Source organism: Emydura macquarii, unplaced genomic scaffold (assembly GCF_026122565.2).
Source record: "Emydura macquarii macquarii isolate MOO-44397 ecotype Brisbane River unplaced genomic scaffold, CSIRO-AGI_Emac_v2 contig_3470, whole genome shotgun sequence".
NCBI lineage: Eukaryota > Metazoa > Chordata > Testudines > Chelidae > Emydura > Emydura macquarii.
The window spans coordinates 2,747,932-2,820,020 of NW_027133607.1; the positions used below are offsets into that span (position 1 = coordinate 2,747,932).

The following is a 72,089-nucleotide window of genomic DNA, read 5'->3' on the forward strand; positions in this document are numbered from 1 at the left end:
CAGGAAACATGACTGTTCTTGGTGTATGCACAGCGGAAGGTCAGGGACACGAGTGTCTGTTTCCATTCGTAATCCCATCTATATTTTAACACAATAGGAGTTGTTCAACTAGTTCCAGTGCCCAGTTGAGCTGATGTTCCAAAACATAACAGGTGTATTCTGTTGTGAAAACATAGGGCCACATTCTCTCAGATGACCATAACAGTCTCTGCTCTGATATTTTTCTCCCCCTTGGGGACAAAGGTTGCTATGTGAGGGTGCTGGTGATAGCTGACCAGAGGAAGTGGGGAGGCATCCATAATTTATGGAGGAGTTCAGTTCGATGGAGAGAAAGCCCCGCCTTTTTTGTTAACTGCATGAGCATTTAGCTCCATCTGCATCCACTTTGGCTTCTGGAAATGTTCCGAGGCTTAACAGAGACTCACACGCTATAACTACCTCAGCATATTTGCAGTCTCTTCCACACGTGATATCTATTCTTGCAAAGTCCTTTCTCAAGGACAGAGGATATTAGCGCCTTGAGCAGGTTGCCCGGACCTAGTCCTTCTCCTCCTCTCTTTTCCATCCCTGCACTTAATCACAACATGGCCTTAGTACAGCTCTCCCAGTCCACAGGTGCGTAGGTTCGGAAAGTCTCCATAGAAACAGAACTTTGGGATCCTAATCCTCTCCCCCGCCCCCTACACTATTCTAAATTTGTTATGCAAAAGAGTAAAGGAAGCCGTTACTTGGGAAAACAAAACAATACTTAAGGCTGTATAATCTGGCTGCCCCCTGTACCATGGTGCTTTGAGGGCACTGTCTATCCCAAGCATTAAAAAATTATGAGTCACATAGATCAGGAGAGTGGCTTGAAACAATCATAGAAAGGCAAGGTGTGTGAGGTAGTATCTTTTATTGGACCAACTTCTGTTGGTGAGAGAGACCAGCTTTCCAGTTTACACAGAGCTCTTCTTCAGGAGATTCTTAAAAATAATATAGTTGGGGTTCTTTTTGTTTAAGGGAAACAGCAAATATTATGAGAGCTGGTCGCATTGCAGAAAGTACCTTTGCTCTCAACCCTGGGCACCCATTCAAGGTCTGAGCTAAATATTGTGTGCTAGTGCCCCTTGAGTGCTGGGAAGAGGCTAGCTACACACTCAGCAGTACAGCTAGTTAAAATGTTTTTATCAAAATGATTTTTCATCCGAAAATGCCAGTACATCAAAACCAAAACTTTTTTCAAGAGGCACAATCCCAGACAAGCTAATACCTTGGTGATCAGGACACTCACTTGGAACGTGTAAGGCCCAGGATCATGTCTGTGCTGTCTGACTCAGAGCAGGGACTTGAACCTGGGTCTTTTACAACCCACAGACTTGTCCTAACCAGTGATTAATTGGCAATTCTGGGAGGGCGGGATGGATGTTTCGCAATCTCTCCTGTTGGAGCTCTTCCCCGTTGTATAAATAATTAAGTAGTCTTTGTGCCAGAGAAACACTGTCTCTATAGCCAGGACACTCACCTGTGATCCAGTTTCAAGGACTATTTAATTATTAGAATAGGAGAAACTGACCCATTCCAGACCCACCAACAGCTGGTGGTCAAGGCACTCGCCTAGGATGTGAGAAAACGGCAGACCAGAGCTCTGAACCTGGCATTTCCACATCCCAAATGAGTGCCCCAACCACCAAACTGGTTTTGAAATCTTGGAAAGTTTCATTAGATGGGAAAATCATTTCCCATTCAGCTCTATGCCATGGCTTTAAAGATGCATAGCCAGCCTGGTTAGAGATGCTCCACTGCATTATACCCCTGGTATATGCCTTGGGAATTTTGCCTGCATCTGTCATACAAGCAGAATGGCTCACAGCACCACCACTTGGCTGCTGAAACGCCACACCCCAATGTTTCAGAGAGGAAAAGCGGCACAATGTGGCCCTTAGCTTGCAAAGCGCTAGTAACCTGCATACCTCATTTACAGGTTTTTTTCCTAATAAAAAAAGAACCCTGCAGAATAATGTGATTATGATGTTCCAAGAAGTACTTGTAATTGAATTATGTCTTGTTCGTGTCTCAAATGGCGAGAGAACCGTGAATCAAAGCTGAAAGCAGTGAATGCTCTCCTCATTGCAAAGCCTAGGTTGAATGTGTTCCTGGTCATTAATCTTGTGTGGCACAGGGGGAAACATTTTCTCCTTGGAGTTGAGCATGACATGCTTTTCAGAGCGATTTCCCCTGGTTTTGATCTAAGCACGTACATGTGTTAGACTGAGCTCTCTATTGACATTGGAGACCCAGATGTGATAAAGTGCAGTTTGGAATTTTGGTTTCCTGCATTATCTTTGACATCTTCCTGTTCCCTTTTCCTGCCTCTATCCCTGGGCTTTACCCCCTGGAGATCCCCTAGCAGAAAAATGCTCACCTAGGACCACATGGTCTTGAAAGCCCTTCTCTTGTGCAGCTGCTCTGCAATATGAAGAACCTGAAGACAGGTTTTACTGTCTACCCAGACATATGAGAGCAACTCAGTCAACACTGTTCTCTTAATGACTGTCCAGATGCAGTTATTTCATGGGATAACTTCTTCCAGGAAAAGTTTTATTTGGACTGCTTATGCAACAATGACTCTTAATGCATGTGACCTAGCACCTTTCGTCATAACAATACTTCACACAAGAGTTACTTACCTACCTCAAGGGAGTTATGAAAGACTGGTTAATTACATGAGGTTTGTCGAGTGCTTTGAAGATGAAAAAACCTGCTCCCTGTAAATGCTAAGTATCATTATTTGACTACCCTGATTCACACTTTCATCAAAGAAATAAAGACACGGTGGCAAAGAGCTATCATGAGTCTATTGTAAAAAAACTTTTGTAAAACTATATTAAATACACATAACTCATGATTATAAGTACTTTGTGGAATTCTGTCAGATAAATTTCCTAGTAAGGTTTCCTATATTCCCCTTTGGGCAGTGCTGAGATGATGATATTCTCCTTATAACTTTTCCTTAGGCCGCCTACTGGTTTTGCTTGTGAGAATCATATAATCTTTGTCTTCTAATTAGTATCAGTCCATTACTCAAAACACTATGCAGATCACTTTCATTTGTTGTACCATGTGGCATGCAATGTTTACCAGTGATTTAAAATATGACAATAAGTCAACAACCACAAAACTACATTTTCCTCTCTGCAGGGTAACAACGCCTAACAAACAAACAGGGATTAAAAAGCATCCTCAGTGAGGACAGACACTTCACAACTACTGAAAAATTGGCACTTTTAAGCTTTTTAAAGACCACCCAATTAACCCACTTGGTACTGCTCTCGGTAAATCTTTTTAATAACATGACATGATTAAGTTATTCCCTGCGTTTTGATCTATGAAGATTTATGAAAAGTTACTCAGAAACACCTGTGTGGAAAAAAAAATCCCCCATCCATCACTGTCTTCTGTGTGCCCACAAGCAATTCTCTTCAGCTGAACTAATGGCACAATGTCAGGTGAAAGTCGTATCTTCACACCACAGAACTATTTTGCCTTTGGGAATTTAAGGATTTTTTTTTTTATGCCTAGTTGCTACCTTTGTAGCAATGTATTTATGCAACAGGTGACATTCAGAAGGCGAGAAGTGAGTCCACCAGCAAAGTGCATTTTGGCTAAAGAATTTCCTCCTGTTAATTTTCAGATTGATTACCCCTTGTATTTGTAGATAAGGACTTTCTTCCTAAAGGCTCAAAGGACTTTACAGATGCTCAAAAAAGGAAGCCTCAGACCATCCTTGCAAAGTCAGTGAGTATTACTAGATCCATTTTACAGGTGAGAACAGAGAGGCTAAGGCCACATTTGTTTAAAGTGTCCACTAATTTTGAGTGTTTCAATTTTGGAATAGTTTAAGCCATTTAGGGTTTGTCGTCCCTGTAGGGATAATCTGAGCTCTTTTCTGGATGTTGTCCCTAAGCCCCATCCACTCCACACATGATTGTGGTGAGTGTGTTATGAGTCGCCACCTCTGCTGATCCTCAGAGGATATGGGTTGTTATAACCCCTACCCACACAGGCTTGCCTCTTTAGTTCGTGCTATAATCACTTTTATCTCTGGAGGTCCCCCAGATCAATACCCACTGTGTCAGCCAAGATGGCAGCCATCACATGCATATACATACAGAACCCCTCTAACCCAAGTCTGGTGGTGCTTTACACATACAAAACCCCACTAACCCAAGTTTGGTGGTGCTTTACACCTGGGCTGTCTTGGATAGTGGGTTAGAGGCCTGTTCTGCCTTCACTCAGGCTGGTAACCTCCCCATGTTGCAGTGAATATTCAGGCTAAATCACGTAAATGCTGAAAGTCCTCCAGTGTCTTCCAGCCATTTCCGCCCATGGGCCCAGAAGGATAGACAAGTTCTCCCACAATTCACTGGGAAAGAATCATAGAGTGGCTCAGTTAACCGCAGCACAAAATTTACTGGGATATGCCCCCATAAGTCCTACACACTCGAGTGAGTGCAGCACCAGTGAGGATACAGTAACTCGAGTATGACTTTGCAGAGTGATAGTGCACACCAGGGCTAGGCTAACCTGGGTGCTGATCACCCAGCTAACTCTGCAGTGAAGATGTACCCTTCCTGCCTCAAATTGGACACCAGAACTTGAGGCATCTAAAAATCAGTAAACATGTTTGAAAATGCACGTTCAGGTCACTTGGCCAATGTTATGCAGAAAAATATGTAACAAAGCCTAGAACAGAACCTAGGAACCCGAGTCCCATCCCTGGGCTTGAACCACAAGACTGTCGACGCCCACATATGCAGCTCTCCAAATACAATATCCATGTATTCATGCAACAAATACTTTATAATTTACCATATGTGCTCATATTAACTGTTACCTTAGCAGGTACTCACAGCCACTTCTGGAGTCTACACTGCAGGAGGATTGAGTACAACTCTATTCCAGTTCTGGCCTGGAGGTAAGCACTAAACGGTTACAGAAGAATATAAAGCTCTCCATACAGACAGACTAAATGGTCCTTCAAATCAGTAGATTGCCTCTAACAGTGATCAGCAGAAATATTTCAAAGAAGGATTAAAAACACCCATTTCTGGTTATGCAACATAGCACCATGTAATAAGATGTCTTCTACACTCCAGGTGGTGGCCTGAAATAAAAGGACGGGTCGTTGTAACTGAGTGAATTCCCCAGCCAATGTCCCAAGTGTGGTGTTGCAGTGACCCTGCCTCAGTTTCCCCTGCCTGATAGCTGTTTGTTGATACAATTAGTTTCTTCTTTGACAGCTCTCTGCCCAGGTGGGTCATAATCTCACTGCTTGTGGGATAGTAAAGAGCCCCACTGGCCAAAAGTCTCGAGACTCTGTAGCAGGTTATCAGCCTGGGCTCTATAGTCCTTGCCCCCTTTCTTTCAAGGAGGCTTTCCTATCCCCCTTTGCTGGGGGCTCACCCACTCCTCTTGGTTCCAGGTCAAGGTCTCTGTATGCAGAGGCTGGAATCAATCTCTCCCAGGCCTTTACTGTTTCCCAGACCTGCTTCTTACCATGGACCTCCTGCCGCTATTGCTCAGACTCAGGTCCTGAGGCTGTGATCCTCTCCTTCTGGAGGTCCGGCTTCTCAGGCAGCTTCTCATCAGTTTCCTGCTGTAGGGCCTTACTTTCTATAGCTCCTCAGCCTCTCTGGCAGCCTCCTGGAATTCCTTCATCCCTGCTGCCCTCTCCCTTCCAGGCCTGTCCCAGGGTATAAACTTCCTACTGCAGCACTCCTCATTCAGACCTATACAACTGACCCTGCAGTCCTTCCTTTAGAGGAATCACCCTCATGTTCCCCCCAGCTGAGTTTAATCCTTAATTAGCTGTCTCCCCTCCAGGGGGGCTACTTGAATTCTCTGGCTCCCCTTAACTCTGCCCCTGCCAATGTGGGATTTAAACACCCCACCACCTTGATCTTTCCGTTTTTATCGCATATTATAGAACAGTAGATAATAATGTCAATGGTTATGTCTCAAGGTTGCCCCCAAGGGGGAAAGCAGGCACCTCATTCACCTCATATGTTGTACCCTGGATGACGGCTGTGCGGTTGTCCTGGGTATAGCCCTCCAGCTACACCTTTTAGTGAGTCCACCCCCTTCCGTGGGGGTATAAAAAAGTCCAAACAAAAAGGAAAATCGTTCCCCAGAGCCTGAGTGGTTGGGTCCCCCCCCTCAAGCCAAGGAGGCAAAGTTGTCTGTCAGGTACCACTGAAGTCTCAGCTTCCACCCTCCCACATGATTAAAGGACAATAGTCCTTAGTAGTTCAACAAAAGAAACAAAATGGACTTTCTTCTTTTCTCAGAGGGCTCAGGCTCTCAAGCTGTTCCACATCAAATAACTCAGTGCCCTGGTCTGGAATCCCTGGCCTCTATCTCTGTGTGTTTCAGACTACCAACCCCTTCCAGGCTGAGTTCCTTTTTAAGGGCCCACTCCAAGGCCTGATAAGGAATGAGGGGTGGGGCTGACTGTGACCACAAGAATTCCTTATCCCCTTCTTGACTGGTCAGAGGATTATCTGGCCCACCACAATCTTATTCTCATAAGGGCGAAATCAGCACCCATTGAAGTGAATTGAAAGACTCCCATTCACTTCAGTAGGCTATGAATTGGGCCCGCAAATCCCTCACTCATTTCTTAAACTGACGGTACTCATCAGCTCAACAATATCGTGAGGCAGAGAGTTCTGTAGGCTAATTATGCAGAATGTCACTTAAAATGCCAAAAATGGTGACGCAAGTTACGACAAATGCAAGCACAGTTCATGATAATAATTAGGAACGTGTGAACTCAGTTTGCCTAATTTCAGACCCATGCTGAGATCATAGTACTGACTTTGCTGTATTACCTGCATGGTAAATATCAGAAATACTATATATTAATGTTGCAAAAGTCATGCATGAAATCTTGTTCTTTTGGAGGTCAATGGGTGTTTTGCTATTGACTTCGATGTAGTCAGGATTCTCCTTCATAATTTTACCTAATCTCGAGGAGACCGATAGGGTGCCCACAGAAATAATAGTATCACCATTTTACAGACTGAGACATTGAGGCAGGGAGCGATTAAGGTCTACATTTTCAAAGTTGGCTATCTAACCAACTATCCAATTCTAATCTGTTCTAAATCAATATTTAGGCACCAGAACAAGTGGGCTGAGTTATACTTCACTGGCAGCTGCGTCTACCACCTTTTGATCACTTATTTATAGTCAGTCATTTTTTTAATGTTGAAGTTAATTTTTTTCATCCGTTATTTGCCTAGTCCCCCATTGAACCCATTGAAAAATGAAGCCCCAAGCCTCTCTATATTTCTTATTTCATTTGAACTGGTTTGCCAACCCTTCCATGGAACAGAAAAATGAAGAGAGAAGTCCCAGTAGTCTAGAGAAGTCCTAGCAATCAGCCCAATGATTCATAAGGCCACTGGACCAAAAGTAAATCATGCAAGTTGACACAGTAACGGGTTAAGGAAGAACAGGGCTGTCAAGCTGTGTTATCCGATTGAGGGACATATACATGCAAAAATATGTTTGCAAATGCACACAAAATTACTTCAATGACATGCTAAAAGAGTAAACGCCCATGCAGGTGGCAAGATAGCTGCCTAACTAAACATTTGTACATTCATCAGCACGTAGAATGTAGTGTTGGTGCAGATTAATGGCAGGTCTATAACAGAAAGAATTGTGTACAATCATGGTTACTGTGCACATAAATCCAGGCATGTATGTTCAGGCAGTTTTGCACCTGGATCATTGCTCCTCCCTTTTTGGGACTAGCCCTAATCACCTAATTGAATGATTTAATATAAAAGAAAGAAGTACTTTGTTTTACAACAAATCTAAAATCAGGGAGTCTCTACACAAATCAGTGGGATCTGGCAGGACTGCATGAAGGAAATGAGGCAGGAAAACATCCAGGTGAGCTGAGAAAGGCAACAGTGTTTCTGCTACAGAAAGAAATGGCATCAAAGCTTGTTGGCTAAATGAGACGACTCACATGGATGGACACTGAACAAGCAGCATAAGATAGTACTCAAGATTAGGAATGGATGAGCCAGTTAAGATAAAAATCCAGCCTACACCTTTGACCAAACATCATGCTGAGTCTTTCTCCTTTGTTTTTCTACAATTATTACCAAAAAAAAGCCTTTTGAATTACTTATTTCCTCCACCATTTCCTTTATCTGTGCTCTTCTTGGTCCAGCCAAGACGACAATTGGGATGGCAAAATGCTAGAAGAGAGGCTGTTAGGATGCAAGCTCTACCTAGACTTTAAAGCCAGAAGGGACCATGATGAATTAACCTCAACTTCTGCATAGCACTAATCATAACATTCCATTTAATGGTTCCTGCATCAAGTCCACTAGCTTATGTTTGAATTCACTGACAATTATATAGAACCTTCCCTCCCCAACATGGGTCATCACCTAGACTGGCTCTCAAAATCTCCCCCACACATACGCCTCTGTGACTTGAACTACAGACTCAGTTACATGCCTCTAATATCTGGATCTATAGCCACAGTGGACCTGCCCTTAGAATTGAAAATGGTTCATCCACCATAACTCAACAATCTGCCTAGGATTGGATCCAACTGCAGGAGATCTATTGTTCTTTTCAAATATTCTTCCGGTTGTTAAGAACATGAGACAGAACAAAACTAACAAAACCATAAGATGGGCACTTTAATTAAATGCAACCTGCTTTGGACTACGACACCCCCTCCCCCTTCCACTACAGTAGCTCACTGTATAAGCTCTTTTCTAATCTTGAACAGCTGGGTTTTACAAATGAAAAAAAAAAAAATGACTGTGAGAGCTGAAAAAGGTTTGAAAGCGGCAACCGTATTCTCTTAGGAACCAAATGTCAATGGACTGACTAAGTCTCATAATGGGTCTGAGTACGTGCCATTGATCACAGACAATCACAGTAAATTTCCCTTAGCAATATCCAACAGACCAAACTATGATCAGTGATAACTAAGCCCCCAGGGATTTACTTGCAGCCCATTCAAAAGTGTAGCTGCCCTCAAAGAAAGGGTTAGTAATCTGGCTTGCCTAAGGAAATTAAATATACTGTTTATGGAATTAGCAGAAATCCACAATAGTCCATATTTTCCAGAGTATTTTATGATGGTGGTTTAATAGCAGGCTTGAAGATAATATATATCATGTGGCCTGATTTTCCTCTCACATTGAAGTAACTTCATTGACTTTAATGAGTTATTCCTGATTTACAGCACTGTAAGTTAGAGGATAAGCAAGCCCATTGTGTCCAAAATATCTTCTTCAAGAATAGCTATATGCACCAATTGTATCCCAGGATCTGTGTATTGGTTATATGTGACACACTAATAGCTCCTAGTACCTATGATGTATAGCTTTATATCTTTGTAGTGCTTGTAGAAATGCAGCATACTTAAAAGTTCCTGAAATAGCTACTCACTTATGACTTCAGTAAGAGTTGCCACTGAGTAAGGCACAAGTAGAAATCTCAAGGTTTTGTTTAGTCTAATTATAATTATTTATGTAGCACCAATGTCCTCTACAGGTACAGAATGAGACAAGGGGTAAACATTTTAAAAGTACCTATTAGATTTAGGAACCTAAGTATAAATCCCTCTGACTTTCATTAACGAACATTTTTGCAATTAAAAAAAAAAACCCCCAAACCCCCACACATTAAGTATATATGAACGAAAGGGTTTGTGGATTTCCAACTGAAATTTTCCTTTTTGCACCTGAAAATTTTGCAATTCTGGGGTGTTTGGTTTTTCAACAAAAAGTCAAAATTTTCCTTAGAAAATAAACTCTTTGGGGGGAAAAAATTTTGTTTCATTGAAAAATTAATTTCTGACAGAAAAATTTCAATTGGCCCTAATTAGAACCCTCGTGTACCTGTTTTCAACCTCATGCTTCATCCACTAGCCCAGAACTTCCCAAATTGGGGTTTGTGGACCATTGGTTGACTGTGGACCATCTGCAGAGTGCCAGCTAGTCACAGGACATGGCTTCTCCTTGATTGCAGCTGCCAAATTGCATTACACGAAGGTTAAAAATACATTAATACGTTCTCAAGGTAGCTTTCTATTGAGTTACCCCAGGGATGTTATGGGATCACAAATGGGAGAGGAGATAAGGTGTGTTTGTGTTGGGGAAGGAAATTGATCTACACAAGCGGGCATGGGACAAAAGCCAAGTAACTAGTGATTTTCGTGCTTAACTTGAGATACCTTAAAGGGGCCCTGATTTTTGGGAAATGTCCTCTGAAAATCAGGCCCCTCTAAAGTGTCTCAAGCTGGGTATCCAAAAGCACTAGTGACTTAGCTATCGCCCCATGGATGCCTCTTCCCCGGTGCCTGATTGTGTGGATCAGCTTTTGAGGCACCCAAAATTCCCCAGCCACTTTTGAGAACCCTGGCTGTACTCTCTAGCAAGATGTGCTCTATGCTGTGTAAAAGCCTGAGGACCCCCTACCTCAGTGGTTCCCAACCTGTGGCCTGGGGGTCAAAAGTGGACCCCGGATCTTTCAGAGTGTCCTGCTGCTCCCCTCCCACTGGCTGCAGAAGGGAGCCACTGCCTAAGGACCCAGGGGGAGCGCACGGGGTTACAAGATGCATGCAATTTCCCTGCTGCAGTCAGGGGGACGGGAGATCAGCAAGGAGGCAGCATCCTTGCTGAACTCCTTCTGTCTGGCTGTAGTGGGGGGTAGGGTGGGGGGCTGCTGGCGGAGCAGCCAGGACCTCCCATGCTTGAGGAGGGGCAGGACTTAGCTGCCAGGCCATGTGCTTCAGTGTGTAGTGACAGTCACTCATCTAAGACTAGTGCTTGGTCTGTGGGTGTGTGACATACTGTGAGTAATTTGAAGGTGTACAATAGTGAATGTAAAAATGAGTACAATAGCAACAAGATGTTTACTTTGAATCTGTAGTGGTTTGACATCCTTAATGGTGTCTACATCAACACCTTTTTTATGAGTTGATAGACTGGTGGCCCTTCAGGGTTGTAAAAATGATATTTGTGGAAAAAGTTGGGAACCACTGCCCTAGCTTCTTCCCTGCTTTCCACATCACTGGAGCAATAATCTGACCTTTTCTTTTTGGTACCTCTCTTAGGAATACACACTGTGGGGTAAATCACATTCACCTGTTATATAAAGGAGACGGGATGTAGCTAATTAAGAACAAGGCAATTCAAACTTTTTTTCCCTGAGCCCTCAGGAGGAATACCCAGGTGTGCTGAGAAAGATATGCTTGGGGAAAAAAAAAGAAAGAACTGTTCTGCAGTGAATCTAACAGCACTAGGCTTCCTTTCATGAATTGATTTACCCACTAGGTGACATATTGGCAATTTTCTGTTACCTACCCACTGATACGGCTAAGTAGATGAAGCTTAAAGGCAGGTCAGATAAAAAGAGTTTAATCTAACAAAGGCAGCCTGAATTTCACATGTCAGGGAAGATGATTTAACAGGGAATAGCAGGTTAAGTGTGATACTGTATCAGGACGGAGAGTCCCTAATTAATATTATGCTGCAGAAATGTTAACTAGAAAACAGAATGACAGAAAGGGCATGCTTCTCCACTCATCGAGCTAGCACCCTGTCCTTAAGGCTGCAGCAGCAGAGGCATGGCTTAGGTGTGCTAAGTACACACTCCCCTGAAGCCATTGGGTATACATTCAGCAAGGTTAAGCCGTGCTCTGCTGCTGTTACTTGTGCTACTACGGCTATTTATAACCACACTGATGCGCATGTACAGGATCAGGGGAGTCGCGCCCATAGCTCATGGTGTAGGTGTAACCTGAGAGACAGTCCATGCCCCAGCAAGCACAAAGTCTAAATAGACAAACGGTAGGAAAAGAAACAGACATTTAAATGACTCGCTCAAGGTCATGCAACACTGGTGCCTGTTCTGCCAAGCACATGCTGAAAATACGTACATGATTAGATACTTTGCTGAACGAGGGTCTGAATCAGCAGGAAAGTCTTCAGCTTCCATGGTGTAAGACCAATGTCATGGAGAGGAGAATCAAACCTGATGGCTTTTATGTGAAGCAAAACACAGGACTGCAGGGAGTTTTCTGATTATACCAGGCTGGATAGATTTGTTAGAAACGCCATTCAGAGACTTAATGGCAATTTTCTTGTTTGATCAAGTCAAAAAGTACATTTTGGAAAAAGTCATAATATTGCAGGAAAATTACATAAGACTAAAAATTGCTTTAAGACCTATCAATGAAAAGTCCAACTTAACAGCTGCTGCGTTTTCTTCGTCTTGAATCTGGTTAGAAATTTTCAAATTTTTTTATTTTAGTTTTTTTTGTTTTTTTGCAGCATTCACCATTTTTCCATCAGCTCTCGTTATTATTATGATTTTGCAACACACAATGTAATCTCACCTGAACACTGCCAGGTGGATGGCACCAGGGACTGTGCTCTTTCTCACAAAGACTTTAAATCTCTGCTTTCTTTCCTCGTTGTTTTCCTTAATCTTTAAAGTAAAGTCAAGTACATGGTTATTCTTTGCCTCTTGGGGGAAAAAAGTCAATCAACTACCAGTTTAAGTATTAGCCTTCAAATGCATGATTGCTCAGCTCCACACATTCCTCCTTCCATGAGGCAGTGTGGTCTAATGGTTGGGACATCATCATGGTGACTCAGCTGATCTGGGTTCTAGATCTGCCTCTGCCACTGATGTGTTGCCTGGCCCTGAGCAAGACACTTCACATCTGCTTCCCTTCCTTCTATTTAGACTGCTTGCTTGTCTCTCAGCCTATGTCTGCAGTGTGAGCTAGGGAGGTGATTCTGCGGCTTGTGTACACATACTCACGCTAGCTCTGATCAGGCTAGTACAAGTATAAATAGCAGGGCAGCTGCGGTAGCACAGATAATGGCAACAGAGCCACGGCTTACCTGTGCTGCAAGCATGTGTACACGAGCAGCGGACCCACCGCCCTAGCTCCTAGTGTCGACATGCATAGCCTCAGGCCCAGATCCACAAAGGTATTTAGGCACCTGACTCTCACTGTGGGCTTCGCTGCCCATTTGTACTGCTGCTAGCACAGTGCGGTCGCTGTCACACCACTGCTGCTAGTAAACGTGAATGACTCTGATCCAGGCTAAAAATACAGCTACTTATCTGGGGCATGAAAAGGTAGATCCCGAAAGGGGCTGAGCGCCCACTCCAAACCTCTGACGGAGACACGCTGAGGCTTCTCAACCCTCTCACAGGAACATTTGTGGCGGGGGGGGGAATCTGCAGAAGGCTCTTGATTAATTATCAGCATTACTCAATCATTTAACTCATCTTGTCAGCCCTTCCCACTGTGCCTTGCAGGAGGAATAAAACTTCCAACGTGCCTGGAGCTAATGGCAATGGGAAAACCACACACAGATCAAGCTGCTGACGAGAGCTAAAACCTACCATTGAGCCTCAGCCTCTCTCAGTTCTAGAAATACGTGCATGGCTTCTGGCCAATCTCTAGTACCTGGGTTAAAAATCTATCAGAGCCTTGACAGTAGGACAGTGATCAGGGATTTGATAGGGAGGTTCTCTGCTAGGTTAACTTCTGGGTTCTTGAAATCGCTGTCTGCCTCCTGAACAGCTGACTCACACATAGTGTTTCCCCTCACCTCTATGTGCAATTTACTTCCAGTCCTGCATTCTGTAATGATAAAGCAAAGCGATGTGCCCTCAAGCGGGTCATGAGTCATGGCTGATGTTTCGCTTGAATCTAATCCTTGCATTTCTTTAAGGGGGCGTTGAGCACAGGCGTCATAAATAAAGATCATTGATCTTAAGCGAGAGAAAAAGAACCATGAGACAGACACACAAATACTTCTGTTTATCTCTCTGGATATCTGGGTTCAAACTCCGATTTAGGTTCTGAGCATGGAGGGAAGAATGATCTTGGGGCTAGTTACACTGGACTGTCATACTAGACTCAGCCCCTGGTTCTTCCCCAGCTTTGCTCTGTGAATTTGAGCAAATCTCTTTAATCTCTCAGGGTTGATCTGCACTGAAGATTTACGTTGGCATAGCTCCATCTCTTAGGGGTGTGAAAAATCCACACCCCTGTGTGACATAGCTGTTCTTACCTAACCCCCAGTGTAGACAGCGCTAGGTTGACAACAGAATTTTTCCATTGACCTTACTGCCTTTTGGGGAGCTGGATTAACTCCAGCAATGGGAGAACCCCTCCCATCACGGCTGTGAGTGTCGGCACTGAAATACTACAGCAATGCAGCTGCAGGGTTTTCAGTGTAGACTTAGCCTCAGTTCCCCCATCTGTAAAATGGGGATACTAATACTACCTTTCTCCTGCCCTTTGTCTGTCTTGTCTCTTTATAATGTAAGCCCTTCATGGCAGAGATGATCTTTTATTCTTTGTTCTAACACAAGGCCTGTCTTCAAATTGCTATGTGGTGGTGGGAGGAGCTCGGATGGTAAATGCCTGCACTGTTGTTGGATCTAATCAGTGCTAATAGCCTTTTGATTTCATGAGCACCAGAGTCACTCCTACAAATTCAAAGCACACACACAGACAGGGAAAAAGACCATGGAGTAAATGACCATGTCTATGCTAGTGAACTTACAGAGGCACAGTTGTACTGATGTGGCTGCACCACTGTAAGATTGCTCTTGTCACCGCTCTATGCCGATGGTAGAGAGCTCTTCCGTTGACATAATAAAGCCACTTCAACTAGTGGCAGAAGCTATGTCAGCAGGAGAAGGTAAATCGGAAAATTCTAATGGGAAGCCCATGACAGCCCAAGCAAAACTATACAGTCCCTACACCCTAAGCTAGAGGTTGTAAATTTTCTGTCAAAACTGGTTTTGGAGGTTTTTAACTGAATGAAAGTTTTGGAAAAAAATGTTTGCTTATTTGGGGAAAAATAGAAAACCCCAAACTGAAAAGTTGTGGCCCAAAACTGAAAACCTTTTAGCTGAAAGCCAGTTTTCAACTGAAGGATTTCGGGTTCTGTATTGTTCATGAAAAATCAATGTGTTCCATGGAAAAGCAACCCAACCAGCTCTCCCCTTCCAGCTAACCAATCAGAATGTATGTCGCAAAGGGGGAACCTCCTATGAACTCCTCACCTTTGTAAGGCTCCGTCAGAAGGAAACACCCCACCGCACCGTTCCCTTTGAAGCTCTCACCTTGCAAAAGGGAAAGGGTGGTCTTTTTAAAAAATCCACCCTGCAGAGAGAAGGGGAAGAGGAAGTTCTTTGAAGGTGAGGAGAGAAGTCATCTAGTTCTGCTGCTATGAGCCCGCCCTACCCTTTGTGCCCAACACAAAAGAACATTTGCAAGCCCACTTCCCCCTCTCTCAGACGCACAAGGTCTAGAAGTTATATATAAAGAGGAGGTGGCTTTCTAGCACTCAGCACATTCAGGGCAGAAGCAAATATTCATGAATATTTTAGACTCCAGGGGATACATGGAAGGTGTTTGCACATTGCATACACCAAACAAAAAATCAGCCCAGTTGATAACATGCTGTACCAAGTCTATGGCCACATAGGCCTTCCCAGTTATCTGTTAGGGACAACAGGTCTTGAACACTGGTTTACAGCAAATTCCAACTTGCCACCCCCTTACCTACTAATGTTGCCTGTCCCACCATAGAAGATGAACTCTGCCAGAGCTCTCAAGTCCTGGGATCTGACTGGTGGAACACGGGGGGTCCTGATTCATTCCCAGCTCTTATTTAAAGCAAGCACAGGAACAGGAAGTAGTTATCCATACAGTTGGGTTTCCCTGCTTATGACTGCTTCCCCTGCAATATCTGCTCCTACTGCCTGACTCTGATCTCCTGGCAACCTGAGACTGCCTGCTTCCTGACACCTGACTCTCAGTTTTCCTTCTGGCCTGTCTCAGATGCTGACCTCCTGGTGCCTGACTCCTGCTCCAACCACTAGGTCAGACCACCCATGTCCCAGTGGTGATATTATCAGTATGCCTTGATGCTTGAATCTCAGAGTGGGCAGCAGGGCCAGAGTATTCCAAGGCCCTGAGTCAGGTAAGATTTTCTAGTCAGGAAAGGACTTAAGAACGTGCTTAACTTAAAGCACATGCAATAGCGTCCCTGAAGTCAAGGTTGTTCTTACATTCTTTCTTTAATCAGTATGGACTTAGTGCATGCTTAACTGCTTTTCTGAATTAGGGCCTTAAAACATAAGTCCCCTTAGTTGAGCTAAAGAAGAATATCCGTTAGCTGCTAGCAGAGCGAGGCAAACTATTTACAAGGAGCACCTGATCCAGCATGCCGAGCCCCTCCTTTGCTAAACATCCATGAGCAGATTTCTTTTTTTAACCAAGACGGGGGAAATGGTTTGCAGTGCCCAACCAGCTCGAGCACTGACTTTTGGGGGCACAGCCAACTGACCGGATGTGACCCCCTGTGGCCTGTGGTTCGCCAGAGGATGAAGAAGAGATGGAGGGCAATGAGCCTGCCAACGGGTGGCTGGCTTTCCCCATACATGGAGTTCCCTTTTGCAGAGGCATGGCTCATGCAACAGCTGAGACTCAGCAAAGAATTCCTGTGGCCTCCATGCAGACTTGCCTCCTACCTGAGTAGGTAGAATCCAGGCTAGGTTTGTCTCACCCGGAGGACCATCTTTGCATGCATTTTAATGGGGCATGTGCATGTACACAGAGCTCAGGGCTGACTCATTTTGCAAATGGGAATACTTTTGCGTGAGCTGCAGCGAGTCTGCTGAGCTTTGGAGCTACCTGCCACAACAGGTGAGAAGGGATCCACAGCTTTGGCACATTCTGTGCATACACCCCCCCACCCCCACCCCAACTTTCACTCTAAAATTCCAGTGCTGTGGTGAAAGGAGACATTGGGAACTTCTACACTGCAATCAAGAAGTGAGATTTGAGCACGCGTAGTCATAACTTAGTAGAAAATAGCAGAGAAATCACAGTGGCGAGCGACCCAAGTACAAGCCCACCCGGGCCCCTGGATACATATTTGAGTGGCTAGCTCGTGCTGCCACAGCTTCACTGCTATTTTTTAGTAGGCTGGCTCACTCAAAGCCAGCTCAGGTATGCCCACGTGAGCCAGCGTAGACATGCCCCTTGTGCCTGTTCAAATGCACTGAATTCACTATCCAGGAAAGCTTTGCAGCAAGATCTAAACCAGCTTTGTGACGAGCTGCTGAGCAAGGATCGCTCGGTCCACCCCCCGTCACGCCAAATGGGAGCTGGCTGGAGAAAACCAGCACCTAATTAGACAGCCAGCCCAGTTAGCCTGGGGCTGCATAAAGGGCTGGCAGGAAGCAGAAGAAGAGCAGTGGCTTGAGCCTCCCGGTCCCAGTTGCTAAAAGGGCAAGCGGTGTATGAGAAAAGGTGGCAGGAGCACAGCTTATAAATAAACTTGCACTAGCGGTTACAGAATCAAGAGTCCCTGATTGGCTTTGTAAGAGAAAAGAAGAAACAAGGCAGGCTCATTGATGCCCTGCAACCAGCTTCTATTGTTGAGGGTTGAATTTTGCAGCTGTAGTTAACTGTGGGCACAAAAATTAGTGGCTGACAGCTAAGTTCCTGATCGCAAGCACAAACAAGTAGATGGCTATCCCAATTGAGAGGGATTATTTCACAAGGCAGTCTCACTTGGCCCCTTGGTACAAACCAGATTTGGTTTATTAACCTCTAGGGAACTCTACACTTGGACAAAATGGGAAATCCCTGGTAGGAGAAGGGTAATATGCTTTTGGTGGTTTGCTATGTTGATTAATGATCAAAGGGCAATTTAAGAGCGGTCTGTTTTATAATGGCATTTTAAAAGCACCTAAAACAATGGATTGCTTCTGTTTTTTTCTGGGAACACATATCAATCTAAATAAATATTTCTACCCACAATTTATTACTGATGCAAAAATGCAGGTGCAAAATTGACCCCCCGCAAAAATGGAGTCCGGCGCAGAAAATCTGCCCCTCTGTGTCTCCTTTGCTCTTCTACACATCCATTGCCTATTGGTTTCAGTCAGAGAGCTAGGGAATCAGAACCTTTGCAAACATCAGCATCAGCAATATGGCTTAATAAAAAGTTCTGACATTTTTTGCCATAATCCCTAGCTCTGGCTCTTTTTTTTTTCATCGCTAATCAACAAAGAATTTTGAACGAGCAACCTGTTCTCAGTGTCAAACATTTGACCTGTATGGCTAGATATCTAGCTACACCCCTTTTCATCAATGCAAAAAGGAAAAAACCCACCCTCCTTCCTCAGTAGCACTTTACTTTACACACTAACCCACCGAAAATGTTGTCTTTGGAGTACATAACACCAAATTATGAGATAATTTTGGCACGAGGAGAATGGGAGATTTCCCAAACAAAGAAAACACTGACTTACAGTTCAGCTAATGGCAGGCAAAGGTCAGCTGTTAATTAATTTCCAAGACTGCCAGCCATGTGAATGTGGAAGTAGTTGTGATTACACAGGACCGCACTGAGCCCTGATTTGTTCAGACACTGACAACACACTGATTGAACACTGAAATAAAGTGACTTTTCCAGTATTTTAGGCCTGGTTCCAATCCTGTCCATAGAAGGTGCACATCACACCCACAATGCGCGCTTCACTCTGCCCTCTTTGAGCAATATCCCCAGATGCCAGACTAGCACTGTGCCACGACAGATGCTCTTTCAGAATGGATCACATGAAGACGTAGCTTGTGTCCAATAAGGTACAGCAGTTTTCCAGGCAATCCATATAGACATGAGCGCACTCTGAAAAAATGGCCTGTTAAACAGTAAGCGAGTCACAAATTTAATTGTATCAAAACTACCTTCAAGGAGCCTGATTTTCAGAGGGCACATGCCCAGCATTTTCTGAACATCAGGCCCTGTTGAGGTGTCTCAGGTTTCTTCCCCCTGTCTCCCCCCAAAATTGTGGTACCCAAAAATACATAGGACCCAGGAGCAACATTTTTACACTCAATTTCCAGAGTATAACCACACTTTAAGCACTGATAACTAGATCTGTTTAAAATGCTGGAGATGAGACCCAAAGCTGCGTGAAACTTGTTTAGGTTTGGGTTTAGTTTTAGACTCAGAATGAAGGCAAAGCTAATCCTATCTGCAGGGTGTTAACTTTGGCGGTCCGGTTTCAGGGAGCAATCTGGTTTCCCATCAAAACCATGCACAGCTTGTGGTTTCACATAGTTATGACCGGACACAGTTCCTTGACAGAGGTTTGCTTTCATTTTGGGGGACGGAAGCCGAAGTTCATGCCAGTCTGACCCCTGAGAAAGGAAACCCCATAGTTTTGTAAGGCTTTGCCTGGTAACACATCTCCAGGGCTGCACTTAGACAAATGTCTGGCTTTATTGAGGCGAATCTTCCTGAGAGAAGTTGGTTTATTTCTTGCCATGTTCACTCACCATTCCTGTTATGGAATGTCAGCAATGTTGCCCCAAGCAAACCAACACTCACAACAATAAGTGTATCCACTGGAATATTAAACAGCAAAAGGGCTCGCCGTGGCACAAGGACTGATCATTTCTGCCTTGTGACTCGGCTGTCAAATCTGTTTGGTCCATTTCTTTTTTCAAGTGCATTTTGTTGCACATTTTGCGCTAAGATTTATGACAATTAGTAGTTGAATCTGTAATTAGCAAGTGGTAACAGATGGGCAGATGCATCCAGTTCTGATGACACCTCTGACAGATTGACGTCTTCTCCAGAAATACCTGTGAAGCTTCGTGTTTTAACTGTGACCACTCTTAGACAAAGTCTTGGCAAGCCTATCTCATGGGGGGGGGAGGGCGTGAGGTGTGTATGGGGGGGTTGCTTTGGAGAAACAAGTTCTCACAAGCATGACAAGACCTATGCATAACCATTTGGCTTTGCAATTAGAGACATGTTCTGTCTTCCTCTGCGTCGCTGAGGAAAATGTCTAAACATTCCCTCGGAACATTTTTCCTTCTGAATTCAAATGAACTGTGAGGTTTGAGTTTCTATCTGTTGGTTGTTTTTGGTTTTTTTTTCCCTTTTCTCCCCAGAGAGGCATTTCAGGAGTTTTGCATCTGTAAAGGACATTGTGTTAACCATTCACTGCACAGTGCAGGCAGAGGAGTTACTGTCTAATCTGGTTTGAATAAGATTCCTTATGATCTTTTACTTGCTGCTATAAACTGGCTCTGAAGTCACCTTGACTTGTCAATTTCACTTATCAACGTTCAGATATCAGCACCTTCTAGTGTCACTGGGCTACATAAATGGTCTCTCTCTCTCTCTCTTTCTTTCTCTCATTGCTTTTGCAGATCCTAGGTGGTTGTTTTGAGGATTCATCTTTTTAAAGCAAAGGCCAGAAGATTGCTGACTTGGTATTTTCTATTCTGACCCTTTAACCTTGTCTTTTTCTATATCCTCCTTACCCCATTCTCTCTGCTTCTCTCGTCCACACTATCCCTCCATATAATCAGTTGTTGCAAGAACCCTGCCATCTGCCTGGAAGAGGCTGTCTTTCTCTGTGAAATCATCTTTCCTTGCTTGCCATTATTTATCTAGGTGCTTACACAGCACTCATCTCCAGAGCATCTGAGCACATCACAATCATCAATGGATTTTATCTTCCGAACACTTCCTTGTGGTAGGGAGGTGTTATCCCCACTTTAGAAATGGGGAACTAACACACAAGATAAATGAAGTGTCATGCGCAAAGTCATTAAGGGAGGTTATGGGCTAAGCCGAGGTCTTCTGAGTCCCAAGTCAGTGCCTCATCCACTAAACCTCACCTCTGAGTAGCTTTCTCTACCTCTGCTCTGATTTGTTATTGAAATTTGATTCCTGGTCTGGGATGCAGTTTGTCTGAAGGCTATTACACAAAGTAAAGCTGCATTGTGTTGTTCTAAGAGAATGATAAATAAATGATAATAATTGCTTTGAGATGCTACCTGGCATAAAAAGTCTCTCAGGCTGTGAAAGCCTTTGGATCTAATCTTAATTTTTAGAGCAGAAGGAAGATTAAAAATAAAAATACGATTTTTTTATGAAAACCCAGGTGCTAGAGAAAGTGGTGATGGGAATTGAGCAAGAGAGCTCTCCCCATTGAATCGATACCAAATGAAAACCTCAGCATGATGCTAGGCAGAACTGTGCTGCTAAAGGTGCCATTTTGGATGCAATGCAAAATCCAAACCCGAATCACTAGTGGTCCTCAAAGACTACTTGACATGTGTAAGGAGGCTAGCTCTGATACCTTGGTCAAATTCCAATTACATTCTGCCTACATATGCAAATACAATGGAATCTATAGAAAAATTCAATTAAAAAAAAGCCAGTGAAAACAGGTTTTTGTTTGAATTTAGGGACAGATCCTGCCTTCTTTAATCATGGAAACGGTCCAGTTTTGGAACTGGGGACAATCCTATAGCGAAATTCCCATTTCTTTGCTCAGTGAAGGTAGGAGCAGGTCCTTAGAGCACTGTTTGCAACCCAAACACTGCAGCATTCTGTTAACACATGAGAAACAGAAACTGGCTAGAAATCAAAGTGAAACTGACTAAGCTATTTGAAAAGCGAAACCAAGGAGCAAACAAACGGTTTTAAGGGTGACAAGGCCTATTTTAATCATCTTTGATTTTTAACCCTCAAAGGTGTTAGGAATAATCACAGATTTGAGTGTTTAAATCTGAACAGATTGTCTCAACACATGGCCAGTTGAGTGGCAGCATATTCTTATGGGCGTCAACAGGCCTGGAGGCTAGTCCTAGCTCTGCCATTGATCTACCGCATGACTCTGCCGCACTCTGCCTTGTCTGGTTAGACTCTAAGTTCTGTAGGGCAGGGGTTGTCTGTACAGTGGCTAGGACAAGGGGGCCCCACGCTCGGTTGAGGCCTGGAGGGCTACCACAATGTAAATAACTGTCAGTACTAAACAAATAGACAAAATGGTTTTTTTTTTAAATAGATACCCAAAGGTACACACCTGGATTCTTATTTAAGCCTTTGTTTGAAAAGCGGTGAGCAGCCAGCAACTCTTGTTCATGTCACGAGGGGGTCGTCAGCACTGAAAACAAGACCACTGATTTAGGTGCCTCAGTACGGATTTAGAACTAGGGCCCAGGTCATCAAAGGTATTTAGGTACCTAACTCCCATTGATTTCAATAGGAGTTAGGAGCCTAAGTCCAGGAGCCTAATGTTGGCACCCGTGTTTGGCAATCTTGGCCTTAATGCTTGTTAGAAAATGATCTTTAGAAAGGGGTTTAAAAAAAAATTAGCAGTGACGTCTATATAATCAGCACTGAAAAAAATCACACTTTGGTAATATGAAGAGTCTGATTTAAAGCCATGACAGCACATACAATCAGAGGTAAGCCTAAAGTACAATTGTGCTTTGATATCTGACCATGGTCTGGGGGCATTATATGATGTTACTATCTATAGTATGTGCTACTTTATCCAGCTAAAGCACCACTACAATGCATTCACTACTTACCAGACTGGACTGGAAACAAGATGCAAATTTTTAACGGTGAGAGTAATTAACCACTGGAACAATTCATCAAGGATCGTGGTGGATTCTCCACTGCTGACCATTTTAAAATCAAGATAGGATGTTTTTTCTCAAAGATCTGCTCTAGGAATTATTTTGGTGAAGTTTTATGGCCTGTGTTAGATTAGATGATCACAAGTCAGATTAGATGATCACAATGGTCCCTTCTGGCCTTGGAATCTACGAATCTATGTCACCATACATATTTATTACCATGTCATAGAAAACTATTTTTAAAAATATATATGTTTTTTTTTGCAAAGCATATTCTTTCACAGAACCAACCACTGGTTGGCTGAAGGAGTTGTTTGCAAGATGGCTAGATTAAATTAATTACTTAATGTTTGTAAAGTACTTTGAAGATTAAAAACACTTTATAAGTGCTATGCATTATATTTATTATTATATTATAGATAGAGAAGGTAGACAGATACAGCAGGCAGATAACAATAATTATAATACTTAGCAGTTATATAGGGCTTTACATCCTCAAAGTATTTTACAAACATTAACTAATTAATAGAGTTAAGCATATAGATAATAAGAGTAAGTAGGTAGGTAGATCAATAGATAGGAACAAATTCTGCCTTTGGATATAAGCACATTACTCTGAATGAAGTCATTGTGTATCACACTCTGATATATTAGGGAAAAAAATTGGTCCACAGATCTATTTAAAGGCATGTTACTTACACCTCTGATCATTAGATTGAAGGATTACTTTGCCTGTCTCTTCGCAAGCACTGCATGTTCCCAATAAATAAACTCCCACGCTGGAAAATAAAAGAATATGGGAAATCAGAATGAATGAGTTGAAGATGTGAACACTTAGCATTCCATATTGTGGGTGGCAGTGTAGCATAGCTGCACTAAAGCATAGGAATATGACTCAGGACTAAAGCTAGATGATAGGATTTTTTGGTACATTGGCAGTTCTGAAAAATCAGGAGGAAAAAATTAATTTGGGGTCGACTCAAAACCACAAATTTTCAAAATTTTCAGTGAATCAAAAAGTCAACCAAAAAAAAAAAATTATTTCCTGTCAAGTAAACATTTTCTTTGACCCAAAATGAAATGTTTCATTTTGATTTCAAGTTTTAATGTTTTGTTAGTTGTTTTTTTTAAATGAAACTGAAGGAACTTTTGAAACAAAACATTGCTTTGAATCAAAAAACTATTACACTTTTTTGGAATTTTTTTTCCAACCCGTACAATTCAGAAAAATTGAATTGAAAAAAAGAATTTGCCTAAATTTTAGAATTCACCTAAATTTTTTTTTGCCCGAATAGCATTGCCCAGTTCCATTCAGGATACCTACGTTCTAGTCTGTCTCGTTAGTTAAGCACTTTGAGATCTATGGATGAAAAGATATTAATGTTCTCATACACAGTCATGAAAGGCCTTTAGTGGAATTAGCCATTCAATAATATTAGAGAGACAAGGTGGGTGAGGTAGTATCTTTTCTTGGACCAACTTCTGTTGGTGAGAGAGACAAGTTTTTGAGCTACACAGGTCGGGGAAAGGCACTCCCAGTGTCACAGCTAAATGGAAGGTGGAACAGATTATTTAGCATTAGTAGTTAGCACATATTGTAATGAACCATTCAAGGTACAGTGGCCCATTACCACTTCTACAGCCATAGGACAAAAAGAGGGAGGTAGTGGGTTATAGATTGTTGCCTGCTTCTTCTTTTTCTTTATGCCACTTTTCCAGGTGAAATTCATAGTGGCAGCATGGAGAGTAGAGAGGACCAGTCCTCCCTTTTCTCTGCAACAGGTTCCGGCTCCTCCTGGGGGATTCCTAGGCATTCCCAGGCTGGCCAGGAGATATAATCCCTCCAGCGTGCCCTGGGTTGGCCTTGGGGCCTCCTCCCAGTGGGACATGTCCCGGATCATTCCAAAGGAAGCCTATTAGGGGGCATCCTTATCCGATGTCCAAACCACCTCAGTTGACGCCTCTTGATCCGGAGGATTAGCAGCTTTACTCCAAGGCTCTCCCGAATAGCCGAGCCCCTCACCCTATCTTGGAGAGTCAGCCCAGCCACCCTGCAGAGAAACCTCATTTCCGCTGCTTTTACCCACAATCTCGTCCTTTCGGTCATTACCCAAAGTTCATGACTGTAGGTGAGGATGGGGACCTAGACTGACCTGTAAACTGAAACAGCATCCGAAAACTTAGTTCCCACTTCACCACCACGGATCGGTGCACTTCCCGCATCACTGCTGCAGCCATACTCATCCACCAGTCAGTCTCACGCTCCCGCTTACCATCACTTATTGAACAAGACCCCTAGATACTTAAACTCTTCCACTAAGGGCAGCTGCTCCCCCTTCACCCGGAGAGAACACTTCACTTTCTTCTGGGAAAGACCCATGACCTCTGATTTGGAGGGGCTAATTCTGATCCCAGCTCCTTCCCACTTGGCAGTGAAGCATTCAAGTACGCATCAGAGATCACAGACGCAAGAAGGACAACATCATCTGCAAACAGCAGAGATGCCACCTCTAAGTCCCCATATCGGATACACTCCCCAATTCAGCTGCACCTTGGTATCATGTCCATGAAGATCACAAATGGAAGTGGGGATAGGAAGTGTCCTTGGCAGAGTCCAACACCCACCTTGAACGAACTTGACTTAATGCCAAGAATGCGGACACAACTCTTACTCTGGGAATAGAGGGACCTGATAGCACGCAGCAGCAGCACCAGCATCTCATACTCCCACATCACTTCCCCCCAGAATATCTTGGGTTACACAGTCATAAGCCTTTACCAGGTTTACAAAGCAAAGGAAGACCAGGTTAACAAACTCCCACAACCCCCTGAGTATCTGTGAGAGATACAGATTGTTGTATTAAGCCATAAATCCAGTGTCTCTGGAAGTTGGCCCAATAAAAGATATTACATCACCTCCCTTGTCTCTCTAATATCCTGGGACCAACATAGCTACAACAACATGGCCATTAAAAATATCTGCTACCAATTGTGGAAAATGACGTGATCAAATCCTGACATGACGTTTTCTGAAAACAAGTTATTTTTGTAATAAAAATGATGAAAAGCTCCGATACAAAGAAGCACACAATGGAAAAGGTTCCTAAACCAATGAAATAAAATAGCTTAACTGATTTCCCATCAGAATAGTTTCATCTACCCAGGTGTGGAGGCCTTCATGCAGCAGGCTAGTCCAGACCCAAAAAAGGTGTAAAAAAGAGTGACCCATGCTAATTTATGGCTGCCAAAGGCACCAGAAGCAACGGTGCCAATGCTTAGCAACATCCCACTGGGTACCATAATAAGACCTTAGTGCATGCAAAGAGACTAACTAGTCACTAGTCCACATAGAAACCAGAGCACAAATGGGAAGACAGTTGTGAAAACTACGCCACATCTTAGGTCATGTCTATACACACAGTGCAGCAAGAGAGCTCTCCCGTCAGCAGTAAAAAAACACCTCCACAAGTGGCAAAAGTTATGTCAAAAATGTTTTGGTTCTGGAAAATTGTTTTCAGTAAAAAAAAATATAAGGCTTTGGTAAATATATATATATTTGTACCAAAAGCAAAAAAAAGAATCTGTTTTTGATGTCTGGGGAGTTTTTTTAGTGAAAAATGTCATAAATTAAATTTGTCAATGATAATTTTTAGCTAACACACTTCTTTTTTTTTTTTTTAACTAAAGTCCTTTTCAGGGGAAAAAAGGGTTCTAACAATCCGTAGTTCTACAGATAGATTGCATTCTTTGTGTGTCATGTCTTTTTGGATTGTAAACTCTTGGGAGGCAATGACTGTCTCTCCCTATGTGTGTACCCAGTGGGACACCCCCAACTTTGGTAGGTCCTACCATAGTACAAATAATAAATACTAACCATGTGTATCTAGAATGTCATAAGGCACAGAACAGAGTTGAACTGCACCAGGCAGGCTGAGGAAATAAAATCTTGTTTCAGATGTGATGCCGTGTGGACGTGGGAAAATGACATTAAAGACATTGCTTCTGAAATTACTTGGCCAGTGACATTGCTTTGCCTACCGCACATGGGTGTTGTGAGGATTAATTAATGCTTGCACATGGCCTTGAGAACTTCAGAGGGAGGAAGCTACATGTCCGCAAAGCACTGTTGTCATTCCACAGGGGCTGCAATGCACCTGTGCCCATTGCATCATGTGCCGCCAACGACGGGCAATGGTGCAACAAGGCCAGTGTGAAATAGGTTAAGGGGGCCCCTTCCTGATTCCAAAATCTGCCCCCTCTCATTCCCCCACAGCCTCAGTCCAGCCTCCCTAGCCCCTAGCTTCTGCCTAGTTCTGATGCGCCCTCAGCTTCCCCTCCCCCAGTCCTCCCCAGTTCCCTCCTCCCTAATGCAAAAAGGTCAGTGCTTTTACCTTTCACTAAGTCTCTAGGGGAGGGACATCGCTGGGCCCCTGCCTAGCCTCCCCCCACCCACAACATCCCCCAGAGCTGCAATCCCCCCACATCTGCTCCCTATGTCCTTGCTAGGTGCTCATGCCCAGAGCCTGGGGTCACCCCAGCCAAAAAGTCTCCTCATCCCAGGCACCCTGTGCCTGGAGGCAGCAGTGGGCAGCCAACCCTTCTCTCCCTTAGCCGGCCCTCTGCTATGGCAACACTGCAGCTCACCTTCTGCCGGGCTGGCAGTGGCATGAAGGGACATATGTCTTGTGGCTAGCAACCTCCTGCAGTGCCAGAACGAATAGCCCTCCATGCCGATCACCAGACGGCTGGAGGGAATTCGTATACATGATCCGGGTACATCTCCAGACAGTGGGTATGCAGACTCCACTGTACCAGTCAGGATGCAATTCCCTTATGTCTCCAGGCAGAGGATGGCACACCCTCCCTTTTCTCTCCAGACTCCCAGGTTCTAAATCAAAATCGTACTCTGGTTAAACTCCTATATCTATGTGGACCCTTGCAGTTACACCCCTGAGGATGGGTGACACAACACTCGCTGTGCACGTGCGTCTTCAGCACGAATGAGAGTCTGGTCTGGGTGCTGTCAGCTGTGAGCCTGCCGGTACATGTTGCTGCACCGTCGGCCTCTTTCGTCCAGCCTCCCTGTTACTCTCCCATCACATCAACTGCTGTTCCCCAGAGACAATCGTCCCTGCAACACCTTCCAACATGGAGCTCTCTTCCATGGTGTCCCTCTGCACGTGGACTCCCCATCATTTATAGGGACATATTTCCTACCTCTCAGGACTGTTGAGAGACTCTGTTCATTCACGTTTGAGAGCCCCAAATGAAAGGGGCCAGAGCCATGTATGTGCTGATTATGAGCCCTATTTGTAACTCTGCAGCCGTGTGAAATGTCCAGCTTACACTGAAAATGCTGAGGGCAAGGAGGAAGCAGCGGGGTGAGACCACTCCCCTTGCGGTTTTGAACTGATTGAACTCAAATCTCTGAGGGCTAGATTGTGCCTGGAAGCCCAGCCTGGGACAAAGGGTGGCATATCTGCCCATCACAGTTCCTTCCCTATACCCAGTCGTTGCAAGGTAAATATAATGCCACTATATAAATCCATGATTCCCCACATCTTTATGTCTTGGAGTTATGGCTTGGCGATGCTTATGCGGCACCAATAGCTGAGTTCTCATTGCCCCCAGTTGCAAGTTCTGCTCCACTCGATACAGCCCATCCTCCCCGCCCCAGCCTGCCCACCTGCTGCAGTGACTCACAGTCCAGCTTATTCCTACATGTCTCTTATGGCGCTGCGTAAGCGTGGAGTCCAAGACCCAACCTGACATAAACTGTGGGAAGTCAGACAAAGAGATAGCACAGCAATGTGCATGGCATAACCCCTGCGACAGCATGCGAGAGAAAGAGAGTGAGCTCAGTTTACTAACGCCTTCACAAACCCAACCCCGCCAGCTTCACCCACCCCTGCTTAAGAATAACCATGTTTTTTTGGTTCCTTGGTTTCTTGCAGTGCGCCTGTCACATTACAAGCCACACTGGCCCCACCATGAACTGGGAACGCACTATCATGACACTGTTGTGTTTTTATAGCATTGTACCGGCACATGGTGCATTTACTCACTGGGTTGGTAGTGAACCAAGTGGAAAGCTGGTTTCGAGGAAGGATGAGTTTGTAGCCAAGGCATCCATGGGCGATTCAGGAATTCTGTGTTCAGTTCTCTGCTTTTGCACCAACTTTGCCTGTAGAGCTGGTTGGAAACTGGCTGTTTGCCATGGGAAATTTGGCTTTTTTGGCAGAAATTCTAACATTCAAAAAATTCAGCTGACAAAAAGTATTTCGGTTTGGGTCATTGCATCTTTTGATGAAAACTCCAAAAAAAAAAACCCACCAACAACCCCGCAGAAAACAGACTTTTCTTGAGAAAAAACGTAGCCGGGTTGAAACGCCAATTTTCCACCAGAAGAAAGTTTTGATGGGAAATTTTTGACCAACTCTATTCTGTGGGACCTTGGATTTAGTCTCTGGCCCAGGTCCACCTAGGTATCTAGGCACCCAACACCTGTTGAGGGTTGGGGCTTCATTCTCACCTACACAAACAGGGATAATGATACTTCTCTACCTCACAGGAGCGTTGTGAAAAGAATAATACTAGAAACTGTGCAGTTCTCAGATACTAGTACTGGGGGACAGAATAGTCCATAAATAAAAATCATTGACCTCCAACCTCCCACACGACCTTGCCATTCGGACTTCTCTGCATTCCTTTTCCTTGCTTTGTCTTTGTACACGTGCTTTTCCTCCTTAGAGGAGCCCCAGTTTGGCCATCCTGTACCAACAATCAACTAATAAAGGTCAATGTCAGATGCAATGAAAGAGGACAGTGCATTAGCCCTGGCCACTCCTATTATTTCCCAGTGCCTTTCACAGGCTCTGCAAGTTCTTCTGGTTCCTCTGCCAAGCTTCAAGTACTAGGGACACAGCGATCCCTCCACCATCCCTCCTGCTGTCTTCAACAGTCCCGTCCTTTGAAGAGCTGCATAGCAACCATGCTATTGAAAAATACCAAAGGTCATATTTCCTTTTGACTCCCTCCCCGCACTGAAAACAAAGCCATGACCTGTTACGGAGTAAACAAGAATGCAAGAGCTTCCAGAGTGACATATTGAGGCTCTGGGTGATGTAGTACCTACATCTGACTGGTCTACTCCAGCCAAAACCATCACCTACCCGGCTCGGAAGGTGATCGTGAGAATGTAATGTACAATGGGCGGGGGTGTGGCTCTGGCACAAAGCATGTTGCTGCGCAGGGGTCTTTTCTTTAAAACAACTGTCTATAAAGTAGCCCTGTAGGATCCACCCTGAAAAAACCAGGCTACTGCTGCAAAAGCCAACCCTTTCCCCACTGTGTGAACACACACGCATAGCTGGAGCTGTGTAACTGCTAACGCACATGCAGATCACACCCCATGCGGTGTTGTCAGTCATGTGACGTGGGGTGGGTGGTGAGAGGGGTGTCTACAGGCTGCTGTGCTCCCTGTATGCTGGACCTGCCCATCCCGCTGTATAAGTTAGAGCATCCTCTGAGCTGCTCTGACATACGCTCTGCTTCCTGTGGCCTTCTTATGGGCCCCAGCCTCACCCTTTCTGATTCCTGTGCACCTAAACTGGAGCAGCCTCTTGGTCCTCTGAGGACCGAGATTGTAACTCCTCCAGACCATTATGTGTACCATGGTAGCTACCCCATTCCCAACAGTGCACCCCTACACAGAGTGGGTAGAATCTGGCCCTTGAGAAACATTTTTGCTGGAAGTTATGACAAGCAAGGTGGTCTAATGCAAATAAAGAGCATTATTGTTAATGAAAGATAAGGAATTTCCCAGAAAGATAAACATTTGCCTGGGAGCCGAATTTGTTTTCGTTATTGAGTTACTATTGAAGTAAAAGTTTAACCATTAAAAATACAATATGCAGGGTTGTTTTTTAATTCATTCATTCATTTTCCTCTTGTTTCACAAGCAGGGCATCTGAGCCATTTCTACGTGCAAAGGTAAGTGTAGAACATTTGTTTAAATACAATTTGATTTTTTAACCAAAATGAGTAAAGAGAGATAATAGGTTGGAAACATCAAGATAAACTTCCCAGAACCTTGAGTGTCTGGAAAAGGGATTTTCCCACCGTTATCTTACACCTAGGAAAGTCCACGGTGTGCCAGTGTCACTAAGGCAATTTGATGGCTCGGTACCATGCCCCAGCAGGTTGAAAAGGGCCAGATTTTGATACTATTCTTTGTATTGCAGACATGTCTGTGAACCCTAGTAATGGACCAGGACCCCACGTTTTCAGACCGGAAATAAGGTTGTCAATTTTTAGCAAAGATGACAATTAGACAATTAGAACTTCTGACCAAGGGCTTTAGTGGATTCTCCAGCACTAGTCATTTTTAAAGCAAGACTGGATGTTTTTATTAAAGATGTGCCCTAGTTCAAATAGGAATTATGCTAGGGAAGTTCTATGCCTGTGTTATACAGGAGGCCAGATTAGATTATCACAGTAGTCACTTTTGGCTATGTATCTATTAATTGTGCTGGGCGCTGCACAAACACAGAACAAAAAGATGGTCTCTGCCCCAAAGCTCTTACAATCTGAGTTCAAGACAAGAGAAAACAGGTGGATCCCAACCAAGGGGGAATACAAGGAAACAATGTGACAATGTTAGGTGGCATGACAGGCAGTGGTCTCAATACCCTAACAACCAAGCCAATGTCATGTTTTTGTAGGGCTCCTTGCTCACACACGGTAGGTAGCCCCTTGCTCCACAAATGGGAGCACTTGACGTGTAATCTTCTCCACTACACTGACCCAAAGTGAAAAACTAAACAGACTATTGCTATTAGGTAAATGAGGACTAAGTACAAAATTCTGCATGTAAAATGAAATGAGTCTGAAGTAAAGTCCATGGCTGATCTGAGCCCGGAATCAGGTGAACATGGGTGCAGAGCTCAACTTCAGATATGACCTTGAAGCTAAGCGATGGCTTTCATGGCCATTTGATGAACTGCAATTTTGGATTCTAAATTTTGGATTGCCAGCCTTCCTTGCCCAAGGAGGGACATTACAGCTCTGGGCGAGGAGAGACAAATGGAGGTACATGTCCCGCTCCTAGACCATGCCCTTCCCTCCTCACACATGCCTATAACATCCCATGGGGCCCACCCTTTCCTGATTCCTACAGCTCTGTGATCCCATTGGATCATCAGGTATGATGTGACACGTCTGTCTGCATTATCACTTGTGGTTATTACATCACTGCCTTCCTTTCTCCTACTGCTCTGCAATCTCATGTTACCACTGAGTCCCTGACTGTCAGGTGGAATGTGTCATTCAGCTGGTAGAAGGGTCTTATCAGCAACATCCCTGTCAGATATGGGAGAGGAATGCAAGGGTAACCCAACTGCAGTGAAGAGTGAAATACCTTTTTAAAGAACTAGTTAAAAGAAAAGGGGGCCGGGGGGAGGAAATTACATGTAGATGCAATACAGCAGTATCACCACATGGTGGAGTCATCAGCAGCATTGCACGTGCTCACAAGCAACCTATTACTAGTCTACTCTGTTTGCAGCTCTGACCTAAGAGTACAGGTCAGGTAAGAATAGAACTAGATCTAAATCCAAACCCCATATCAGAATATCCCTGACCTTTGGGGGATCTAAATGTTGTTTCTGGCCCTTATCTCTATAAAGGATTAATACAAACACCATTCTGGGATGGAGAATTTTGTAGTTCAAACCCAGCTCTGGCTGGGAATCTCTGTGTTAACATAATTACTGACTCTCCAATAAAGGTCAAACTTTAGGGCTGATTGAAATTTTTTGTATTATTATTATCTGAAATTTGGATGAAAATTATCAATAGACTTTTGACAAAAAATTGAGGGTAAGAGGAATTTGGAGTCAGTTTTTTCAATTCTCACCCCATACTGCACTCCTATCACCTATTTTCCAACTAGATATAAAATGGGTCAAAACGTTATCCAAAAATGCTCTCTCAGTTTCAAATGTTGATTTAAGGAAATGAATTTTGATTGGAAAAAAACACAGAAGACAGTTGGGTGAAAATTTTCACAATTTTGTCTGCATTTGGAACCAGTATATTCCTAGAGCAAAAGGGGCCAGGTGGCTAAGTATAGGGTGTAGTATTGCCAGCAGAAAGGTCCCTCATCTGGAAACACAGGGCAAGATTTTCAAAGGAGCCTATGCACCAAACTCCCATTGATCTGAACTTTGATCTGATTGATCCCATTGATCTGAGCCCAGATCAGAACGTTGCATCTGGTTCCTAATCTCCATGAAGGGTTGAACCAAAACTCTAGATCCAAACACCTGGAAATCTGGGATAGTTTGGATCCAGATTCAAATGCTGCTGTTCCAAGCCCATCTCAGATCCCCCTCTATATTTGTTCTGAACCTCAGAATGCATCAGCACACCAGCTTCCTGATAGTGGAGTTATGCAGCTAGGCCTTATTTCCTTCTCTCCCCCCTTCACAAATCCGTCAGGTATTTTCTGTTCCCCTTTTTGTGCTTTGGCACACCTAGTTCATTAGATAATGGTATGTCAGTTGAGAAACTCTCTGCTTCTTGTCACTAGTCTATAAAGCCCTCTGTAATGTTGTAATACAGTATCACTGATATCTCAACGAGATAACACCTAGGTGTCTGCTGGCTATATAATTTGAACCAAAAGTTAACACAGAGAACTGATCTTTTAGTAAACATACAGTCTATTTTTTGTCATCTCTTCCTGATAGTGGTTTCAATAAGCAGATTTAGATGTTATCCTCCAATTGCTTCAACAGTACATTTTCAAGAAAGCTAACGGCCTCGTAACTCCTCAGATGTGAAATTCCCAAGCACCTCATTGATCGATGGCTCGCCCTATGAATTGGTTATGGATGCTGATGTCACTAATCCACCCAGTCACTTATTCTTCTTCACTTTAAAAACCTCAGATCATGATTACTGCACTTGCACCTACCAATTAAGGTAGGTCAGGTAAAATAGTGATGGCTCATACAGTTGCTCACAGAGGGCTAGCTTGTGACCATACTTCTAGCCCCGAGTAACGTGTAGCACATAACACCATCACTGCAGAAGCAGACCAGGAAAGGAATTGCAGTTGTCGGTCATCATTCTTTCCCTGGTTCCTTTCTTCCTTCAGGGGCCAGTAACCTGCAACAGATGCACCCCAGGAGCAAATTACTTCCCCTCCATCCACTGGCTGATGCATACAAGGCGCAAAATCAAGGCTCTGTCTATTTCCTGCTCATCTCTTCCCACAGGTGCAGGGGAAGAAGAGCCTGTTGTCCACACCATCCTCAGACTAGCGATGCAGGCGACCCAAGCAACGATGTAAGAGGGCCCGGTTCACGTCACCTTACTGCCCTGCACAGACAGGAAGAGCAAGTGACAGTACCACCCCAAATATTCAGGTTCCGTTACTAGAAGCACTCATAAATGTGGATATTTAGCTAAAGAGTTAAAAGAGTTATCCAAACTTATTGGATCGTTCAAAACTGGCTGGAAATCCTTCTAGAAAAGCCTTACACTTCTGGTAAATCCTGCTTTTGGAAGGACTAGAAATACTACAACCAACCTGTCCCACCACAGCTTAGCAGTAGGGTGCATGAAAATGGGGAAACATGGAGGAGGACTTAGGTCTCCTGTATCCCAGGCCAGTTTTCCATCCACTGGATAGCACAGACTCTAGTTGAAGAAATGCAACTGGGAATCTTTCCCCCATTTCTCTTCATTTTCAGGCAGCTGCTTTTGAAGCTAGTTAATGTGACTAACAAGTTCCAGCTTGCACTGCTGTTCTCCCACATCTGCCTAGGCTGGAAGCCTTGTTAGCCAATCCCTTGGTCCTTTAGGCTTCCTCATTTTTATGGGATAAATTAACACTGTGGTGCCAGATTCAGAGTTTCCTGAACAATTAAATCTCACTGAGTGATGTACACCCACCTCCCATGGGATGGAAGAGCTGAGTTTAGCTTCAGGTGTCTCAAGTTGGGCAGCAAAAAAATTGGAGGTGCCCAAAATGAATATCTCAACAGCAGAGTTTATCCCGGTTCTAATTCTGCTGCAGTTTCCCTTCCCTCCCCAGGTCCCCTATAAATAGCCTCTGGGGCAAAATGCAACTTTCCATATTCTCTCCAGGTTCCATGCTGTTATTATCTGGAGTCCTGTTGTATTATTCAGATCTGGTTGCCTCAGCCCACTTAGGTTTGCCCTGGAATGAATATGTGTGTGAACGTAGTACAGTTTGTGCTCGAGAGCTACGGTAGGCGGAGCGGGAGGAAGCTGTGTTCCAAGCTATGGGAACTCCTGGAGGGAGTTGTCTTGCCAGTGGAATGCTGCAGCTATGCCAACAAGTGAGACTGGGAGTTGTTCAAAGTCCAGGGAGCGTTCAATCTGAAAAATAAATAACTATATCAATAAAATCGCAACATGAAAGAAGAAGGAATTCAGGTCAGACAAGTGAAATTAGTCCAATGGTCAGCCTCAAGCCAGACTTAATGGATGTTTGGGCACCTCACTGAAGGATGAGGCAGTGTGGTGCAATACTTCAGGGTCTGCAGTCTTTTGAAATGAGCAAGATCCGCTCTGGGCAGGAACACTGTAGCTGAGATGGTGCAGATCAGGGCTGAGGGCTGTGAATAGTTCAATTCACGTTGCACCTGTCCGGTTCAGGGCTAATCAGTACTGTGAGTCTCTCACTTTTCATGAGCACCAAAATAGTAAGAAACAATTGAGTCCCTAAAAAACCAGTCCTTGGCTATGTCCCTTTCTGCAATGCCGTTCCTGATTCTGAGAGTCACTCAAAGTAATATTAATGTGCAACACGGGTAGGAACCCAAGAAATCGCAAGCCTTCTGTCTGTGTGCACATTAACAGGGACTAAGTCAGCTCACAAATACTGTTAGGAATGGAATAATCTATACTGATTCTTGAACGTAGAAGGCTAGATCCTGAGCTGTTGTAAAAAGTCAGTGAAGCTATGCCAATTACAGAAATTGAGGATCTGGTCCAGCTTTTCCAAAGATGTTATTATAATTATTATTATTACTACTATTTATTATTTGTATTGCCATAGCACCTAGGAACTCCAGTCAAAGACCAGCACCCCATTGTGCTAGGTGCTGTACAAACAGAAGTTAATGCATTAAGCCAGCTGACTTAACACAGTTCCCCAATCAGCACATATTTTACAAGATAGACCTCACAGTGAGGCATTCTTCCACCTCTTAGATCAGAATTCAGCTCTGAGTGTTTTCAAACCACAAAGCTAACAGCTTGCATCTGTCTCCTCCCCTGGACAGGAGTGGAATGCTGGCATCTCAATATCTCATCTTGGCCACACACTTTTCAAGGTGGACCACTTAAATGCTAGCTTGTTACTCTAACATGGTAAAGGAAAGGCACCAGGAAAGGAATCTTCAGGTATATATTAGAGTAGCTTAATTGGAGAAGTGAAAATGCAATGGTTTGAACCAAACCAGGTGGTTAAAATCACAGCTGATCAAATACTAGTAAAATAATCATGAATGCTTGATGCTAGTCGCCTAAACTTAATGCATGCCAGGAAGGAACTTCAATCCCATTGTGATGGGTGAAAAATAAGAACCTGTGTAGAGAACACAGTAGAATACAGCTTCAGTCCTATTCATCTGTAGGCAGGGCCTCTGGTATCTGCAAATTTGTGAACCTTCACAACTGGTCTAGCTTATTGAACAGTGAACATGCGCGGTTGATTCACCAGTGCTAAGCACCCTCCGACTCCATAGGCATGTTGCTTCTTTCTTATCTCCTGCCAACTCTATCTCCCTCTCTCCTGAGTCCTCCCTTTTCCCTGAGACAAACTGGATGAGGTGTGTTCAGACCTTCCTCTTCTTTATCCAGCCAGGTACCGTAAACAAAACCATGTAACCTGGGTGACCAATCTCTAAGCTTGAATGCCAAATACTAATAATAGATATTTTGTAAATAATCCATAGATTTATTGGTCACCTTGTGATATTTACTGAAGCCCAGATCCTCAAAGGTATTTCAGTGGACGTTAGGCACCTAAATACCTATGAGGATATGGGCCTGAGTGTCATTGCTTCCAAACAGATTAATAAGTGATGTACTGATCATTATGTTCCTTTGTGATTCTCGAAGCAAAAAAAAAAAACAACCCCAAACAAAACTCAAATTTGTCCAATTTTGTATTCAATAAAAGCTGTTACACTGGGGATAGGGGAGGGAGGACATCCAACAGATTGTATCTTTTAAATAATTTTACTTTAATTTACAACTTCAAATACTATATCACACTTCTAATGGTATGTTGATTTCTTGGTGTCTCTATAGAGTAGAGTTAAAGTTGTTTAGGTGCCTTAAATGCATACCTTAGCAACATGCTGGACTTTTTAACAGTTCAGCCTTAACTCTGAATTCCCTGATTTTATCGTGCTTGCTTTGGGCATAATTATAACATCCTTGCAATGTTTTTACCCTTAAGCCACCTGATTTGTGCTGTCAACCTTAACTTCAGTTCAGCATAGATTTTATTTGTTCAAGGCATGATGCTATGCCAAGTAGATTTTCATCGTTGTTGCCAGGGTCAAATGGTACAATGGAATATAGGTTCAGTGTGATGAACTGAAACGAAAAGCGTGCAAAGAAAATCAAATGAGTACAATCACTGTCCCAAAGCTGGTGAATGTTAGTGACGCTGGTTCCATGTTTCATGATCCTCAAAAGGATACAAGACCTAACTCTGATCTATGGAATTAGGAACCTTAATACTTTGAGTATCTGGACCTAATTTACTAGAAAAACTGCTTGACTGCAAGAAACATGAATAGGTCATTTCTGAGTCAGAAGGTGGCCGTAGTGGCCCCAGCAAATTTTTTTTTTTTTTTTAATTCACTTTTGCCATTTGGATGAACATTTCTCAGCCATTTGTTAGGGTTTCTGGAGAAGGATTAGGGTATACTTCCCACAATGATGAAGGAGTGGAAAGGAGTTTGGTAGATGACTAGCTAAGTTCCTGTTGAACTAATCATTTAATGCTGCTGAGATTTAATTACATTGTTAATTTAATTACATTGTCTCTGGTGCCTAGAGCCTTGGTCTTTTAATTATTGAAATACATAAATAAACCCTAAAAAGTGCTCAGTTTGAAACTATGGTCCACCTTAATCTGAGGGCTGGAAAAGCAAGAAGTGACATTGACTAGAAATGGACTAATTCATTTTCATTCTCCAAAAAGAAAAGCAAGATATAAAGCAGGCCGCATATTGAACAGTGAAAGCAAGCAGTGAAAATTGAGCTGGATTTTGAACAATTCTTGCAGTTTGGGTAACCTCAAGTGTTATTAGTAACAGAGATATGGACAGTTGGAGGGTTGTTGGTTTCTGTTTTTGTTTTTTAACTCTCTATTTTTTAACCTGTCAGTGTCCCTTTAAGTGTTTATATACTGTATTCAGTATTTTTGCCTAATGTTCAAAATTAAGCCCCTATATATGCCTTCCACACTGAAGTTTATAACCTCAGCCTACACAAGTCCAGCACAGAAAGATCTACCGCCTCCAGGCAGAGCGAGGAAGCTCTTTAAAGATGAATCATTTTCATAAATGAGAGCAGAGGGAGGTCAGGCCAGGGGACACAGAAGGTTACATGTGTGGCTGAGATAAGGCCTCATTCATCCTCCTCTTACTGTCAAGTCTTGATGGGTGAACATTGCCTTGAGCTCCCATAAAACATATTGTTTGCAGAAAACTTGCAGGTGGTTCATAAAAAAGTCCAAACTGTTACCACAAAATTTATCTCCCAACTGCTGGGTCTGTTTATAATAGCAGTGAAGGATCTCAAAGAGAAATTAAGTGTTGTAGATTGACTTATATTGGCTCGGAGGACTGAAAAATCCAACCTGCTATCCAAATGCTGCACTAAAAACGTCAAAGAATTTGTAGTGATGACATCTTGACAAGATACCGCACAAGACTGTTAAAGATAAAACAACAACAACACAAGAATGTTGGCTGTTTATGGAGAACTTCTCCCTGAGGTAGGCATGTGGCTATTTGATGAAAGACTTTTATTGAGGAAATCCAATTTGTACTTGCCACCACACTGTTTCACAAAAGTGTCCAGGGTCTTTCCCTACACCATTTGCACAGCCACTTTGAAAAGGATGGCATAGCTTTCCCCTGTTTTTCAAGCAGAGTGAGACATTCAGACATAAACAGGCCTGTGTGTGTCAGGCAGGAGAGAGGACAGCTAAACTGAATGCAAATAGCAGCAGATTGACAGCTTGATTCTGATGTGGATGCTTATCCACAACGGCCCAGGTATTTAGGCAGCTAACTGTGAGGCACCTAATTCCTTTGAGGATCTGGGCCTAACGGCCTAATTCAAAGCCTGTTGAAGTCAATGGAAGTGTCTTCATTAACTTCAACGGGCTTTGGGGGAGACATTAAGAATACTCAACTGAGATCACCAAGCTAGTCAGATGGGGACAGGTTTTGGTCACTACCAACCTGGACAGCTTTCACACCAGGATCCTGAAAGTGGAAGGCTCTGTATCTCATTACCACTCCCTGCGTCATCCTGTCTCCTCCTCAGGGAAATGCAGAGTGAACAAGGCTTATCTTCAGCTTGTTTTGTTATGCTTTGGTATTCACAGATTTTAAGGCAAGCAGGAACCACTGTCATCATCTACTCTGACTTTCTGCATAACACAGGCCGGAGAATTTCACTCAGTGATTCTTGCATTGAGCCTAAAATTGAACTGGAACACGTATTACAGGGTCATGCTGACCAATATTATCTCCCTGGTTCCTTGTAGTCCCCCATCTGTCTGTCTGTCTGTATATATCTGTTGTCTCTTGTAGTGTACTTAGACTAATCTCTTTGGGGCGGGGACTGTCTTTGTTGTTGTTGTTCTGTGTTCGTACAGCACCTAGCAAAGGGTTCTGGCCCATGGCTGGGATTCCTAGGTACTATCAAATGATAGATCAACGATATTGTGCAAACCTTTTGGGCCTGATTATGCCATCAGTGACACTTTTGCCCCTCGAAATCAGTGCATCTGTGGGTTTACACTGACATCACTGAGGACAGAATTTGGCCCCTAGCTATTCCTGAAGACATAGACAAGGCAGGGTGAGTTAAGAATAGGATGGAAATATTAATCATTGAATCATCCTCAGCAATACTTTCGGGAGATTTTTTGTTTGTTTTTACAGTAGTTTAAAGAAGAAAAATCGTTTCTACAGGAGGGTCTCCAGCTAAGTGTGTGTTATTGACACAACTATTGTAGTATTCTTGAGCAAGCAGAGACTCTGAAGTTTCAGTAAATTGCTTTTATTACACTCTTGTTTCAAGAACATAATGGATGAGACTGGATTTAGTTGCTCACTCAGTCCCCATTCCCTGTCTGCCTCCATGTCCCTTTCTAGTCTACTTCCACTGATCTCTGTCACGATTCCTATTAGATATATCTGGTGCCCACAAGATAGGGTGACCAGACAGCAAGTGTGAAAAATCGGGACAGGAGGTGGGAGGGGAGGATGGGATAGACACCAATATAAGAAAAAGACCTGAATTTCAGGACTCTCCCGATAAAATCGGGACATCTGGTCATCCCTATCACAAGATGGCCCTATGCGACAGTAACCACTGGGCCTTTTACGGTAGCACCATTCCCAATGGGAAAAAACTAGCACTTGCAGCTGTGAATGGTTCTCAGGGCTCCCCCTTCCATCCCTGAGGCATGATCCAGTAAAATGCTGGACACCGCTCAGGACTGGGCCTATTGGTTTTAATGAGAGCTGGGGGCATGGCATCTCTTGCAGCATACATTTGGCACCTCTTGGATCAAACCTGTAACAATGAGATGTTATGCTGGACCCCAGTGCCTCATTACGCCCATTTCCAGGAGAGGTGTGTGTGCTCTCGCCTACCTTGGCCTGCTTTTGCAGCACCTTATCCCATCATGAAGCTCACAAGACTGGAACTGGAGCAGAGTATGCAGATGAATGAATGGGGGACGATGAGTGCCAGTCGAATGCCATCAACTGGTGCAAAATCCCTACGCAAGTGAGAACCACCAGTCTGCCATGCCATTTGTGTCTAGGGAGATGTAATGCTCCCAGCTGGCACAAATGGCTGCAATGTCCCCTTTCGGGAACAAGGGCAGCTTTCATTCTTACTGGGGATTTAAGTGTCAGAACACAGGATAGCAGGTAACTACTATTTAATTACAAGCTACTTAATGAGGTTTAGTGGTAAATAAATGCCAGGTAAATAAATGACATCTCCCTGCAGATTTCTGAATAACTGCATTTATCAGACCCAGAAGGAATTTCCATATCACTTGCAATCAGGCTTAGATGATTAGATGTAGTTATAGAGAGATAATTAGGTCTGTACACTCTGCAACTTTATAGGTACTTATTTTTTAATTTGCCTTCCCACTACATAGTAATTATCTGAAGCTCGATCATCCCTCCCAAGTTAAAACCAGTTGGGATAGCTAAGGGGAGGAAAACTCCACAAGATTCCCCCTATCGAGTCCCTTGACTGATGCCGGGGCTTTATCTTTTGCTGCAAAACTACACCCAAGGTGGTGGAAGGTGTGATGTCTTGTGCCTTTAAATGCTTTGGTCTCTCTGCAATGAATCACGTAGCCTCACTTTCATTCGAGTTTCTGTCTGCTGCCAGAACAGTCAAGCCACGTCGGTACACACCTGTGCTTAAATCAGCTTCCTCTGGCTCTGTTTCCCTCTCTGCTGGGTCCAAATAGCACATGCACTCCTTTGGCCTTGTCCACTGCACCATGGGCTCACTGCCCACCTATATTCCACCCCGTGATGGTCCCACCCTATGTGGAACCCTCAACAGTCCCAGGAAGGGGAGGAATGCTGCCACAAAGGCAATCTCCCACTCTACAACTTCCATGTGGGAAGAGTGAGATTACCCTGATGGGTTGAGATGACTTGCCTCTATGTAATTAAGTGCTCAGCACTGATTATGTATGTAAAGAGGGACTCGCTTGACATTCGAAGGGCACGGGTTTGCACAGTTCCTTGAGTGTTGTAATTTGCACACTTACAGATACCTAGCTCTTATATAGCACTTTTCATCCATAGATCTCCAGCTGTTTTGCAAAGGAGGTAAGTAGCATTATCCAATGGGAAAACTGAGGCACATGTGATGAAATGACTCACTCAAGGTCACCCCCCCAAGCTAATGGCAGAGCCACCCAGTCTTTTCCCCAGCCTAGTGTTCTATCCACCAGGTAGTGCTGTCTCCACTAAAGAAAAGATATACGACAATCATAGCTGTTTGAAATAAACCATTGTTGATGCTGGCCGTAGAAACAGAACATCTCTCATGGCATGAAATGCGCAAGCACGCACACTGCACAAATTCAAATGAGTGGACTCTGTGTGGGGCACCATACACCCCTCTGAGCCCCTCTGGGTCATAGGGCAGTTCTGTGATCCTTCCATTGCTGCTGTGCTAACCCCTGGGATGAAATAGTAGCCAAGGTAATGACACCTGAAATTCCCATATGAGGAGTTTGTATCCTGAACTTCCTCCGGCCCCATCCCCTCACTCTGGGTTGTGCAGAGCCCAGCTATTCCATACATAAGGATTGCAGCTTCATCCTGCATGCACACCATCTGCTGCACTGAGATCCATCCGCATCCCCTATAAGCGCAGCTGAGTTTCAACCATAGAGAAGAGGATTGAGAGGCATCTGCTTTTCTCTGTCCATGCAACTCTGGAGATTAAAGGAAAGTGAGACACCATTTGGGTTACTTGCATTACGTTTCCCCCATCACACACAGAATAGTCTCCAGCTGTGCAGAGCCAGATCTCAGAGTGAGAAGGCCATTTCACCAGAGAAATATGAAGAAATCGCATTGTGGATAAGTGTCAGAATATATATTTTGATAGACACAGATGGCTCCTCCGTTGGCGGAATCGAATCAAATGTGTCTGAGACAGAGTGAGAACATATATAACATTACATTCCAGGAAGGCCCTTCCTCCTCTAAAAGGCTGAGTTAAACAAGACACCAAAGTGAGCATTAAAACATAACGAAAATATCGGGCTGACTGGAAAGTGTCCAGAATTTTGGGAAATACTTTTACTAATGGCATTTCCACCACTGAAGCAACAGAGCCCGCTTCAGCTAGTAACGCTTTGGCCTCAAAAACCCTGTGCTCAACTCTGATTGAAACACTGAAGCCAATAGGGTTTTTGCCAGTTTACATCAGCTCGGAGTCTGGCTTCTTCTTTGAAGTCTTCCTTAATTAAATAGCAGGCGAAAAGGGGATTGATTCCTTGTAGTTCTGTGCCAGCCTGGGGCGATGGTCCACAAATAAAAAAGACCCCAAGAAAACAATGCAGGTGAAAAGCTGTTTCATTTCTGTACAAACCCTACATTATCAAAGAGAAAGATTTCAGCCCTTTGAAGAGTCAGGGCAAGCTGGTTTCTTTGCACAGCTGTTCATTGCTGAGACAAGCAGTCTGGGTATATCTGAAAGCCCCTACCTGGCCAAATTCTGCTCTGAGTTACAGAGGTGTAAATCCAGAGGGGCCAGATTCTGATCTTATTGACACGAGTGTGAGTCTGGAGTAACTTTACCTAACTCGATGAAGTTATTTTGCATTTGGATTGGTGTCACCCACTCAGAGCAGAATTTGGCCCCTTGTTTGTAAACCAACAGCCTGATTCCCCCCTTATTCCAGTTTATTATCACTGTAACTCCATTGGCTTACTTTTGATCAGCTGCTGTCAGGGAGCCAGCTGCAGAAAGGTCAGTCTCCTAGCATCATACTGTGCACAGCCAACCTTGGCTGGGGCTGTTTGACTGGCTGATTGGTGGGAGTAGAGCTAAGCTACTAAGTTCCTGCCCATCTCCATCCTTGACCCTCCCGGCTCTAATCCTCAGCTCTGCTCCTGACCACATCTCCAGCTCACCCATTGGCTCTGGTATTTGCCTTCTGATCCCCAACTCTGACCCTCTGCTCTGCTATTGCCAAGTGTCCCATGGCCATGACTCTTGACTCTGGCTCTGCTCTGAATTCCAGGCTTGGCTAACCCAAAGGTTCTGACCATTAGGCATGGCTGTCCACATCTGGGTCATGTTCCTGACAATTCCCTGGTCCTTCAAACTATACCTTGCAGATGGCCCTGTAGAACCCTGTTGACTTCTGTGCATTTATCTACATGGTCCAGGTTGCAGTGTCAGGCCAAAGACAGAGGAAAAAGATGCAACCTTGTTTGGTGACAAGGGCCAGTTTATGCCATCCTTCCATTGAGTACTACCTTACTCTATGAGTAGAGCAGAGTAGAGTAGAGCAGGGGTTAGACTGGTTGCAGAACAAAGTGCTACTGCATGTGAATAATGGTGGGAGAATCTGGCTGTATATTGACAAACGTTGGTGTAAATAACGAGCTCATAAGCAAGGAGTTGGAGTCAATTTTCTAGACAGAAAATTTAAGGATTTTTAGACTACTGGAACTATATATTTTTGGGAAACATACAGTGTCCATGAGAGATGAGCTGCATCTCTACTGGATACAAGCAAGCAAAGAGAATATGAGAAATTGCCCAACATTTATTTACATAGAGAAGACTTTGGAGGGAAGTCCGTGAATTTCAAGGTAATGTATTTACTGGCTATTATCACAAAGGCTAGCAAGACATAATAAATGAATGGAGGACGTTAAAAAAATAAAAAGCTGAATATCTGGTATAGACGTGGTAAGGACCTATTTAACAGTGCAGTTCAATCAGCATTACACATGTCGGAGGAAAATATTAGTAGAATAAAGGGCATGGGTGAACCAAATGAAAGGAGTGTGAATGAAAAGATACCAAGATACTGAGTTTACCAGGTAAACAGCCCTACTAATATAGGAAGGATGGGCAGGGATTTTCCTACACAGGGAAATGTGCACCCATTGAAGTCAATTGGAATTTTTCCACTGATTTCAAAGGGAGCAGAGTTAGGCTAATGCTAAGCACTTTTGAAACGTCCATCCTCCCTATGCAGCCAAGTCACAGGACCCAATTACAGCACGCTTGTCCCCTGTTCCGATTATAACACACTTCTAATTGGTAGTGGAGGGTGGGCCCTCAACTGTTTTCTCTAAAGAGGCTAATGTGCTGGATGTGACCAAATGAGGCAGGCATTTGGTGCAGCGTGGGAGGATCTAGCTGCAGGGAGTTCAGAGATTTGGATTCACAAAGGTTTGTGTGAACAATTCCTTTCATTTTGATCCATGCAGGACCCATATTTCACTTCAAGTCTGGGGCCTGACCTGATCTCAGATCACCAACTGAACCTCGTTCGAAGCCAAGTTTCTCCTGCTTTGAACAGAAGTTTACATGATTTGGAGGCAATTCCTGTAAAAAAGGCCGAGCCTCACTCACAATTGAGCCCAAGCCAACCCATCGATGACCATAACAGTGCTTTGTACTTCCATCCAGGATCTGAAGGCACTTAGTGAGTTCTAATACATTGAGCATATGTCTACATTGACGGCAGCAAAGTCGCCATCGTCAGATCGACCTATCTGGATCGACTGAGTGGGCAGAGAAGACCCGCTCAGTCAATCCAGAAGTTGACGCAGTAAAACCATTCCCTCAAGTGGCGTAGCGCTGCGTCGATAGTAACGTGGTTCCCATCAGCACAGTGCAGTAAAGATGCCGCGCAGAAGGGAAGCAAAGCAGTCAACGGGAGTTAAGCAAGTTACTCCGCATAGCTTACATAACTCCCGTCGACTGCCGCCGAATCACCCGGTAAGTGTATATCAGGGCTGAGTCTCCCACCCCTCTAACCATATTGAGGAAGGCAAGCTTTATTATGGATCCTCTTTTAATAGATAGAGAAACTTACAGAGGGGGAGGTTAGGGCCAATATTTACATAAGTGACTTTGGCTGCCTCTGTTTTCGTGGTGTTCAACATGAGATGCCTTATGAGAGCCTGATGGTTGGCGGAAGGAGGTTTAGCATATTCTGAAAGCCAGACCCCCTTCTGTTCTCAACATCATGCCGAAATCACTCGTTGCTTTCCATAAAATGGGGATGATGCTGACCTCCTTTGTAGAGAGCTTTGAGATTGACTGATGAAAAGTGCTGTGTAAGCGCTGGGTGTTATTGTTTACTAGAACAGATCCGTAGCAGAGCCAAGGGAGAGTTCACACCCAATCACCAGGCTTTAACCACTTTCTTTCCAGCCTTCAAGCTTCTTAGTTTATGACGAAACACAACAGCAGATGAATGTTGCTGGTGTCTAGATTTTGTTGCATACATTTCACACCCTTCTACTGCTTTAAAATTCATCCCTCCCTTCCCTGCAGCTTCAAATTGCCTATCATTTATCCCATGCCCATCCTGACTATTTTGGTTTCAGAGCCCTCTCTATTGCACTTCTTATCAATTCAACATCCACCCCGTTACCTCTTTCCTCATCATTAGCTGCCCACCTCTCTACAACCCACATCTGACAATCCCTCTTCTCTCCCTTGTTTATGCGTCTTAATTTCCTTCTCCCTCTGTGATTTTCTAAGTCCTTTGAATATAACCGGCCAGATCCTCAGCTAAAGTAGCTTGTCCTAACTTCATCAAGGTCAATGGAGCTACTCCCTTTCCCAACATCTGAGGATCAATAACTACATGATATAATTTTGAAACTATCTGATGAATTCGGTAAAGGCCCATTGTGATAAGTTTGCAGGGATGACACTATATAAAATAAAATCTATGGACTAGCTCCCATGTGCTGTACATCAGAGTAGCTTCTCTGGCTTATCAGTGGAGTTACACTGATTTACACTGGCTGAGGATCTGGATCTGGTTTTACTATTACTAATGTGCCCTTACTGTTTTGCTCATCCATTTTATTGTAGAACAGAAGAGACTATGGAGAAGAAGCTGCATCTCCAGTAACGTTGCATCGTACCTCCGTTTAACAATTCACAGTATCAGAAAAGTAAGTAGAGGAGCAGGAAATTGTGCACTTTCAAAATGCCAAACAACATCTGTTCCTCATTTATGAGAATTACAGTCTTCTTCAGCCCCTTAACCCTTTAGCCCACATTGTATCTGTGCCCGCATAGTTTATGAGCTTTATCTCCAGTAGGCTTTCAATGAATGAAACTTGATATAGAAAGTGAATTTCTCATTCTGACCCCCTCCAAGGAGTAGTGGAGAGATTTATTCCAACAACTCCTGAATTCACCGAGACACTCCGGCTTAAGGTTGTGTCAACATTTCCATTGGAAACCCCTCTTTTCAGAGGGTGTCTTTCCTTCAGCCTGGAATCTGGTGGACAAGGTCTCAGCTTTGGAAGCAATTTTGTTTCTGAAACCAAATTTGACAGTTGCATTTTGCCGTTTTTTATATCATAAAAGCGACTGCGGGGAAAGTTCAGCCAAGATTTTCCAGTGATTTGGAGTCTCTCTGTTGTTAGGGTGTCCTGCTTGAGATGGCTGGATTTCAGAAAGCACTGAGCACCCGCAAAGGGGGCAGGAGCTCCCTGCAAATAGGGGGAGGTGAAGGAATAGGAGGGAGACTGAGAGGAGGTGCTGAGATTTGGTGGCGGTGGGGGAATGGAAGCCAGCTGGCTCTAGATTGGGACAGATGGTCTAGGGGGCTTGTACCTGTTTTTAGACCCATTTTTTAGATGATCTTACACAAGCAAGCCAAAATTTCAATTGCAATTGACATGGGGCAGGCCATTAGTCTGAGATGTGGGGCAGGATATCAGGGTGTTGGGGGGCAAGGACTTCAAACAGAACTCCTCCTTTCATTTAATAAAGTAGCCCTTGCACCTGCGGATCATGGTTAGTTGAAATAAAACCGAGGCTTCTTTGCTGAGCTGAGCTGGGTCGGGGAGAACGTGCGGCGCACTGTAAAAAGATGGCAGAGTTTCCACTCCTGGTGCGTGCTCCTCTTGAGTTCCTGGGGTAATTCTAGCTGAGTCAGGAATTCCACACCCCTCCTTCCTCCACTCATATGTAGGCTGCACTTTACCAGCCACGAGATAGCCCCAAGGGCTCCCAGTTGTTCAACAGCAACAAAAGCACGCATATAGGCCTATATTCTGCCCTCGGTTGCAAGCGCAAAATAAATGGGATTACACAAGAGAAAAGCGAGAACAGAATTTTGTCCCCTGTATCTTTTGCCAAGAGGTCACAGTGCTGTTCACCGAGGGCTTGAATGCCCGGGGTAATGCGCTCTTTGGGGGTGCGATTTCTAAAGCGTACTAACGCATTGCACATTAATTGGTCCGTGTAGACCCCACTGCTAAAGGTTCCCTGGTGCACTTGAGCCTAGCGCTGTTTCAAACAGCACAACACTGAAGCGCAGCAGCAGAGTCTATATGGACCTATTAATGTGCAACAAGCCTTCAGGGCCTGATCCAAAGCCCAATGAAATTAACAGGAAAGACTCCTTCACTGGCTTTTGCATCAGGCTCTTAAACAACATGACCCAAGTGTAGAACCCTTCTCAAATAATTAAAACCAGTTAGCAGCAGCAGCAAACACAGAGTCATAGATTCTAAGGCCAGGCGGGACCAATAATCTGACCACCTGTGTAAACAGGTCATGGAATAATTCCTGTTTGAAATGGAGCATATCTTTTAGAAACTTATTCAAAACCTCATCAGAATTTTAAATGTTGGCAGCACAGACTGGGGCATCCCAGATAGTAACGGAAATCAAATTACATAATCAAAGCATATCAGGATAAAATCTGTTCCCAATAAAATCAGGGGAGATTTTTCCATCAACTTCGGCATGACTACCAGGATGTTCCCCGTAATTATTAGTAAGACATGAATCTGTTTGGACAACTCATCACTCCTAAGGCTACATCAATGAGTTGCTGAGCTGCAGAAGAAGGGATTTGGATTCAGCAAGACAAATGCATCGCCATTCTATCTACAGCTGTCTGGAGAACAGCAATACCAATTCGTGACAACTTCCAAGGTTTTGAAATTTGTTTTCGTTCCACATTGGAACAAAACCAAAACCTTTTTGAATGTTCTCATGAAATGGAATTGTGTCAAAACTGTGGTTTTCAAATCGAAAACGTGAGCTTCTCGACTTGGGTCTCTGTCTCTCTCTTTCTCTATCTGACCAGGGAACCCTGGACCTCAAAAACATTCCCAATAAAAATGTTGTCAAAACTGATACGTCTCCACAGAATATTTTGGCTTCAATGAACAAATGGTCAGTTTTCACAATGGAGCGAGGTAGAGAACAGGAACCTCCAGGATCTTTACTGAGATCTGTGGTATTCAACATATTCATAAATGATCTGGAAAAGGGAGTGAACAATGAAGTGGCAAAATTTGCAGACTATACAAATAGTATAGTATGCAAGATAGTTAAGTCCAAAGCTGTCTGAGAAGAGTTACAAAGAGATCTCCCTATACTGGGTGACAAAAAGGCAAATGAAATTCAATGCTGATAAGTACAAAGCACATTGGAAAAAAATAATCCCAACTATATGTGCAAAATAATGATGCCTAAATTAGCTGTTGCCAGTCAAGCAAGAGATCTTGGAGTCATTGTGGATAGCTGAAAATATCTGCTCAATGTGCAGCAGTCAAAAAAAAGCTAACAGAATGGTAGGGACCTTTAGGAAAGGGATAGATAATAAGACAGAAAATATAAATGTCACTATATTAATCCATGTTAAGATCACACTTTGAATACTGTGTGCAATTCTGGTCATCCCATCTCAAAAAAGATATATTAGAATTGGAGAAAGTACAGACAAGGACAACAAAAATCATTAGGGGTATGAAACAGCTTCCATATGAGGAGGGATTGAAAAGATTGGGACTGTTCAGCTTGGAAAAGAGACAATTAAAGTGGGATATGATAGAGGTCTATAAAATCATGAGTGGTGTAGAGAAAGAGAATAGGGATGTCTTATTTACTCCTTCACTTAACACAAAAACTAGAGGTCACCTGATGAAATCAATAGGCAGCAGGTTTAAAACAGACAAAAAAGAATTACTTCTTCATAGACTGTGCAGTCAACCTGTGGAATTCATTGCCACAGGATGTTGTAAAGTCCAAAAGTATAATTGGGTTTAAAAAAAAAAGAGATAGGTTCATAGAAGACAGGTCAGTGATGCAACCCCATGTTGTGGGTGTCCCTAAACCTTTGACTGCCGGAAGCTGGGACTGGGCAGGTGGGGATGAATCACTCAAAATGACCCTGTTCTGTTCATTCCCTCTGAAGCACCTGGCACTGGCTGCTGTCAAAAGACAGGATGCTGGGCTAGATTGGTCTGAGCCAGTAAGGCCGTTCTTATGTTCTTAACAAAAATCATATTTTGATATTTTGAGAAAACCTGATCTCATGGTATTTCCAACCCACCAGGAAGGGCTAAAAAGCTCCCAAGAGATCACAGGAATTCTACAGCAAGAGCTTCAGAGAAGCGCTCTAATTTTTGCAAGCTTACCCCAAACCCAATCTAATTCAAGACGGGAAGAACGTCCCAGTAGTTACAATGTTAGTCTGGTACTTGGGAGACATGATTTCAGTTCCCTGTTCTGCCGCTGGCTCTGAGTGGGACAAGTCCCTTATTTTCTCTGTGCCTCAGTTCTCCATCTGTAAAATGGGGATGACACGTGGTATTGCAAGGATAAATGTTTTAGATGGTAAGGTGCTCCGATAGTACGGTATCTAAAATAGACAAAACCCCAGATCAGTATTGCCAAATCTCCTAATTTTATGGCAGGTCTCACAATATTTAATATTTTTCTTAAAGCCCCGCCCAGGTCCTGAATTTGCAAGAATTTCAGCTTTCATTTTAAAAACAAGTATAAACTCAGGGATTGTGGAGAACAGCTGGAAGCCATAAACCAAGGTGCAACATAAAGGCTCAAAAACGAAAAGGCAAAAGAAAGAGACCCCAACATTTATGATTTTTTAAATCTCATGGTTTTTAAGCCAATCTCATGATTTGTTGAGGCCTGCCTCGTGATTTTTGAACGCTTGGGCTTGTCAGTACTGCAGGATGCACGTTTTTGTGTGGCTGTTTGCCCCTAGCAAAAAGCTGTGGCTTTCGTTGTCGAAAGCTCACAACCAGGACAACAAAAGCACTAGATTTGGGCTCCGAAGCCACAGCGGGGAGCTGGCCTGCTGAAGTGGGACCTCTGAGAAGAATGGCAGCTTCTAGAAGGATGGTCCTGGGAGTGCCAGGGGAACATAGGCATGCAATCCTGCTCCAATGGCGCGCGCGGTGTAGGGAAGTGAAGAGGCATCGCTCCATTATAACCGCTCCTCCTTGAAGCGTCTAGAGCGGGGGTCCCCAAATTACGGCCCGTGGGCCACAGCCAGCCCGCCGACACATTTTGACTGGCCCACTCCCCTCGCCTGGCCCCACCACTTTCCCCGCCCCTCTCCCAGGTGGGCCCAGCACCCGGGCCAGGAGCCACTCCCGGCCCCAAGCAGCACCGCGTGGCGGCCGCTTCCCGCTCCAGGCCTGTCCCTACCCCCTGCCCCTCTCCCTTGTGACATGGGCCCAGCCGCCCTGGCCCACCATAAGAGCAAGATTGAGTGGTGTGGCCCTCGCAGCTGAAAGTTTGGGGACCCCTGGTCTGGAGTTTCAGTCAGCATTAATCTGGAACAGTTCTTTTGCTCAGGGATCATTCATGGATCATGATTGTGACTAGGAATAATAGCTAGTATTTCTGGATGCAGCGTGCTTGTAGCCATGCTGGTCCCAGGATATTAGAGGCACAAGGTGAGTGAGGTAATATCTTCTGTTGGGAGAGAAACAAGTTTTGGAGCTTACACAGCTCTTTTTCAGGTGTGTCACAGCTAAGTACAAGGTGGAACAGATTGTTTAGCATAAGTCGTTAACACATATTTCAAGGGACCATTTGAGGTGAAGTGGCCCATTAACACCCTTCCAGTCATAGGGAGGGAAGCAGCTGGAGATGGGGGGCGGCATTGTAAGTGGGTTAGAGATCGTTGTAATAAACTATAAATCCAGTGTCTCTCTTCAGTCCATGATTTTAGTGTCATGAATTTAAGCTCCCAGGCTTCTCTTTTGAAGATGTTGTGCGGGTTTCCTTTGAGGATGAGGACTGATAGGTCAGCCATAGAGTGATCACACCATGAAAAGTGCTCACCCACAGCTGACAGGGTGGTTTTGTCGTCTATCATTTTCCTGCCTTAGTTCAACATTCAAGAACATAGTGATTGTCGGGTTTCACCCACATCGTTGTTATTGGGGCAATTAGGTCACGAGATGAGGTACACCCCCCGTTGTGATAGCTTGTGTAGGACCCCTGGATCGTGAAGGGTGGGTAGTGGAGGATATTGATCATTGTAGCAGTGGTGATCTGTCTACGGGTTTTGCATCTGTTCTAGCAGGATCTGGTGCCGCTTTGAGCTGGTGGAGCCTGGTCTGTGGGCAGCTTGCTTCTGATGAGGAGTTGTTTGAAGGCCAGAAGAGGGGGTTCAGAAAAGATTTCTTGTGGCCTTCAACCCCCCTCCCTCTTACCTGTCCAAGCTCATTATCAGAAGCAAGCTCCCCATAGACCAGGACACACTTGGAGAGGGGAATGATAAATGTCAAGCTTTTAGGGTTTTTCAACATATTTTTATGAAAAAAATCAAAAATTTCTAAGTTTTGAATAAAATCTAAAAACAGAAATGTCCCCCTCCCTCCCCCCCCCGTTTTTATTAGGTTTTGAAACTAAAACCAATGGGGGGGGGTCATTTTTAATGTTTTTCTTCACTTCCTTTCCCTGTTTTTCTTCCCCCATTTACTCACATTTTTCTGTTTTCTATATTGCCACTGAAAAAGCGTGGGGAGGAAGGGAGAGAAAGGGCAGAAAAGCCAAAAACTGAAAAACTGGGGTGGGAGGCAGTTTCTGTTTGATTTTTGTTGAAAAAATCAGGAAAAGTGGGGAGGGGGGAAGACAAAAAAAATATCGTGGAAACATTTTAAAGGTCATTTTTCTTTTTAAAGCTTTGGACTGTCTCTACTCCGGAAAGCCTGATTTCCAATTCCATGCTCATTCCTTGAGAGAGGACACTGCCCCTTCAGGCCTGCCAGAGTATGTCTACTCTACACTGCAATTCAAAACCCACCAGCTGACTCCAACTTGCAGGGGGCTCGAGCCACAGGGCTGTTTAATTGCAGTGTAGATTCCCACTCGGGCTGCAGCCTGAGCTCTGGGACTCTCGCATCTCACAGAGTCCTGGAGCCAGAGTTCCAGGCCCAGCCCAGACATCTACACAGGCCAGGCATTGCAGTGTAGACATATCCCTAGAGGCACGAGAAGAGACGCGGCACCGCCCTCGCACACCTGCACCAGGCTAATCACACATTAGCCTGAACCAATCAGCTGGTTTTCTGAAGAGCTGGAGCAATTTAGGAACAGAAGTCCCACTGAATGTCACTGGGAACTGTGCTATCCCATCTCTAAAGAGAAGAATGGCTCAGTGGTTAGGACAGTGGCTTAGGCTCTGGAAGACCTAGGTTCAATTTTCTGCTCTGCCATGGACTTCCTTTATGATGCTGAGCAAGTCACTTAGCCTTTGTACCTTAGTTCTCCCTCTGTACAAGGGGGGATAATGTTTTCTTTCTTCACGGCAGTGTTGTGACGGTAAATGCATTAAAAAAAATTCTGAAGTATTTGAGATCTAATGATGGAACAACACTGTATAAGAAATAGGCATTATTATCAAATCATTTAGGTGAATCTCCTGCCCTGAGATGCTAGTGAATAGGCAGAAAAATATAAAGAGGGGAAGATCAATCAAATATACTAGTCTCCAGCCATTAAAAAAAAACAAGAATTTTAAAAGTAATGAATACGACAGGAAGTCAAAATGTGAATTTCAGAATGGTGAAGAGACAGTGTGCCTGTCACATTTAACTCTTTCCAAGGAAGGATTTGAGACGTCACTGCTGTCTCTTGGGCCTGGTTGAAGCTGATTTTTGTAGAGTCCGAGTTGGGCAATTTTGGGAGTGGCAATCGAGGAGTTAATAATACTCTCTCCTTCATTGCCCTCCATGCTGTTGGAATTCATAGGGCCACGTTTTCAGTTTGGCACAATGGGTTCGCTTGCAAAACTCCAAGCACACCTGTTGTGCCTGCACGAAAAACCCTGCATTCAACAAGCCCTTAGACACTAATTAATTAATCCTTGAAACGCCCCTGTGAGTCAGGGACCTGTTGTTCTCCCCATTAGCAGATGGGAAACTAAAGCACAGAGAGGTTAAATAATTCACCCATGGCCATAGCGTGAATCTGTGCCTAACCCAGAATCAGGACCTGCCAAGTGCTGAAAGAAATCAGTGCGAGTGGAGGACATTCAGGACCAGATTTTTAAAAGTATTTTGGCACTTAAAGCTGCAGATGGATGCCAAGGCTTTTGAAAATGCCATGAGGTGCCTCGCTGAATCCTTAGGCAGCTAAATCCCTTTTAAAATAAAGCCTCAGCAGCTTGCCAATGTTTCTCAGCTTCTTGCAGTCAGGGTCCTTAGAACTTAGGGGGTCGTCACTCTTAGTCCATCAGGCCAGACCAAAGGCAGTCAAACCAGACTGCATGCACAGATGCTCTGGGCATGTTTCCTTGCACCGTGCTTCCAGGATTTTTTGGTCCACCAGTTGCGCCCTCTTTTGCAAAGCGTGGCCCCAATGCCTGATCCTGCAAGATGCGGAGGGACCTCGCCAGCTGACACCACTCACCATCTTTAGTCAGAGGGCTCTACACAAGGGCTTGGCTACTATTAAACTGTGACCGTGGCACAGTTGTGCCGCTGTAGCACTTCGGTGTAGACGCTGCCTGCACTGACGGGTGGTATTCTCCTGCCGGAGTAGGTAATCTACCTCCTGGAGAGGTGGCAGTGAAGCTGATGGAAGAGTTCTTCAGTTGATCTAGCACTGTCTATGCAGAGACTTAGGTCAGTTTAACTACACCACTCAGGGGGTGGCGGATTTTTCTCACCCAGGACTGACATAGGTAAACAGATCTCATTTTCTAGTGTAGACCAGGGCTAAGGCTCAGCATTTAGAGACCTGAGTCCAAGCCAGTGGAAAGTCTTGAAGGGCTTTGGGAGCAGCCTTTAACTACCGGAAACGGGACTCCAGGGGGGATGGAGCTAGGCTGTTCTCAGTGGTAGTAGATGACGGAACTAGGAGCAATGGTCTCAAGTTGCAGTGGGGGAGGTCCAGGCTGGATATTAGGAAAACGTTTTTCACTAGGAGGGTGGTGAAGCACTGGAATGGGTTACCTAGAGAGGTGGTGGAATCGCCATCCTTAGAGGTTTTTAAGCTGAGGCTTGACAAAGCCCTGGGTTGGATGATTTAATTGGGGTTGGTCCTGCTTTGAGCAGGGGTTGGACTAGACAACCTCCTGAGGTCCCTTCCAATCCTAATCTTCCATGATTCTATAGCTTCAATAGGCAATAGATCAGACCCTAAATCCTTGACTAACTTGCTTTAAAAGCATCTTTCCTCCAAATGAATCAAGGATAAGAAGCTCTGCAAACACTCAGCCAGCTATGTTCCCAGCTCACTCCCCTTTCCCCATGTCTCATGGCCTCCTAGGGATGAATTCTAGTGCTTTTTAAAAATGTTATTACTATTTGATGCAATTGCAATTAATTTTAATTGTTCGATTAATTTAATTGAAACGCCATGGAAATTAAATGTGCACACGATGGGGTGTAATTAATATGACAGCTATGACACAGTCTAGCTAGAGCAGAGTGAAGGTTTGTGGGCTCTGTTGGTGATTCACACCATTTTTTTTTCCCCTATGCTCAGTGGCACGAGTCTGTAAGAGGTATACAGCAGGGGCTGGTTTTGCAAGAGGCGCTGCACAGAGCCTGAGTTAAGTGACGGGCGGTATTGCTGAATCCTGCCTTGCTTTTGAGGCTTTAATTGGGCCACCTTGTTAGCCCAATTTGAATGAGTGGGGGGGCATGAGCTAATAAAATTACCGTGAGGAAAACAACCTTTGAAATAGGAGAGGTAAAATGAATCCATGTAAATAAAGTTGCCTTTTGCGAGTGCATGCGAAACTGTCTGATGCGTTCTATCGAGCAATCATATTAGAGAGGGGCAAATTCAATCTCTCTACTGTGCCAGCAAAACAGCGAACGTATTTACAGTGCAAAGTTAAAAGCTGATTGAAGCGTTTTGATTTTCCTAACCCCAGGCCTCTTTATCAGCAAGAGGGTGCATGGACTTCTCCGAGGACAAACTACCCCACTGCTCCCAAACCGGTGTGTCAAATCCCAGTCTGTGTGAAAGGTGAGGGCGTGTTCATCGAGACAATGAAATGTTCTGCATATTCAGGCAATCTGGAAAAAGCTTAGGGCTTTGCTTGTCTTTCCCTGCCCCACCCTGACACTCCTTAGGAGCAACACAACATGATCCGTGAGATAATCCCTCTGAGGGAGAAATAATAATAATTAAAAAAAAAAAAAAGAAAAAATTCAACCACCACACACAGGGCAATTTAGCATCTCTATATAAAGAAAGTGGGCCGGTTTTGTGCAACCGCTGATTGCCGCAGAGATCCCAACTGGCAGAGCTGGATCAGATAGGATCTTTCAGATTTCAGCTATTGAGATCAAGGAGACTCCCTTTATGGGATAGATGCACATAGGTAATTTGGCCCAGTTTCTTATCTCATTTATAGCACTGATAAACCAGAGTTAACAGGTTTTGGATGGAGTTAACTCTGGATTTACACTGACCAAGATCAGAATCTGGCTTCTTGGGTTTACAAGCCAGCCTCATTCTCGTATAGTGAGCATGTCCGTTAAAACAACATGTATCAAAGCCTTGTCGTGACCATAAAAACCCCCATTCCCCTTGCAGAGTTTTTTCAGGCCTGGCAAACATTTTTGTGGTTATTTCCAGTCCCTCCCTCCCAACCATGCATAAACGTAATCAGAATTGATTGCATGCACAAATGCTCTGTACATGTTTACACAGACATGGCGTGTGCTCCTGGGTTTCTTTGGGTCTACCTAAAATAATAAATGACTATTTATTGGTTGTTGTATTTTAATGTAATGGGGGTGGAAGCTGGCAGTATCACAGCAGTGGAGAATGAAATCCTCTCTTTTTCCAGACAGCATAAAACAGAGTAACTCAAACATCACCCACCATTCCCTGCCAATACTCCTCAGCTCTGATCCAAAGGTTTCCCACTCCATCCTTGAGAAAAGATGGACTTTTCATTCCTTGGCTTCTCTGCTGAGTATACCACCAATGCCTGCTGTTAGAACAGCCTACCTAAGCTGGTCTGCAAAGCCTCAGTCTTCTCTTATTATTTGTAGTGCAATAGCACCTAGAGGTACTAAGCAAGAATGTGATCCCCTTGTGTTAGACCCTGTGCATACACCTAATAAAAGAAAACTTCCCCTGAAAGAAGTTACAAATTTCTATAGATTAGACAGAAAAGGGAAATGTTATTCCTAATTTATAGATGGGAAACTGAGGCATGGAGAGCATACGGTTAAAGATGTCCACCAATATGAGAGTCTAGGATCTGATTTTTCAGAGTACTTAGTATTATATAACACTTCACATGTTCAGAGCATGACTCCAGCTGACTTTAGTTGTAGCTGGGAGCTCTCAGCACCTCTACAAAGCAGATCTTCGGGGTCTCAGTTAGGGTACTAAGAGAGTGACTCATTCAGTGACTACTTGTGAAAAGTTTGGTTGAAGCGACTTGGCCAAGATCCCACAGGAACTCCGTAACAGAGGCAGGGATAGAATCCAGTTCTCCGGGGTACCGTTCGGTTGTCTTATCCATGACACTGTCCCTGCTCTTCCAGCAATACCCTGCCTCATTCACTGCGCAACCTTCCAACTTCGGCAGCCAATGCGGCAGGGGTCCTATAGACAAGAGCCTCAGGAACTGCAGAGCCTTAACTCCACCCCAGAGCACCGTCCATCTTGTACACTGAAGGAAGCATGGGTCCTAACCGAATGTTGGCATTTTTTCGTAGGAATGCAAAAGGTATATACTGGACATAAAGGATGCCCACCTGTCAAATTTCACGTCACTGCTCCAAAACAAGAAGGCTCTAGAGTTTCTCAGCCAAATGGATGGACAAATTCTTTTAACGTGTACAAAACAATGTATTTTTCACTAATCTCCCTCTCAGAAATGACTGATCAGTTATTGCTAAAACTTTCCAAAAACACTCACTCTTAGGCCAAATATCAACCCAATTTGTTAATATTTACAAAGTTATAATACAATACAATACAAAGTTATTGGGAAAATGTACGTATGGGTTATATTACCATTAAGTATTGTGTCCAGTTTTGGGCCCGCCACTACAAAAAGGATGTGGACAAGTTGGAGAGAGTCCAGCGGAGGGCAACAAAAGTGATTAGGGGGCTGGAACACAAGACTTATGAGGAGAGGCTGAGAGAACTAGGCTTGTTTAGTCTGCAAAAGAGGAGAATGAGGGGGGATTTGATAGCAGCCTTGATACCTGAAAGGAGGTTCCAGGGAAGATGGAGCTAGGCTGTTCTCAATGGTAGTAGATGACAGAACAAGGAGCAATGGTCTCAAGTTGCAGGTGGGGAGGTTTAGGATGGAAGTTAGGAAAAAGTTTTTCACTAGGAGGGTGGTGAAACACTGGAATGGGTTACCTGAGGAGGTGGTGGAATCTCTGTCTTTAGTGGTTTTTAAGGTGTGGCTTGACAAAGCCCTGGCTGGGATGATTTAGCTGAGGTTGGTCCTGCTTTGAGCAGGGGGTTGGACTAGATGACCTCCTGAGGTCCCTTCCAACTCTATGATTCTATGATTCTATGATACTAAGTGTGCCAATGACGTGGTGAGCACTAAGAATTGGACTGAGACAACTAGCTCATTTTATGAGGAAACAGCTTTCATTTACTACATCAGCCTTACCTAGATTCAAGCCAGTGACCTAAGATGTAAGAGAGCCTGTACAGTGGAACCTCAGAGGTACAGAAACTTTGGGAATGGAGGTTGTTCATATCTCTGCAATCCTCGTAACTCTGAACAAAACCTTCTGGTTGTTCTTTCAGAAGTTTACAATTGAACATTGACTTAATACAGCTTTGAAACTTTATTATGCAGAAGAAAAATGTTGCTTTTAACCATCTTAATCTAAATGAAACAAGCACAGAAAAAGTTTCTTTACCTTGTCAAATCTTTTTTTTTTTTTGTTTCCCTTTATTTTTTTAGTCGTTTACATTTAACACAATATTTGCCCTTTTTTTGTTTGTTTGTTTTTTGCCTCTGCTGCTGCCTGATTGTGTACTTCCAGTTCCAAATGAGGTGTGCGGTTGACGGGTCAGTTTGTAACTCTGGTTTCATAACTCTCAGGTTCCGCTGCACTCCATTACCGATGTGCAGAACCATACAGGTCTCTGGTGAGCATGCAGGTGAGTTTCATTCAGACGTATATAATTAGTAGGCTTGTGTGCAGCATGTTGCTATACTTAAAGTTGAGTTCCATTCTCAAACCAATTTTGTAGTCCTTCAGAACATCCTGGAAAAAAAAAAAAAAGTCTTTTGGGGTGAAATTTTTCCTGCTTCGTCCTAACCCAGAAGAGATATTTATGGAAAACTGGAGCGTGCTCAATTTGTCAGATTTGGAATTCTAAGTGCATAAAAATAATAAGTCAACTACAACAACAAATACCTTTTCTCCAACCCTGGTTTATTGTGTAGATCTCATTGAAACTTAACATCCAACACAAGTCTGAAAACAATGTGAACTCTATTGATATTTGTACGTAAGGAGGCATAAAAATCTCCTGTTTGTTTGATATCATGTATCGTATTATTTGGCAGATAATCTGCAATTATATAAAAAGGGACTATATTTTAAGGCATCAATACAAGGATGCTAGAGTTAAAATTAGATTTTGGAGCAGTTAACTTCCCAACCTGAATATTGCATTTCATAGCTTCTGAGTGGTTAGTCACTCAACCTTAACATTGCATTAAAGCTAGTTACCTGCATGGAATAAATATGAGTTTCCATAGGATAAACATAATGCTGTTATTTATTCAAGCACCTATTCATGAAAAATATTCTGGTGCCTTGTAGAAACACACTAAAAACATGAAACTATAATCAAGTTAATGTGTGATGAATGCCATAGGCCTAGAAATGGACTTCAAACCCAGATTAAAAAGTGTTTCACCACTGTCCTGCACTTTGCATGGTTATTTGCAACAGTGGAATGTGAGTGGGACATGCTATCCAATCAGAATAGTAGTGTTTTACACTCACTTTGCGCTGGTGTCACACAAGGTGCAGGGCAATGGAGAGGCAAGCCCCATGGTCTTTTGGAGGAGACTTTAGTAGGCCATGGATCAAGCCCTAATTTGGAACAATATTAGGAAACCAAAGCTTTGAATTCCATCCACATGCCATTGCGATAGGGGAAAGACTCTCAGTGCATCCTGTCCACCACCAACTGTAACCACGCTGCTGTTCTCTACATAAACTGCAGGCAACCATCAGTTGCAATCAGGCAATCAGTCAATCGGGAGAGATTGTGTTAGGGTTCCCTCCTATTTTTCACCAGTGAAATAATATGAACTCAAGAGTTTGCGGACGCCGTTTGTAGGGTTTACAAGGCAAGCAGAAATGCCTTCTAACTCCTCCAGACAGCTCCCCCTGCTTTCCAAAGAACACAACCCTGGGCACTTAAAAGGATTGCGCTGCCACATAAACGGCGACAAATTGTAGATTAAGAAAAAGCCTATTTGCGTGACAGATGCAGTCCCTGCCGCCAAATGGATTCATCTGTCATTGCTATATGATTGCTCCCTTTCCGTTAAAAGTCCCCTAACAAAAATGTAAATCCTATGTCAATCCTTTGTTATCACGCGACAATGTGCATATCACAAGCTATATTGGTTAGAACACAGGTCCATTTGTCTCCAATCTGCGCAACTCCTCTTTCAAATTTCAAGGTCTTAGCAGGGCAGGAGCAGTTGAACGCCCCCTGGGACAGGTCGTGTGAGGAAAAGAGGGGGAGAAGGAATGGAATCTCTTGTGAGAGGAGCTGGTTCTACTGCTTGAAGTCGTACCAGCTTCCGTTTGGAGTAAGCTTACTCCGGGTTCACAAACACTTTGTCATTAACAGTGTTGAGGGAGTCATTATAACATACCGGTAGCTCTCATAAATGCATATATTCTTACAGGATGTACTTATCGCATATTTTTTAAATATGTACAGCACTTGTATGTTAAAGGCATTACTTAGTAGCCTATTGTACTTATTCCTAACTCCTTTTCATCTGTGAATCTCAAAGAACTTTTAGAAGTAATCTTTAAGGCTCCCTCACCCCCCCAAAAAAACACTCATATCTAAGGGCCTGATCCTGAGAGGTTCTGTGCATCTGCAGTTCTCTTGGACTTCAGGACTTGTCACAGGCACTCAGCATCTCTCAGGATGAAACTGTAAAGTAGGGGCGTTAGTCCAATTAACCCATTTTATAGATGGGTAAACTGAGGCACAAAGAAGTTACCTGTATTTAATTATTAGATGGCTTGTGTAAGGATTCCCAGCAGCATGTCAGTGACAGGCAGAGATGGAACTAGACCCAGGTGTCCTGATTGCCAGACCCCTGTTCTACCCATTGGATTTGCTGTGAAAAAATTGCAATAAAAACCAACAGCCTCAACTTTCTCTATCCCTGTGGGCTGATTATAGTAAGCAGGGCTCATTCCTTGTTCTCCTCTCTTCTGCAAGAAGCTTTATATGCTGGATTTGGTTTGTTTGCCAATAGGGTGATAAACCAAAGATGGCTGAATAAAATAAAGATGCTGTTCACTGCCAGACCAGTTCTTCTTTGTTGTTTCCTTCTTCCATCCAGTATACTTTGCATTCATCTTCTCCAGCTTTAATCAGGCTGTGTGATTAGAGATGGATAGAGATATGGCTGGATGAAGAGCCAGACACTGCCCGACAGACAGGAGCAGAGCAGAGAATTTATTTCCCCAAGTTTAGGGAGATCATGTAAGGGTGGAGCAAAGCTAAGCCACAAGGGACTTGTGTTAAATTACCCTCAGCTCAGGAAATTCAATAGTCTATTCCATTCTTCACCCTTAAGTTTCCTATTCATTCCACATAAGCACTGGATTTATGATCAGAAAAATTTGAATGGAGATTATATTGGTCAGATCTGGCGGTCTTTATTCACATGAAGAGCCATTGACTTCAGCAAGGCTAATCACCTGAGTAAGAGCTGCAGGACTGGAACCTTCACTATGGAAATATTTTTTTTTAAAAAAACCCAGTGTTTATTGCGCACTGTGCAAAGTAGCTGTCTGGTTGTCCCAACTGGAACCAGGCACACAAGTTCAGAGGCACACAACAATGATCAGCATTGTCTAATAAAGCTATGTGATCTTTTCTAAACTCAGGAATGATTCAAGAGTTGGGTAAAGGTTCAGTTCGTCTTTTATCCAAACTGGTTCCTTCCATCCCTAGCCAAGGCATGCTCTAGTCTGTTTAAGCTGGCACTTAAAAGCAATTGTTCATCTGAAAGTGGCATTAGCTTCTATCACTTTCAGGTGGTATGGTAGGGACTGTAAAGTATATATGGCCCAAATTCTACCCTGAATGCTCTAAAGTGGCTCACTCTGAAGGCAATGGAAGCTACATAGCTGTATCTGAGGACAGAAGTCAGCTCCATGAAAAGAACATTTGTAATAAACTTAACCTAGCCAAAGTGTATCACACAGACGTTATTTGGGCACTTCAAAGCCTGGCGCTGCCCTTTGGAAAAAATATTTCTTTGGGCTGAAATTTTCAAACCTGCCTAAGAGATTTGGATGCTCAGCTGCCATTCAAAATAATAGGGAAGATGTCCTAGATCCTCAAAGGTATTTAAGCACCTAAAACATCTGAGGGCCTTGATGGTGCTCCCCATGACTTTGAAAATCTCAGCCTTAATTTGTCGCTAAGCACTTGTAATGCCATGGTAGTCTATGGAGATATGGACACACATAGATCACGAGAAACCCGTTATTGACTTGGAGCCAGGTTCTACTCTCGACTGTGTGCATGTAACTGCTGCTCAAGCCAAGGGGAGTTGGATGCATAGCAGATACCATTAAAAACCCAGCACGCGCTAACACTGCAGCAGAGCGGTAGGCGAGACACCACCCTTCCCTCCTATACCTAGGTTAGGACAGAGCGCCCAAACCTCTGCTATCACTGGGTGACATCACCAAGTAAAGGATGATTTTTTGACTGGAGATCACTGCATCTGAAGGAAGAGTTTGACCTTTCATGTTAGCTGGCTAATTCCACGAAGAGCTTCTACACTGCAGTTCCCCTGGAGCAATGAAAGACACCAGTCCTTGACTCTTTATATTGTCCTCTGCCTTCCCAAATTACCTCCTATTGTTTTGCCACACTCGGGTGCCTCACATATGGCCAAGTAAGTTGTAAACTGTTAGCACACTAGGGAGCTACCGGACAATGATATTTCAGGGCTGATAAGGGGTTGTAAATTTGGGGGTCTTTAGATACCAAAAGGCCAGGGATTAGTGAAGCCTCTCAGAATCTCCTTTTTCTGGGAAATATTCAGAAGAAGCACCTTTGCATCTGTGGGAGCCTAATGGGACAGCTTCCCTTCTGCACCAGAGCTCCGTTGTATCTGTCTTAGGTACTTATATGCACCTTCCCACCCATCACCATCATATCTGAGCACCTCACAGTCTTTAATGTATTTCTCCTCTCAAGACACCTGTGAGGTAGGGAAGTGCTGTTATCCCAACAGGGGCACTGAGGAACAGCAAGACTAAGCGCTAGATTTTTAAAGGTATTTAGCAAAACAGCGAGAGTCCTGTCGCACCTTAAAGACTAACAAATTTATGGGCATAAGCTTTCATGGGCAGAAACCCACTTCGTTGGATGCAAGCGGGTTTCTGCTCACGAAAGCTTAGGCCCCAAAAAATGTGTTAGTCTTTAAGGTGCGACAGGACTCTCGCTGTTTTGCTAAAAACAGACTACCTACCCCTCTGGAATTCATCGACATAAAGGTATTTAGGCACCTACAGATGGAGATAGGTGCCGAGTTGCTAACTGGGAGTGGGTGTGGAGGCACTTTTCAAAAGCTCACTAGGTCACCATCTCCAGATTTCGGTCCCCACGTACACTTACAAATCTGGTCCCAAGTGACTTGCCCAAGATTATACAGAAAATTGGGGGCAGAGCGGGGAACTAAACACAGGTCTCCCAAGTCCAAGGCTAATCCAGCCTTCCTTTCTCACCTGCTGCCGTTTTAGCAACCTGAGGCTTAGGGGGAGCCCTCGCCATGCTGGTGCCAGATACCTCTAAGTTACCCCACTACCTAACAGAACTGAGGCCAGTGGAAGATGGGAGCAGTGGAGTGGAGACCTGATGCATCTCCTGTGCTATGAGGGAGGTGAGGCGGGTGGTATAAGGCCCAGACCCAACACACTGGCAAAAACCAAGTAGCTCCCCTTCCAGAGGAGAACTCCCACTTGGCCATTTGCAGCCAGTTTCTGGACCCGTTGCGCATCCTGAGTGGCACAAAGGGACTGGAGCTCAAGAGAGACTCCAGCCCAGTAGGAGGAGCCATTTTTTATTGAGGAGCACAGTTAAAATGCCCTCAGGAGATTGGTGTGAGTGTGCAAACACGTGCACTTCACGAGCCTGTGCACTCCATATGGAAACTTAGAATTAGTCGCCATTTTTCGTGGCAGTGGGTGAACTGCCGTAATGAGCCAGATGTGTGCGTGGATGACTCCATAACCCTTTGGCGGAAGAGTCCAATGACCAGCTGGCCTAGCGGTCAGACAGTGAGTGGCCTTTTTATTTCTGCCAGCCTAGTTGTCCCAGAGGGGCCCCAGCAAAATTTTATGCGGCAGGCCTCAGTCCTTCCGGAGTGTTCCTGTAGCTCCCATTGGGATTCTGCTGCTACAGAAGACCAGAGGGACAAGGTGGTGGGACCAAGTCCTCTCACTCCATCAAGGCCCAACCCAGAGCCCTAGGGGTTTGTTAACATGTCCAGCCCAGTTTTTGATCTCTCCCCGGGGTCACTTTCTACCTGTCTAGAACGCTTCAGTTTAGGGCAAGCTCCCTGTCTTACTTGTCTCCCCTGGTCTGTTAATGTCCCATTCAAAGCAACCTCTTGTAGGGCTTTCCACTTCCAATGGCAGGGCAGAAGGGAATCCAGGTCCCCGCTGCTAAACCAGCCTGAACAAAGCTGTAGCCACTCCTATCCCAGCTCCCAGCATCAGCCTTGCTTCCTGATACAGCCTGCAGCACCTTCCCCCTCTTTTCCTGGGTGGCCAATATCCTTTTAAACTATTCCTCGGCCTGGAGCATGCCTTGCAGCTGCTGATGGGTGGGGGCTCTGCTAGTGTTTCTCTATTCCTTGCCCCTGGTTCAGTGTGGGGTCTGTAGACCCCAGACAAACTCTCATGTACCTCCTTTAATGGTAGTGACTGAAAGCCCCAGTACGCTGCCGATGCATGTCGGGAGTCTATACGTGCACACACGTGGAACGATAATGGTAACATAACATACATTTTTAATGACAATGTTTGAAATGCCTCTGGCTGTGTTGTTCTGTTGCTAGACTTTTAGGCACTGATAAGGGAGCAAGGCTACAGTCTCTTGCAATATCCCATCAATGGTGTAACATGCCCAGACAATTCATGGCCCAAAAGATAGAGCTCGCATTGACCATTCCATGCGTTTTCAGGTCTCTTGGCCTCGCTTTCTGAAACGAAAAGGTCTCGCTGGTCCTTTCAAAGTCCTCGCCGTATCATTTAGAAAATTGTCCCAGTCTCATTTTTTTTCCCCTGGCGTCCCCAATATTTGCATCTATCACTGTTCATCTCACAAATTTAAATATTTCTGCATGACACTCTGACACACAGGAGAGAGAAAAAAAAACACACACACACAAAACCTTTCTCAAAGTAACAGAACTACAGAGCTTTTCAAACTTCCTGTTTCATAGCACTGATAGAAAAAAAGTACACCGAGTTCCTACGAAGCACCCTCCTGACATTTCCAGACTTATTAGCCAGTTTTCACACTGACTTCAATCAACCTCTTTAATCCTCCAAGGAAAGAGCATTTTTAATTCACCGATTGGCTGATAAGCTTGAAGCCAAAAAAATGATTTACACGTAGATGAATTGTGCTTACAAGATGGAACTTCGAGCATTAGAAGCGGATCTGAATTTCCTATCTGTCATTTTATTTGCCACATTCATTTTTGCTCTGCCATTACCCTTGCTGATTATGATCTTTCAGCGCTATTGGGCTCCTGCTTCCACAGTTTTTAATCTGCCTTTAATCCCATAGATTTTAAATATTCCCCAGCACCGAGAGACTGGAGGCAATTAACTGCCCTTCTGATGCTCTCCTTATCAGTTGCCTCCTTGTATCTCTCAGAAGCAGCCTCAAGACACTTCCAGGCTGACAAATACTACCAGCATTTCTGATGAAGCAGCCGCAGCAAATGCAATGTGAAGTCCAGCTGCGTAACCTGACTAAAAGAAATCTACTGACTGAAAAATAAATAAATAAATGTGGCACAAGCACCTGAACTGACGTTGCACTTTAACTCAACCTGAACTGCAACAAACAGAATCTCACCGAATGTTTTTAGACCTCTGTATGTTTTGTTTTGTTTTGTTTTTTGCGGGATATTTTCAATCTATTCCAATCTGATTGCTTTTTTTTAAATAGAAAAAATATGGCTGGTTTCCTAGGCCCATCTGGGCATTTATGCTGTCCAGCAAATGGGTTCACGGAACACAATGAGATATTTGGATGTGTATTTAATCTCCTCTTCATTCTTAGTCTGTAACAGTTAAAAATCTCTTTCTGCAGTTCACCTACCACTATTTGATGGTATGTACATTTTTCTACGTCTAAGTGATGTCCACTCATACTTGAACTAATTTAGACTGTGCAAATTCAACTTTGTCAAAGCTCTGATAGTAAAAATGAAGAATCAAATCAGTGTGACGCAGCTCATAAAAAGGAGGTGTTTTCCATTAAAGATCATTTGTTTATTCACTAACAAATACATTTACATCCCTGTTCAGATATGCTAAACTTTTTGCTTAAGAAGGCCTCTTGCCCTTAGCTGGGAGATGCATGGAACTAAATTCCAAAGGCTCAATTTCTCCTCTATTTTGCACTTTCTGAAATCATTTACACCTGTGCAAAATAAATGCACAGGTATAGGTGGCCACACCTGTCTCTGATGCAATAAGATGTATGGTCAGCTTTAGCTTAACACTTTGATCAAAGCACACCAGAATCTGCAGTTCTCTACATGATTCATAAAATTCACTTTATTGCTATTCTGGGGCCTGAAAGTGTTATGAAGGGGGACAAATTCATACTCATTAGTGATCCCAATCTTAGCCTGTACCCAAGAATAGTTATGGGAAAGTCCTACTATTCCATTTACAAAAATAGGGAACTGCTGTATACATCAGAGTCCAAACAGACATAGAGGCTCAGATCCTCATCTGGTGCAAATCCCTGGATTTTAATGGAGGTAGGCAGATTTGCACAAGCTGAAGAACTCCATAGATATAAGTGAAGCTCTGTCCATTTATACCGGATGAGTAGATCCATTGAGTTCAACAGCGCTGTGCTCATTTACGCCAGCTGAGGAACTGGCTCCGAATTCTTATTTATTGATTTGTGTTACAACATTATGAAATCCATTCTAGCCAGGTTCCCTTATTATGCCCATTGCTGTGACAAGTAAGGACCTGAAGTGCGAATGGTTGATGTTAGTGGGGGGGGGGGAGGGAAATCTCTTTTGCTTGTCTGTCAAAACAGAGTGATAGAATTTTGAAAGGGTTGCACTAGTGTCTCCCAGTGCGCTTCTGAATCTATCGCTCCATTCCACAGGGAATGCCATGAGAATGAAATTAACATATCTGCATTATTCTCAGGCAATAATTGATAGCCTGCAGTCTTCAGGGCAGGTAGAGTAGAGGGAGCAACCGGGTAAGCTTCCCTATCTCCATGCTTCAGTCTGAACTGATTATCTCTAGCGGTGAAGACATAGCTCAACCTCTTCGCTCAGTCAGTCCTGGGCCTTTCTTCAAAGAAGTCCAAATGTGGTGGTGGTCTTGGAACATGTGTCACCTAGGAATTAGACCGAGACCACACATTTAGTTCTCAGGCATCATCAAAAAAGGGGCATCAGCAGGAAGTAATTTTTGTGCATTGCTGGACTAAGATTAGATTCAAACCAGAGATGCAGATTTACAGGCATCCCATTATAAAGCCCTTCATTTCCTTGGACTGTTTTTTATTCCGGATTTGTCCCCAGGTGGACCAGAAAAAGCAGCCAGACTGCCTTCTAAGGCCTGATCCAAACATTGAAGTCAGTGGAAAGACTTCCAGTGGTTTCAGGGGTTATTGGAGCATGCTATAGACGGGGAAGTGTGAGATCTCACATTTACTTAGACTATTCTTTATTCCATCTTAACCCAAGCTGTGCGTATTTACAGATGGGATGAAACAAATGGAATAATTGTTTTTCTTTCATATAAATGTGTACAGTGCCCAACACAATGACTGAGGCCTTTGAATACTAATGCAATAAAGAATTCATAGATTCCAAGGTCAGAAGGAACCACTGTGATCATCTAGGTTCCCCGCTTGTATAACACAGGCCAAAACAATTCCCAGAGCATCTCTTTTACAAAAACATCCAATCTTGATTTTAAAATGGCCAGGGACGGAGAATCCACCACAACCCTTGGTAAATTGTTCCAATAGTTAATTACCTTTACCTTATTTCCAGTCTGATTTGTCTACCTTCAAGTTCCAGCCACTGGATCTTAATAATAATAATAATAATAATAATAAATTAATAGCAATGCATATTCCAACTGATTAATTTTATGTATGTGGCAATAGGTAGCACTTTCTGTAGCAGAAAGTAACAGTAACTTGGATTAAAATTAGCATTAATGATTAACAATATTAATATTGTACATTTTACATAGCGCCCTGTAGTCAGAAATGTGCCCACAACACTTTACAAACTAATATACAAACTATTCATAGTTGATCCACAACTGAAGAGCAGCCACTTCTAGGATGAAACACACCAGTTTCCCAAGAGCTGAGGACTGGGGGAAAAAAAAGGACAAATATCAAATTCATTTTAAAACTATAGGGGAGATTTTTGAGTAAGCAAAACAGAATTGCTTTTCGTCATCAGGTACACAACACAGCAGACGTGTTGCATAGAAGTGGGTCGTTTTTTCACAGGGAGATAATTATATGTTACATGTTTTTTATTCTCTCTGTCCTTTTTGTTAATGAAACGTAAGCAAGTACACTGAGCACCCAGCAAAACGGTGGTGTAGTCAGATGGACCGGAGTAAAAACTTTGTTATATAATGTGAGGAACCTGTGGTAAGCACGCTCAGTGTGTGTTGTTTGCTGTGACTTACAGCTTTGCTTAAGCATTTTAAAGATTCTTGCAGGTCTTTTTCAAGCTGCCAGTTCTAGCCTAGGAATTATGGTAATGTGCCACTTCTGAGCCCTCGGCAGGATTTGCAACAGAGAAATCACATCAGCCTATGCTGATTAACAATTCCATTCCATCCAGAGATTTATATAAAAAAACTATCTTACATTTTGCTTTTTAATAAGAATGATCGCTATCTCAAATTGAGTCCCAGCAAATTTTAATAAAGGCCCAAGGTTGAGTGGCATTTTGCATGCTGATTTAGCTGTGATTGCTTGCTTTTGATGAGCACCAGCCTGGCATGTATAGCTTTCCTCAGAGCAGGTTTAAAGACCAGTAGTAAGGAAAAGGATAAAAAATAAAAACTTCCAACTGAAATTCGAGGTCTTTTCTCTCTATGATTGATTACTGAATAAATACCTACACATATCTTCACATTCAGCCCACAAGTAAAACTCCCCACAGCAAAACAGCTGTTTTTAATGGCTTTTAATATACTCTCCTGTCATAATATGTTACGTTTGAGGGCTACAATTATTTAAAAAATGATCTGGTCAATCTATTTATCTATCTATCTTCCTGACATCTCATCAATTTAACTAATCTGCAGGGTGTGGAATGGGTAGAGTGATGCTTTCACTCTGGGCATCACGGATTTATAAAAAGGATTCTATTTTGCAAATTCTTTTGCATTGTTTTGGATAGCGTCGTTAGTGTTCTGAACAACAGTGGCCTATAGGTACGACAAGCTTTCAGATCTCTGTCACTGTGAGACAGAGACTGTTTCCATCATTGGGATGATAAGGAGAGGAACAAATGGACAAGTGTAAGCTTTTGTAGATGCATGTGCCACTCTTTGTGTTTGGGGCAAAAAATATGCAGTAGAAATATTTATGGGTGGGGGGGAGAAATGATCTTATCTCAAGTTAGGGGGGAAAAATGGAGGTTGGCAAAATAGTTTAAGCAAAGGTGGCTCAGTGTGTGTGTGGTTTGCAAAAAAACAGCAACACCACGGAAGTCATCATGAAAAGAATTCCACTTGTTTTGATTCAGCTCTCCTGGTTCTTCTGTGTCATCACTCTCAATAAATGCATTTCAGCTTTGCTCATTACAAAATTAACCCCTCCGTGCTCCAACTAAGGTCATAATGGAGGCAAGGAAGCCCTTTCACATATGTAACCGTCAGTCATCATTAGAAATAATGATCCTCCTCTGCAGTAGCTAGCGAAATGTACATGAAATAGCAACTAATTCACACACAGGTTCCTTGGCTTCCTTCCCTTTGTGGGGTTTCAAATGTTCCTTTAAAGAAACAGTGTGTGAAAGATGCCTTGATATATGGGAAGGCTATTTACATCTCTTAAAATAGAAATGACAGAACGGGAGGAGTGTGAGGTATATTAACAGAGAAAGGATCTTATTTTTCAGATTCTGCATATTGCCCTTAATGTTAGCGAGAAACGATTTTTAAAGAAATATTTGTGTTTAATAAGTAGCAATTCATAACAAAAAGAAGCAGCGACAACAAAATGTGGAATTCCCAGTATGCATGTAGCCTTCACCCTGACTATTCTACCTGTATGTTACAGTCCCTTCTCCCACCCCTTATTTGGTATATGTCAGTCAGGTTATAAATTCTTTGGGGCAGGGACTGTGTCTTCTCCTGTGTTTGGAAGAACCTACTGCATTGTGGACCATAAAACAAAAATGCACCTAAGGTCCAGGTCAGCAAAGCATTTGAGCCCGTGCTTAAACCCATCCCTACTGCACAAAGCACGTAAGCCCACGTGTCACTTGTAGGAAGTGAGACTTAAGCATGTGCCTACAGTCACACTGTTTGCTGAATCGGGGCCTTATGGTGCAGACCCAACTTGCTCAGAGGCTGATCCAAGTTGGTGGAATCTACAATACTGCCTCCAACATCATCAATTTCTGTTCCTGGTGCCAGGTGTGCCACCCCAAACTTGCCTCCACAAACAGAAGTAACTAGGACTTTAGAATGGGACTTCATCCAGCAGAGTGGTTAAGCACATGGTTGACTTTAAGGACGTGAGCAGTCCCATTCTTAAAGTGAATCACATGTGCTGGATCAGGCGTTAATGACGAGAAATTAAATTCATACACAGTTTTCCCAACCCGGGAGAGAAGAGTAGCAGAGGAGGCACAATACAATACTGAGGCCAGTCTCTTCCCTTTGGTAAAACTATGGTAATGAGGGCAGTACAGGCTTGATCCGGCATGGTGCTGAGCAGATCAGTTATTTACGGTGCTGTGTGAATAACTGATTTTTTCAGTTTGCTGGCAGGTCCAGAAAATTGAAAACAAACATTCAGTTCACCTTGAGCCGAAACTGAATGTTTGGGGAATTTTTGGTAAATTAAAGAAGTTAGAAAAAGTGTACTTTGGCTGCTGATACCCAATATCCCGGTGGTCAGGGCATTCATCTGGGATGGGAGAGACCAGGATTCAAGTCTCTGCTGCAGCATGGGGATTCAAACCTGGGTGTCCCCCATCCCAGGTGAGTGCTCTCACCAGTGAGTGATTGTCTTGAAGAGGGAGTGGGGTGGATTCTCCCCACCTTTGTGCATGACACCTATATCCCCGGGTGAATCTAACCCCCAAAATGAACCAGTTTTATTCTGGAAATGCTGAACCAGTGTGTTTTAGCCTTTCTGAAATGTTGTGTGTGTGTGTGTTTTTGCGGGTTTTGGGGTTTGGTTTTGTTTGTTTGGTTGGTTGGTTTTTTTTGGGGGGGGAGGGGTTTGACCAAAACTATTAGCCTAAATCGACACAAATTCAGGAAATGTTTCAGTCAGCCAAATCTGCATTTTTGAGTGAAAAAAGGTTCATCCAAAACCAATTTTGCCCAGTTCCAGCGCTGAGCACTCGGGCTGCGATCCAGCAAAGCAATTAAGCATGTGCTTAAGTTAAGCACGTGTTTGATCTCAATTGGACTACTCACAATCTTGAAGTTAATCTTGGGATTACGTGCATAGCTGCATTGTCGGGATGCTCAGCGCCTTGCATGAT

The 72,089-nt window shown here is 43.7% G+C and overlaps 1 long non-coding RNA gene across 1 annotated transcript; it reads left to right on the plus strand.

Moving 5' to 3' along the window:
* Positions 1-30,482: 30,482 nt before the first annotated feature.
* On the plus strand, positions 30,483-58,110 carry LOC137144590 (uncharacterized). Its single transcript, XR_010917432.1, has 5 exons — positions 30,483-30,523; positions 33,814-33,883; positions 46,454-46,536; positions 55,755-55,849; positions 57,562-58,110. It is a non-coding gene; the product is annotated as an uncharacterized lncRNA (long non-coding RNA).
* Positions 58,111-72,089: the final 13,979 nt, after the last annotated feature.